The 51,904-nt window shown below is 27.1% G+C and overlaps 2 protein-coding genes across 2 annotated transcripts; one reads left to right on the forward strand and one right to left on the reverse strand.

The window, feature by feature from the left end:
- The first annotated feature begins 902 nt into the window (after window positions 1–902).
- LOC107454892 (uncharacterized) lies at window positions 903–8,223 on the forward strand. The gene is made up of 2 exons (XM_016072236.3): window positions 903–1,050; window positions 4,397–8,223. The coding sequence occupies exons 1-2, from the start codon at window positions 1,041–1,043 to the stop codon at window positions 6,592–6,594; spliced, it is 2,208 nt and encodes a 735-aa protein (XP_015927722.1). The 5' UTR covers window positions 903–1,040; the 3' UTR covers window positions 6,595–8,223.
- Window positions 8,224–9,670: 1,447 nt separating this feature from the next.
- Abcd1 (ATP binding cassette subfamily D) lies at window positions 9,671–45,108 on the reverse strand. Its single transcript, XM_016072246.4, has 10 exons — window positions 43,672–45,108; window positions 38,915–39,095; window positions 37,656–37,771; window positions 34,227–34,401; window positions 32,542–32,636; window positions 29,933–30,078; window positions 20,893–21,038; window positions 19,488–19,572; window positions 17,949–18,074; window positions 9,671–16,473 (listed from the first exon to the last, which is right to left on the reverse strand). The coding sequence occupies exons 1-10, from the start codon at window positions 44,665–44,667 to the stop codon at window positions 16,272–16,274; spliced, it is 2,268 nt and encodes a 755-aa protein (XP_015927732.1). The 5' UTR covers window positions 44,668–45,108; the 3' UTR covers window positions 9,671–16,271.
- Window positions 45,109–51,904: the final 6,796 nt, after the last annotated feature.

A 51,904-nucleotide genomic window follows, 5' to 3' on the forward strand; every position in this document is an offset into this window, starting at 1 on the left:
CTGAGAGATCTATGTATTTCAAAGTTTTTCCCAGACTCTTTATCAGGTTCTGATGGGCAATAAGTTTCCGACATGTTCTCCTTAGATGAATTAGGAACAGATTTTGAGGTGTTCTCCTTAGATGAATCAGGAACAGATTTTGAGATGTTCTCCTTAGATGAACTGGGAACAGAATTTGAGGTGTTCTCCTTAGATGGAACAGAAACAGACTTGCGCTTTCGACACGGTTCATGTTTAACATCGGAATAGGAGATTGGTGGCGACCTAGACCGTTGGGTCGAATGTCTTGCACCAGGACCACTTCTACGTCTCATGGGTTCTTCCTTTTCATTAGTGAGTAAATAATATAATGCAGTTCCAACAGCTACAAGGACCCCTACACCTACTACTATAACTTTATCCATGGTTTATAAACGTGAATTAATTTCAGGTACAAAACTAAGACCGGGGAGATCTTTTATATACCCAAGTCAATAAAACTTCGTATGACAAAATAATTTCAACGCAATTTCAATTGGTAAAAGAACTAATTATGTGATGAGTTTTACTTTCAAATCAAATTAAATCCAAAACTGAATAATTAAATATAAATGAAATTATAATAAAATACAAATAACGTTATACAACTCAATAGCTCGTACAAACAGAAACAAAGAATTGCAAACAAGTAAGTATGATCCTGTTTCAACTTTTCAAGTTTAATATTTCATTTGCTAATGAAGAATATTCGAACGACAACAGTAGAAACTATTGATCTTAATCTAAACGGGAAAGTCCCTTAAATAGGCAACAAGTACATACCAAAATCAAAATGTTTGCTTAGAGCTTGCACATTTTCTCGCTAAAGCCAAGGATAAAATTTGTAAGTTGCAAGCAAGTATAAAATGTCTACTAAAACGGATGATCTCACAATAACCACCAAAGTATTTCGTAATCAGGTTCAATGCTCGTAATTGACCTAAATATAAAATGTCTGTTCTGAATTAAATTTTCGTAGTTACAAAATTTTCTATAATTTTAATATTTGTTTCCAGCCAATTATGGAGGAAAGTAAGACCATTTTTTATAGTTGGTTTCTATTTTATTCTAGTTTGAATATAGGATATTACCGATATTTAGGATTCATTTGAACGAAATATAAAATGTCTGTTCGAAATTAAATTTTCGTTGTTACAAAGTTTTCTATAATTTTAATTTCTGTTTCCTAACCAATAAGAGAGGAAAGTAAGATCATTTTTTATAGTTGGTTTCTATTTAATTCTAATATGAGTTTAGGATATATTCGTATCTTGATTTGTCAACTACAATTGCTTCAGTGAAATTTTTTTGTTGCTACCCCCAAAGTGGCCGATTATTTTAGCTTAGATCGCAAAAGATCTTTCCCTCCTTGCAAAGCACTAAAGAGTTAAGAATGTAAATATATAAAAGATATTACAAAGATTAGTTTAGAAACAGCTCAGATTGCAACTAAGAAATGAGCTGTGAATGTTCAATCACCAATCTTCAGCATTGAACAAAAAATATTTGAGTTTTAATTTGGAGGATATTTCTGTATCCTTTCTGTCATGTCAAAGGTAATCTCCGAATGCATTTTAAACTTGCAGTTTTTATTTTAAGTATATTTGTAGATGTTTGCCCAGGGGTGGGCTATAAAAGGCAGGAAGGTAATATGTAAATTTAGGCAGGGGTGGATATTTCCTTATCATGATCTATGACAGAATAATCGCCAAGTCTTGGCAACTTCCAGACAGCACCATGCAAGAAACTCAAGGACGTAGGCAAGGGAGTGGCTTAGGAGGTTCAAAACCCCCATTGTAAATAAAAAATTTTAATATTTTCTCAAGCTAGTCATTTTTTTAAATTTTTGCTTGTAAAAAAAACTTATGCTTCCTTTAAAGTTTTTCTTAGATAAATAACACGTTAAAAATCATTTTACCACATGGTGAAACCAAGGTATCCCGCCCACTCCCTGTCATTACTTACACAGCCGATTCTTTTTTACTATGGGAAAAAATTCACTGCTTCAAATTGCCCTGCTTTTTCTATCATTTTCTTGATATCCATGAAGGATATCTATAGGTCAGAATAAAAACTTGTTTGTTGGAATTTGATAATAAATGCTTCACTCGAAAAATTTCCTTGAATTTCGGGGCTGCCTATTTGAGATCGAAATAAGATGTAACTACTATTATTGTGGATGTAGGGTGCTCCAAGAGTAGTCATAACTTAAAGTTTAAAAAGGAGGTAACTCTCAAATCGCATTTCTTCTCAACATTTACTTAGGAATTTTTATGTAAGATGTGCTCGAAAATTGTTCAATTTTTCTAGTTGTTTTCAGAACCTTTAGTATGTTATTTAAATATATTTTAATTTAGTGGAATATTTTTTCATACATTAATGTATTTCCTTTAACTTTTTATTCAATTTTTATTAATAATTTCCGTTCTACATTTGAGTCATGATGCTTTGTTATGAAAATGATTTATTTATTTTAAATGAGCTTTCTAATCAATTCAAAAAACACCCTCAATTTTTTTTTATTTTTATTTATTCGAAGGTAAATTTAAAATTATTTCAATTATGTAGTGTATGTATTAGGTTGAAACTTTATTAGATTTCAAGTGTAAATTTATTTTAAGTGTAAAGGTATTAAATTAGTTCCTTTAAATTTTTATTATCACTATATTTTTATATTTCTTGCAAAGTAACTGTTATTAAGTACAAAAAGATACTAAATTTTACATGAGCATTAACTTTAAACATATGATTAAGAAGAATGAAATAAATTTGTTTTCAATGAGAAAAGTAATAACTATGCAATATTATAATATACCTTATTATAATAACAGAATTTCAAGTTTACACCTGAAAATTTGCTCTGCTTTAAATACTTTTACGTCAGGTATATGAAATTAAAATATTTGAGTTATTTAGAAAAGTAAAAGTGAAACAAATAAATGAAATGAAACAAATTATTTTGAAGTCAGTGTTATTTTAATTGAAATAGAGTTGTAAAGAAATTTTAAATAAATAATTATTCTAAATAATAAAATGTTTTCTCTTATATAAATACCGTTTAGAATTTTAAGCTTTTAGATTTGAAGTTTAACATCGGAAAATGCTTGAGAGTTTTGATTTGAAAAAACATCTGTAGTAATTTAAAGAAAAAATTTAGCTAGGCCCAATTAATAATTATTTTTTTCTTTCTTATAAGGTAATCACATTAAGAGTAATAGACGGAAAGGAAAAAACAAGATTTTTAAAGTCCTTGAAAAACAGTGTTTGAAAATGAACACTTTATATATTTAGCTATTTTTTTATTATTTATTTTAATATAACCTATGTCTATTTAAATATCTATAAAGCATTAGTATCAGACCCTAATTTTAAATTTAACCTCACTTCAATTTTGAATTTTTTGAATACCCCTCATGAAAAAATTATACTTGAAGAAACTGAAAAAAAATCACAGAAAGGGACCAATTTGAAAGGTATAACTCGTAGCCACCTCTGAGCAAACATCTATGTGTTTTTGTTTTTTAAATTTGCAATTTAAAAATCTATTTGGCACTTTGCGATTGTAGTTGGCTCCACAGATCACGATACGGAAATGTCCCTCATTGGTCATCCTCTGTGATATTTTTTTATTAGTTTCTCACGGTTCGTGGCCCAGAAATTGCAAATACTCCATGATTATACTGCAGTAGATTACGATTTTGAAATCTTTCCTTTATTTCTGTAGTTTTATTAGAAAATATGGTACTTTTTCGGTTAGCCGTGCGGAAGCGATAAGTTTTGCAAACTTTTTTATTTATTTATTTTTTATGTCATAAAAGTCAAATCAAAGTAATAATTAGGTAAATCAAAAAAATATCTACAAAGTTACCCTTTTTTATTTAAATTTGGAAAGGCAATTTCATCATCTTTGTCACAAAGGTAATTTGCTGTTGTGATTAATTTCATTAGAAAATCTGCACAAAAAAAAATGACCCAAGTCCACATAATTTATTTAAATAGTTTCCTTGTCTTCTGGATTGTTTTCAAAGCTACAAGTCTACTAAATTTAACATCGGTAACTGTGAAACCTATATGATTAAGTTGTTGAATGTGTTCTATAAAATAAAATATATTCAGTTAAAATTTATTAATGTGAAACTTTTAAGAACTAAAATTTTTTTTTACTTAATTGAGCTCATTTGAGTAAAAATATACTGTTAGTAAACTATTCCCTCTTCTACTCCTTAGTTAACTCCCAAAGAAATAATAAATGAATAAACGATTATCATCACCAGTGAAAAACTGCTAATTATTTTGTTCTTTTTTTTACAGTATTATTTTTAAGTATTCAAGTGCAGAGATAACTATCTTTTCTTACACTGTTAATTCTATGTTTCAGGAATTCCACTCGATAGAGAAAGTTACTTTTATTTTTTATCTGAGCCACCTTCCTTGATGAACATAGCTTCAGTTTCCATAGCCATCAAACTATGGGAAGCAGCTGGTATGAATGAACTCATGGCGACGCAACATCAAATTCAACAATGTCATCGCCAAAATATACACGAAGCGGGTGTGCACTTTGAGTTAGCGTATTCCAGATTGGAAGAAAGAGCGCTTAAAAAACTAAATGAGTTAATTTTGCCCGAGTCATTAAAACTTAATGTAACTCAATGTATGATGCCTATAGGATTGCAGTTTCGATGGTCCACTGAACATAATAGAAAAGAGTATTGTAGGTTTTATGATCTTTATAAAAAGGGAGGCTTGCTCTATTGGACTATGGAAGGTGTCCTTGATCAAGTCAAATCACTCAAAGAGCTGATTATCAATGCTGTGACAAGAAAAGATTTGGATTATTTTTATAAATTAGCTTGCAAGTACTGCCTCGAAGAAGATATTTTAGATTTATGGGAGAAAGCACCATCTGCAAAAACTATGCAACTCAATACTTTGAGTATACTCTATAAAACTCACATACTAGCATATTGGGCTGCTGTTCAGAATAATGTGTTGCCTCATTTGTTAACAAAGATTTTGCTTTTTGATCCGTATAATATATATAATCCTGACCTTGGTATTTATGAAAATCTGATATTATTATCAATTTATATTGGAAATCCATTTGCTTTTAAATATTTCTGGTTTAAACTATCAGATCATGAAAAATATGTGAATATAGAAAACTGGGTGACTAAACTAACTGGGAAAATTAAACGCCATAAATATACTCAGCACCAAACCTACGATGTACACACTGATATGCTGTGGTTTTTACTGGCGCAGGAACCAGCTAGCGACCCTGAAAAAGGGAGACAAATTATTAATTGCCACTCGAAGATATTATTTTTAAGTTTGTGTTTCTACTGGCCGTTTCAGAGATTTTTGGTGCCTGCAATGTTTAAGTTAATGAGCTATATTCATATTGATACTTACGCATCTATTATGAAAGATCTTGTTTCGGAAACAAAAGGTGGAAGGTTAACAGAGGAACAGTTCAGGGCAATTTGGCATTATAGTCCTTTACAATTTCAGAATCATTTCCTCTCTATCATAAACAGTAAGCCTAAGGCCAGATTATTTATGCTATCGACATTGCTATTGGCCGGGGAAATTCCAACAATATGCATTATTTTGAACAACGATTCTCCAATAGAAAGAAATAGATTTGTGACTAATTTAATTCAGTCTAACCTTAAACGCCTTATACAGGAAAGTAAGTTAAGGTTTGCTAATGCTTTGTTATCAAAGGAAATGTCAGAGAGTGACATCAATACTTTCAAGCAACATGTTATGGTCACCTATGCAAATGACTACTGTTGTGATTGCATGTGCAAACTTAATTATAATGCAACTGAGCAGTTTTTGAATTGGGGATTTCAATCTCTAAGTGAAATTCAAAATTTTAAGAAAAGTCAATTAAATTTAAATGAAATATTTATTTCTTTAATTCAGTTAGGTGATTTTGGCCATGCTGATCGTTTTTTGAGCTGGTGTTTTGATTCCGAAACGGAAGTAAATCAATTCATAAATGGATTTGTCAGTGAAGATAATATATTATATTTCGAAAAGTTAGTGTTCAGATTAAGTTCTCTTGATAAATATGGGTGGGACATTTTTGAAAACTTTTTAAATCACATATCTCTTCCCTCCCCCAAGATTAAGATCTTGAAAAAGTTACTTTTAAAAGAAGTGGGGCATATAGTAGAAGCACATAATTTGATCTTTGCAACAAGGCTATTAAATTGGTGTCTCCCTGACATTGTGAAATCAAACCAATATAAGTATAAATTGTTGCTTTCCAGGAGAGGTATTAATTCAATTTTAGAGGCATTACTGATACTTCCAAAATGGGATAAAGTTAGAAGTTTGCTAGAATGGTTTTTTCCTCTGTCCAAAGAAATAGTCGATAAATTGAAGTATACATTAATTACCAAGAAATTTCGAAGTGGAATTTACCCCAAAAAAAATCAAAGAAGAGCTTTATTCCACGTACTAGATCTTTTTGTTGAAAGTTACAATAATCCTAACTTTAAAGGTTTAATTGACTTTGATTGGCGTTTGAAGGGTTATGAAATCATACTGTTTGATGTTTAAACAAATTTGTTTAAAACAAAAATGATAAATTGTTGTTTTATTTTTCCAAATTTGCACATAGAATTCAAACACTTTTAACCTTGCAGAATTGACTGATTAGCAGAATTTCTCCTGCATCTCCAAAATTAGCTTCAAAAATCCTTATTTTCCTCCAATCCCAACATACTGTGTATACTTTATTGTAAAAATTATGTTTAGTCAAACATAATTATCTATCAAAATTTGACAACGTAGATTTAAATTCCAAAAAGTTAATATAAATTTAATTTGAATATCATACAATAATAGCTAAAAGAGAAATAACTATTAATAGTGAAAGCTATTAAATAAGTAAATAGAATTTTTAAAAATAAGGAAAAGTTTCAAAAAATATCTATAAAGAAAGAAAAATTTGAATGAAAAAAAAGGAAAAATTTAATCAAAAGATTTCAAAAAAGATTCCAAGATTTTTTTTAAAATTAGAGCATTTTGAACAAAAACTGAATCTTATTAAAAATATTTCTTATTTTAGACAATTCTGATTAATTAAAGAAAAATAACTGATTTTTTATCAGTTCTATTGTAAGGTGTTTTGTTTGCATATTTAATGTTTCTTTATAAGAAATCCATGAACCCGCTCTTTCTCTTTTATTCATTTGTCTTAGAAACATTTTGAGTTAAAAGATAATTTGCAGATGCAGAAATGTGCATTGTTTCAGCTACAACACAAGAGCAACAGTGAATTTTATGTACAACATTTATGAACAACCATTTATGTATAGCAGGACACAAAAAGTAGAAAATACTATGTTGAAAGTAACATTCACATAAATATATAATCATAAAAAAATGTAAGGCATATTAATGTGCAATATGAAAATAACACGAATTACGTTCATTTGCATATTAGGTAATAAAAATATTTTATATTAATAATTTTATACAGGTTTAGTTAAAAGCTACCTTACAGCAAATTTATAGGAGGAAGAAACAGATAATCAAAAATTTTAATATACCTAGAAAGGTAACATAAATGAAACTGGAAAAAATAGCTAATACAGTACCAGATTAATATAAATTTTTTATACTTATTTTTAAATTTTGAATTTTTTTTTTTTAATTTATTGCAAATTTGGAAAAAGTTACAACATAAACATTGAATTAAAAGCAATAAATAAAGCATTCAGATGATGATCAGAGATCAATGAAGGGATTGTAATCCAATGACGCGAGGAAGACTGATCGGTAACTTATTGTTAGAGCAGAAATAAAGTTTTTTCTGTTTTTTTACTTTTATTCTTAGACAGTTAAAGCTTAAGTAAAGCTTTAAAAATTTCATCAGTCATTTTTTGACTGTGAGACAAAGAAGTGTATAATGATCATCAAAAGTTTTCATTTATAGTGAGAAAAACATCTTTAAGGGGCCTTCTTACAATTCCATGAAGCTTATCAATCTACTGTTAATGTGTTGTGCTTCAAGACTTTGTATGTGGTCTTGGATTCCTGCAGAACTGAAGTAGATTTGGTTAATAAAGCTTATATTTTATATAGAAATGAAAAATTCATTTCATTTGTCACATTTTTATCAAGTTATTTCTTCCAAGTTTAGAATAAATGTTGTACATTTGGAAATAAATACTTTAATAAGTTTTTGAGTCTTTTTTTTCTTACATATATTTTATCAATATTCTACTGCTGAGATACTTAAACAATTTATTCAACTATGTTTAAATATATAAGACACAATTTTTTTTTTAAATTTTTTAAAAAATGTCATAATATATAACTACTGCATAATATATAACTACTGTCATAATATATAACTACTGCATACTAGTATTTTCCCTACTTTAAAATTTTTTTTATCATTAATTAATAGTAATTGAACTAAATAAGCACGATTCATTTATAGTTTAAACAGAATAGTTCATTGTTAATTCTTTACAAAATTTATATTTATTTATTTTACAAAATTAGCTCCTTTAGAAATGCTTCCACCCTTGGTACAAAAGCCAATGATCATGTCCTTTTGGAATGCAAATAAATTCTGCATAATGCCAATTTATTGCAGGGTTTTCAAATTGCCTTTGACACCCTTATATATAAGCCACTGCAATGTGTAGCCACCTGTCTTCTATGGTAGGTAGTGGTTGCATGTGACTGGACTATGTATGTTAAATTATACTTAACTTTTTTTTTTTAAATCCTTAGAATACCTTCATTTTATCATTTATAAATTAGATCACTAAGTATATACTGTTTATGAAGTCCATCAAAACAAACGTTTTTTTATAATTATATTTCGTGATAAAAATTCTCAAACTATAAGTTGGATTAGATTAAACTTTGAAGGTTTACTAAAATTTAAAGCTTAGAAAATCTTATTATAGTTTGAAAAAAAAAAGTATTTTTGAACTTGTGCCAAGACTGAATTTCAAATCTAATCGATTGAAATTTGTATTGATGGCAATTTTGCTGCTAAGAATATTTTTTAAGAAAAAAGAATTAAATATAGCGTTGTTTTCCCTCTAAATAAAATCATATTGTCTCTTAAAAAAATTCTTTTTATTTACATTATTTTTCATTTCTTAAAGAAAAATTGAATTCTGGCAACTTTGCTTGAGCAAGTTTAAAGCAAAAAATTTGTCGAGTTGTTTCTAAGGAGAAATTGTGAATGGATTAAAAACATGCTTAATTGTTTTAATTCAGTATCTCTTTGAACATCAAAAAAAGATTTCTGAGAGGAAGGATAGAAATTATACACATGTAAATATTTTAACTTGAATGGTCCTTCTCTATACATTTTTGAAATATGACAAATTTTGTTTGTGTCTAATATAATTTATGTTGGAAGTCGAAAATTACAATTCAACAGTGAATTTCATTCATTTTATTATTAAACAATATTTACTGTAAAATAATTGCTAACTTTTGTTCACAAACAACTATTTGTTACCCAGGCAGAAAAGCTAAATTACGAGAATAATGCTACATACAAATAGAAGGACAGGATGTTAAATCACTTACTTTTGCTGACAAGGATAAAAAGGAGAAAGCACTTACATAAGATTTAAACGACTTAGAAAAACACAACAAGTAAAAGATTCCCAGACGCTTTATTTATTTGAAATGATAATAAATATTACATCGAATTATTTGCGAGAGGAAACATGCATGTCAATGGCACTACATTGTAAATTACAAAATACAATTCAAATAAGCTATCTATCCATACCAAATTTTTGCACCTGGGAATAAAATTGCACACCGGTAGAAAAAATAAAACAATTCCTTAAAATATACAATATACATACTTATAAATAAATAAAACTAAAATAATCTCGAATTTTCAATCAGCTTATTAAAATGGAAAATTTAAAATGACTTTCGAGCACTATATAATTACTTTGACTAATTACAACAGACTTGAAACTAAAACAAGCATTTTAAAGGCTTGATTTTCTTGCAACTTTAAAATCACTTATAACATCGTTTATCCTAAAAAATTACAAAATTAGATTCGAAACATTTCAGGTTATTCATGTCTTTCAGAAGAGTTTATTACAAGCAGTCATAATTTTACTGAAAAAAAAAAAAAAAACAGTAACTAAACGCACTACAATTTGCATTAAAAAATATAAACTCATTTAAGTTCTCTAGCACATTTATTTCTAAAAACAATGTTATGCATTTATACGTACAAAATTTTAAAGTAACTAATAAAAAAAAAAGAGTGAAACAATCTATTTTAAGGGGTCTTCTCAGCATAACGTTATCCCAAAGAACAAATTTTAGGTATAAAATTTCAATGCAATTATATAGAGATGTCCAACCAATCAGGCAGAAATATATCATTTTGACCTTCAGCAATTCAAATAATTACATCTTCTGGTTGCTAGAACAATGAATTTTTGTTGTTTGCTCTATTTACTATTAACAATTATTTAATGCATTATTGAAGGTAAAGAGAAATATATAATAGAGTTTCCACTCAAATATTAGAGTATGTAAAAATGCTAAAAAAAATTTTTAGGCGAGGTAAAATGGCAACATTTTCTGGCCAATTATGTTCAACTTCTTATAGGAGTAATAGGCTCAACTACTACTTGATAATTTGTTTATGTCATTTATTATTATAATTTTATGTATTTATATTACATTTGGTACGTTTGCTGAAGACCTCAAAATATTTTAAGCAATGCGTAACTTTCTGTTTTCACACAAATTTACAGATGATGAACACCAAACTATTAAAAATGTAGAAAATTTATTTTTTGCACTGAGAAGAAAAGAAGAAATTCAAACCAAAATTTCCAAATATTTTAAATAAATGTGCTTATTCCATTCATGCATTGTAAATATTTTTGCATTAAGTATGTAATTTTTTCAATTAAATTTCTTTATACTTATTTCAAATTTATTAAATTTTAAGTTAATAACTTACTCATTTCATTACTTTTTAAACATTTTCAAGTCATTGTCTGATATGTTGACCTGCAATGATAGTTTTCTTGTATCCATGAATAATAACCGATACAGGTTTTACAAAACATAAATTCAACTATTTTGTCTTGATTCAATAATTCTCAATGGAATGAAGCAAAATAGATTGCCATTTTGAACAGAAGTAATAACATGTTGATAAAACATGTTTTTTAGTACATTTGCAGAATTTACTCACTAAAAATACATACTTCAATCAAAAAAATAAAATGTCTAAAAATATTCATTATTATGGTGAACAAATGAATGAAAAAAGTTTCATGTCAATAAACTGTATAATTTTTCCCTGTTATAATGTGTAATAATGGAATGGGTGTGTTATAACGGAAGACTCCTTAAAAACAAATAATTCATAGCAGAATAAAAAAATAAGCAATGTATAGTCTGTCTATGTAAAGAACTCAGATTACCATTAATCTAGAACATTAATAGTTAAGTTAAGAGGTTTAATTTTAAGTAGGGGTGGGGTGTTAGGCCAATATTTATGACAGATTTTGGCTAGTCATTTTCGTCAATCCCCTTTTTTGAAATGCACTAATTCTTGTCAACAGCAGATGGCCTTAGACTTAGTGATGAGAGTTCTTAATATAGACTGACTATAAAAAAAAGCATAACACTAATTAAGAAAACATAGGAGATAATGTATGATTTATTTTTAAAAGGTTAAGGATTTGAATTGCAAATTCGTAGAAGTGTAAAAAGGATTTCTTTGAATAATGTAAAATATAAGTCATATTAAAAAAGAATTGACAAAATTTGACTCAAGTCAGATATTTGTATATTAGTGAAAATATATTCTAAATTAGATTAAGGAATTAATAACTAGTTATTTATACAAGTACACAATTAAAATAATAACAAGGTTTACATTTATATGCAATTATACATTTGTTTAAAACAAATTTTAATATGTATCAATAGATACCGTCGTTGAAATAATGCATTCAACAGAATCCATAAATAAACATAAAAGCTCATTTGTTAAGGCTAACCAAAAAAAAAAATAATATTTATATATATATTAAATAAAACAAAATATAATTTACTTATATAGATTGTTACATTCAAAGTATTTTTTACAGAAAATGTTTAATGTAATGTTACATATCACACCGCAGAATAAAAACTTTAATTTAGAAAAAAATATGCAAATTTGTAGAAGTTTACAAATTTGTGTTCAATGTAAAGTACCACAAATTTTAAATTTGAACTAAATAAAAACAGTATTCAATTCTATTTAATGAATTTTCTTTTTGTACATCATAATTTGTGTCTAAAAAATTACAAGACCAAACAAATTATTAACATCATGCTGCGGCATTAGCAGCAGTTTCTGAATTCATGAAGTTTTGTGCTGATAACTGCAAAATAAAAACAAAATTTTATGTGAAAACAATTTTTTTTTTTACATAGATTAGAATGATATTTTTTAAATTCAAGTATCCTAAGATTAAAATATTCTTTGTCTAAATTAACGCCAGAAACTGGATGGCTGTGACACGCAGTAGGAAGGACTGGTCTCGTCTTCTTGAAAAAGCCAGGGTCCATCCAGGACTGTCGAACTATTGATGAATGAATATTAACACAACAGGATATTTAAAATTTGCAATATATTGCTTATACAGCCCATCAAAACAAAACTTCAATTTATGCAAACTAAAATAAGAAATAATGCAATTTACTTTTAATTATTACTGAAGTATTGCAAAAAACATGCATCAGAATATAAAACAATATTACTTCTAAAGCAATTTAAAAAAATCTTATTTGTGAATCTATAATATAATTAATGGCATGCAATCTATTTTAAATTAAGTATACAACAGCTTTTTTCACACACAACATTGTTTTACATAAATAAAAATAATATAAAATACAAATAAACATTCCTCTACATACACAAAATGTATAGTGTATTTTGTTTTATGTAAAAAGCAAAGCAAATTGATAATTTACACAGCAGTAACATATATTAAACAATTAAATAAGCACATGTCCTTTATTTCTTCAAAATATCTCATTACTCAACCCTGTCACTTAATTTTTAAATAAAGCTCAGAAAAGTGTTAAAACTTAGTTTAAAAAATAAAAACTCTAAATTTCTAATTTTGCAATCACATTATTGTAAAGAAAAATTTAATATTAAAAAATTGTCTTTTACTAAGTATGTAAGGTTATTGGTTGATGATAAAAATTAAATCTGTCACTTTTTAATATTTTGTTTTACGTATAGTACTTTTTACAGGTAAAGGATTATCATAATAAATTTCTGACGCTTTTTTTCAAAGAAACTATGCATACTCCTCATAAAGAAACACATAAAAATAGTTTTTAAAGAAAACTTTACAAAATATAACGCAAAAATTACAAATATTAACAAGATCTAAAACTGCACTACATTTTAAGGGAAAAACACTCTTACAGTTATATTTCTAGTTGAATAAAAAACAATTTTCTGTTTGACATTGAGACAAGCTTCAAAAAAAAAAAAAAAAAAAAAAAAAAAAAAAAAAAAAAAAAAAACAGATTTTGGAGATAAATAGATTGATTAAGCACTTTGCTGTTTCATTGAATGACCATTTTCTTCAGCAGCTCATGACTTTGTTATTAGCCAATTAAAATAAGTTCAGAGATTAAAATTAATTTAAAAAATTTAATAAACTAATTTTTTTGTTTAACTGAAAATTATTTTTAACAAAAGTTCTTTTCCTCACTCAAAAATATAAAATTTTTAAGCAGTGATAAGTAAAAGAACTTATAAGTATTAGACGAACTTAGTAAAAATATCATGAAATGGTATTTTAGCTAAGATCATAATTTCAACCAAACAAAACTGATTTTAACCAATATACAGGATATAAGTAATTTTAACTATTCAAAAGTGGTCATACCTCTTAATAGTTCTCTCCCAATAAAATTCATACCTCTTCTAGTCCTACCTCTTAATTCTTTTTGTAATTAAAAGTAGAGTACCATTATACAATAAGTTTGTGAGGCTTATTGATAAAATATACTGATAAGAATGTTAAAAATTGAAAACTTAACAGTGCAATTTGTAAAATACAAATTAGTAGCTGTAAAAAATATAACATTTACATAATGTCAGAAGAAAGGTAGTGCCAGTTCTTCATTAATAGAATAAATTATTTTCTGAGATTGGAATAATACCAACAACAAAAAAAAAAAATAATAAATACATAAACTATGAAACCATTTTTAATCATAATGTATTTCATCCTTATGTAATCATATCTTTATATTCAACACAAATTACAAAAAAAGGGAGTAAAATTTTTTTTTAAATATTTATGTTGACATTCTGTTCAAATTTTTAAAAAATGTTGACTTAGTACTAACATCGGTTATTACAGCATATTTGACTGATATTTAAAAATAATAACAGTACGTTTCAGTTGTAAAACTGGTTTTAATTGATATACATCAGGAAGGTCAAAACTAGTTATAATCAATATAATCCTAGTAAAAATCAGCTTTAAAAAATACAGAGTCATGATTCAGTAAAAACTGTTATTAAAAATTTAATAAATTATCATCATAAATTAAAATTTTAAATTCTTTCCATCAAATTAAAATAAGTTCTCTTTATTTTTACTAAATAATAATAAATTTCTTTAAAATTATACCCTGCCAGAGAAAATAAAATAGGTTAAAATCAATACAATCCTAGCAAAAATCAGCTTTAAAAGATACAGAAAGCTACGATACGATTCAGTGAAAATTGTTATTTAAAATTTAATAAATTATGTCATAAATAACAATCTTAAATTCATTTCAAGCAATTAAAATAAGTTATATAATTTAATTTCGTTTAAATTTTACCCTGCAAGGGAAAATAAAATATCACATCAACATAAAAAAATTTTGGGGGATTGCAACAAATGTCATTAAACCATAATTAAAATCAATATTTAATAATTGAAGATTTTAGTAAAAGATTATATCAAATGACATTTTTCTGAATTTGTACAAATCAGCTTAAGAATGTATAGAAACCTAAAAAGCTGTTTAAAATTTTTTTCAATGGAAAACATTATTTTATTACTGGAGAATAAATTAATTTTCTAAATTAACAGCTAACAGTAATAGGTTTATAAACCTGAAAATTAAAATGCTTTCAAAAAATCATTTAACATAATTTTTCACTAAACTCTTTTACTATAAGCTCATAAATAAAGAATTCACATTTACATTATTTGTACAAAATATGAGTGTATAAGGAGATTAAACATACAATAACATGTCTTGAAAATTGTATAAATAAATGTTTATGTACACATAAATTATCATGTAGATCCACAGTTTGGTTTATTTTTTATAGCTTGCCACTGATTAAAACATTAACATGTTTCAACTTTTAAGTATCTTAAGGGGTATAGCACTTTTTTAAGACACTTTCCTTCTATTTTTTAACTATTAAACTTATCTAGATTCACATCTGAAAACCATAAAATTAATGATTTTGAAAAATACATGAGCCTTCTTTATTGATTTAGTAATTTTCAACATGCTAGATCATGTTTCAGAATTCGTTAAAAAATAAACAATTTTAAAATCCTAATAAAACAATTTTTCCTAAGGACCTTTTAAAAATTTTAAATCTTTAGTAAATTTTTTTTACAAATTTTGTAGTTCAATTTCATTAGTTAAAAACCATTATGTCATTATAGCTTTAATTTTTACAGCTTTGTCAAACACTTTTTTTTACACCACAAAAAAATTTTGGGATAGCCTGCAACAGGGGGAATTTAAAAATATTGAGAAAAACAGATTGCACAAGGAAATCATTAGGTCCTTTATCGAAACTGAATTTGAAATCAAGAATTAAAAAATTATGTAAAATATAAATTAAAAATAAAATCTTGAGTAATTTAATATTCCACTTTTGTTTAGTTTAAAAATAATCTACTAATGAAACGTCAAAGTTACTAAAAAGCTATTTCAGGCTTTGAAATGTCAAATGGAAAAAGCTGTAACAATAAGTTAAAGCTTTGTTCTTTAAATGTAAAAACAATTTCATTTTCATAAAGATATTGTGTCCTTTTACTGTTAACAATAGCATAATTTCACAAAAAATGGGAAAAAACTTTTCTTTTTGTTTTAAATGTGCTATACCTCTTAATTTAAAAATATTTTTTACCATGACTGAAGAGACACAAAAAATAAACTCATTAGTCTCAGAGATCTGAAATAACAACTGAATCTTCTCCTAGCAAAGTGCACAATTCTTTAAGTCTTCTTTTCATTTGGGGTAGACCAGTTAAAGATGATTCTAACTTTTCTTTTTCTTCACGCAAAGAAAGCCTTGTATTGGTATCAAGAGGTTCTAAACTCCAACCTCCTTCTCCATCAAACTTCAGCAAATGTGTGTGGAATTTCCTAAAAATGAAATACTACTATGTAAAGGATATTTGGCAAAGATTAGCCTTAATATGGCTTTTTAGAATACTTGTTAAAATAAAGTAAATCACCTATGCACATTAGGAGTCACAATTAAATATTTAACTGTGAAGAAAAAAAAACATACAAAATTTTGACAATAATTAAAGGTCAAAATAACAAAGAAATGATTAATTTATTTAGAAAGATTTAATTGCATTTAATTTTCATTAAAAACTGCCTTTGTAGGTCTCTTCCCTCGCCCTCTTGGATTTTATGTTAATTTTTTTATCATTAAAAGTTTTTAGGTCTTAACTAACTCTTGATGACAGACTGCATTGAAATTACCTTTCAAAAAAGGTAGAAAATAAAACGCCACATTATTAGATGACAAGAAAAAATAGTACTTAATTATTTTTAAAAATTCTATGGATCTCTTAACAAAAATGTGAAGCAATAAAATTACACCGTTAGTGGATGTAAGTAAATTAAGGATGCAAATTTTGTCTGTTTTCAGATTTTTAAAATATAATTTTACTGATTATTCAATTAATGAAACCCGATTAACCCTTTCCTTCTTGCTCCTGTGAAAATGACATGGTGAGGTTTTGCCCTCTATTTCTCGCTCCCGTTATATTTCCGGACTGGAGTAGCGTGCCAATAAGAATAAAACGAATTAATTTCTTTAGCCTGGAAAACATTTTATTTCTCATTTTACACACCAGGAGGCAGTACCAGGAAATTTTCAAGGTAATTGTAGATAGTTTATTTTAAACTAGATGTCAGCACTAATCAAATACGTGTATAAAAAAATAGGCACTTTTATAACCGTTTTCTTGAAAATTAACCAATCGTTAAGGGGTTAAGATGCTAAAAAATTCTTGTGATGTATATTATTTTAAAACAAGCAGGAAATAAATAAGCATTTTTCCATCTCCTCGCCTTTGACTATTGAGCTTGATTGGGGGGAACTCTTAAGCTCAGCTAGCATGAAATTGGTTTTAAATTACTTTAACCAATCTTTTTATGATTATATCCCATCAAAACAAAAGAAAAAAAACTTATTAGTAACACAGGGCAGGCACAAACACTAAAAAATATAATAATAGTAAAAATTACCAGTCTTTTCCTAACTGAGTTCATTGTATTTCTCTAAATTTCATACCTAATGACATAAATTTTATAATTTATATTTCAATTCTGCCTTAATTTCGTGGATAATATATCCATTACAAAACATTTTTACTTTTGATCAAAGCGTCAAAAATAAACAATTCTTCATAAAAAATTATTGCAAGACCAATTTTTTGTTGTTGAAAATATTAGACTTTAAAGTATTAAAAAGAATTCATTTTCCCTGGATATTATGGTATTTTAATTAAATTTCTAGATAGTTATTTCAATTCTCCGACTTTTTCCTGTTCTATGCCCACTCTGTTATAACATATTAAAATTCCCTATTTTGAACAACTTACCATAAGGAAGGTCTATGAGTAATTGTCAATAAAGAAATTTCTGTATCTTTTGCAGCTTGATATATTTGACTTTCAACATCAATTGAAACAGCACTAGTACACTCATCAAGTAAAGCAAATTGTGGCCTAAAATTGAACACAAAAACAATCAAATATACAGATTAATAAAGTTTAGGGTAAGGAGAAAAACTCATAGCATATAATGATTTTAAACAAAATTTTGTCAAGGAACTGAAATTTGCATTAAATTTTTTTTTAAATCAATTTGTAATTTCAAGGGACTTATAGCAAAATAGACATTTTTAATGCTTTTAAATACATAACAAAATGAAATAAAAAGTGTTCTTGACTTTCATTATAGTATAACGTATTTTAAATACTTATGTCAATCTAAGTTTAGCACAGATAATATTACATTTTATTTTGTGAATACCTGGTTGAAAATGTCACCAATCACAATAATACGTAAGCAAGTACAAGGTATCTGCTACAATTTAGATTTTCATAGTCATGACTTTCCATGACTAATTCCAAGATTTTTTCATGGCCTAACGAAGTTACTATTTTCCCCGATAACAACACAACAATAAATTTAAAAAAGCATTATAATAACATTCATTGAAATGATAGGTATAACTAAAACTGTTAAACTCTGCATTTTCACATTTATAGATTTTAAATTTAAAAAACAGAGTAAAGAAAGAGTTGAAGTAATAAAATAGCTGAAAAAAATACAAAAACAAATAATTTTTTTTCTCTGCAGAATTACATTCTAAAGATACTTTTCTTGTTCATAGGAAAGGAAAGAAATACTCCTGATTTTTCTGTTCTCATTTCGGAATAAAAAAATTCGCCAATGACTGGCTTGCTTTAGCTAAAGTTTTAAATTGGTAAAATAAAATAAAAAATAATAACAAAAATTCTGAAATCACAGAAGTTTAAAAGATAATTTGCAAATATGTTTTTTCTTTTATTTTTTGAAAGCACACCATAATTTTTAAAGAACACAATAAAAACATTTTATATTTTAATAAAATATGACTGTGAGTGGGGATTTTGTTACAAATTCAGATATTCGGAAATTGGGGGGAGAGGGGTAAATTCTATTTTTTAAATGAGATTTTTAGACAACCGAAATCCATGACTTTTCACGTTTTTTTTCTTCTTAAATAGCTAAAATCGTGACATTTTATGACAAATTTTGTTCAATACCGAAATCTATGACTTTCCAGGTGTGCGGATACCCTGCAAGTATTTTGAAGCTGACAAACTTTAAACTGTTATAGCTGTATTTAATTCAATTTTTTGTTTCGTCAATCTGAGATGATTCTGCACTAAATTGCAAGTTTGTTTTCATGCTCTATTATATGTGGAAAAATTTTGAAGAGAAAAAAAACAATAATAACTGGAAATATAAAAAAAAAATTAGAAAAAAAAATTTGGAGCATCTCCAGCTTTTGAGCAATTGGGAGTAATTATTATTTGTCTTTGTGCATATTTAGCATGAGAAATTTTTGAGTCACTAAAAACTATGCTTACTTATGGTAAAATAGTCGTGCCATTCCCATTCTTTGTTTTTCCCCACCTGAAAGTATGTCTTTCCAATCTCTTATTGCATTCCAACCTAAAATAAAGTAAATATAAAAATTAAAACCTAAAAATCAGCAAACGACATTAGCTAAATCGTTAAATTAATGAACTGAATCGTAAACAACAGGATTAAATGGAGATAGTACTAATACTGAAAATTAGAGAAATAGAATGAATTTTGATTTAATGAGATTAGAATCTGGATGAAGTATTGAAACTTTTAATAAATAATTTGACAATGAAAAACATACCATGTTGCAATACATAAATAAATAATTGATGTATATTGCATCAAGTGATATAAAACTTTAGTTGTTTCGACCAACTTTGACCTAGTAATTGTAGTTTTCATGAAACTCTTTTAACTTATTTTCTGCTATGCTGAGATGGCAGTAAATAAGACTTTTAAAAAGGGGGACTGTTAAGCAAGAAGTGTATTTAAAAAAAAAATCTTTTCTTTAGCTTAAATCTAAAAAATAAAGTTAAGCACTAAGACTAATAATGTGAGTTCTTTATTTTTTGAATTACATTGTACCTGTGTGCAAAAAAATTACAAACATTATAGACAAACAATGTGTGGTCCTCATTTATTGAAGAAAAAAAAGCACAAGAGTATTTAGGACTTACAAACTCAATCCTTATTTTTTTAATTGCATTATACAGCCTGGAGCAAAAAGCTCAAGTGAAATTATTGAGGACTAATAATGTGAAGTTCTTTTTTTAATTGCATTTATGCAGTCTGAAAAAGTAAAACATGAGAACAAGCACTGAAGGCGAGCAATGTGAGATCTTCATTTATTGAATTACTACATTTTATAATCTGGAGAGAAAAAAGCATAAGAATAAGCACTAACGACTATCAATAAGAGGTCCTCATATATTAAATTCCATTGTAGTCATTAACAAAACAAAAAGGAAACATTGAATAATTTTTATTTAATAGCGATAAGTTCAAAAACTAAGATGCATAAATCTAACTTTAAATATGCTAATTAAATAATGCAAATGATAATTTAAACTATCATTTGAATCTGAATCTGAAACAAAAAAATATTTTTTCTGAATAAACACACCTTTTTATAAATATATTCAGAGAATTTTAGACTCATACAGCTGAAATCAAGAACATGTATTCCCAAAAATTTAGTCTAGAAATAGGTATAGAGTTCAGAGCCCTTAAAGTTGTTTTAACACTTCACACAGAAAGTAATATGCCTCATGCGTGACTTAAATAATCTTCTGCTACGATTAATAAACATATTTTAATTTAGTCCAAGAAACCATTAAGATTGCATTCTATTAAGTGAAAAATAAAAGTATGCAGTTAAGAGCTGAACATTAAAAAAAAACTTACCTCCTTCCCTCACAACAATATGCTGTAGGTGAACAATTTCTAAGATTTTAAAGAGATCATCATCAGACTTGTTGTCATTTCTCATATCCTCAAGAGTGTGAGGATAAATAACTTGATCACGAAGGGTACCAATAGACATATAGGGTCTGAAATAAGACAACAGTCATAAAGATAAAAGTAAGTTATTAGGTGTGCAAAGCTGATAAAAATTTCCTCAATTATGCTGTTAGTCACAAAAATTGAAGACCAATCATACAAAGAAGAAAGCTAGCTTCCATAGACATAATGTAAACCAGTAACCCATCTCTGTGTAAAAAGGAAAAAGAAACATTTAGGGGGGTAACAGCAGATGATCTCCTTGAAATGGGCTTGCACTCATTTCTTTTAACTACTGCTGGGATTGTAGAGAAGAAAGAATGTTTTCTCTTTTAATGTATGGTTGGTTAGTTACCGCAATTTTTCATTATTCATTAACAGTGCTGCACTTCGTTTTTAAGGTATTTCTTTGAGAATTATCATTATGGTTCTCAAAAAAATGATTTTAGATGCAATAATTTATATCACTTATCTGCTAACAAATTTTGTGATAGAACAAAAGAATAAAATAAGAGGCAGCATAGCCAACCAACAAACGAATCAAATGATGTAGCCCCTGACTGTCACTTTAATTTTGTATGTGCATGCCCTAAATCTTAGTACATATGATGCTTTGTTAAATGTTGCACCTATTTTCTGTTGTTTTTCTGGTATAATGTCCCATAGTAAGCAGTTTCCGGTGTTACATATTTGGAGAGCTGGACCTCATTCACCTCCTAATAATCCTCCTCCTTATTGCACATATACTTTACTTTTAGTAAGTAATTAGTAAAGATCACTATAAGTTACCAATATAATATAGGGTTTGAAACAAAACAACAATTATAAAAATAATATTACTTTCAATGATAGGTAAAATTTACTAAAGGTGTTAATAAACATATAGAGTTGGCCATAAGCAACTATTCTAAAACTAATAACTATATAAATACTATTTTGACTCCCCGTGGCTGAGAGGAAGCGCTTCGCGCTCCTGTGCCACAAGCCCTAGGTTCGATCCTCGGGCCAGGAAAGGTTGACTTAGCCTTTCATCCCTTCAGTGGGTCGATAAATGAGTACCAAGCATGGTTGGGAACTAAACACTGGGGGTTCTGCGTTCAGCTGACCACCTGACTAGAACATCTGCTCCTGCATCCTAAAGTCCAAGGTCAAGAAAACAGATGGGCACAGTAGGCCTTGGCCTTCTATGCGCTGTAACATTACTGAATTTAGTTTAAATACTATTTTATTATACAACTTCATAATTTTGCCCCAAAACGTTTACTTATAATTAGTTTGAACATATCTTTTATATTCCATTTATTTACTTATTTTTGCTTGTAATTTATTTTGAATGGTACAAAATTTTGAATTTAGAAGCATACTTTCTTAAAAATTTATATTTTTAATGTGCTTTATTCACACTAGCCCTACAATATGGAGTCAGGGAGAACAAACAATAAAATTAATTGCTTAATCTACCGTTACTTGTAAAATGGAAAAATATACAATTTTGAGTAAATTATCTTCACAATGCCTATATTACTTAAAGTTAAGGCCTAATGAATTCAACGGGAGATTTTTTTGAATGTCTCAAATGGTACTAATTTTTTTTCTCTTGAACTAAATTTGATTTAGAAAGAATTTGACCACCATGACACATAAACAAATCAAATAAGTGTATAAGGCCTGATATTTGGACTAATAAAATATGCTTAATTTAATTGTTATCACACTACCACTGTAAATATTATAGAATATTATAGTTGCTCAGCAACTGCATATGAAAGGGAGAAAAAGTTTTGCCAATCTGCTGAAATTACAGAAAAATTGTGAGTTATAAAATAACAGAAATATTCCATTTGTCCACTTTAGACCCATTTTCCATACTTACTAATAATCCTTAAAAATACTATTTAACAAATAAGATTAGAAATAAAACAATTATGTAAATAATAGTAAAATTAATAAGTAAATTTTCTTATGTTATCATAATTAATTATTCTAATCAAAATGCTTTCTCACACTTTTAAAAGCCACATCCTGTTCTTAAATCTATTTTTGGCTCAACTATGCATTAATTAAAAGCAGGACATTTTCCCCTTTAATCTTCCTGGGAATCACTCGACCTATTTCTTAAACCAATAGTTATATCTAAGATTTCCCTCTTTTCTCTAAATAGAGACATTTACAGATTTAAATTTTCAAGATTCTCCCTAACATATAACCGTGAAGCGGAACTTATCGTGTACACACTTTCATGACTGCTCTGTCTTATAATTAATAAATAAATTTTGTACCCTCCTTCCCGGGCTAAGACCTGTTTTAATCCTTCCACTCGGCAACGACGTTATATATATATATATATATATATATATATATATATATATATACAAAAGGGTGGCAGTCATGGTTGAGTGTTGTTGGGCCACGCAGATAGCACTTGGAAGGCAAAAATATTTTATTTAGCTTCACATGGTATATTCAAAACATTTTCTATCAATGGTGGAGCTCAAAATCGCACTACAAAACTGTGTGCTTAAGGTTTTATCCTAGCGAAAGTAGCAAATGAATTTCCCTCTACTTTATTACATTTTAGAGAAAAAGGGAAACATTCAGAGTTGGCCAAAAATGTAATCGATTACATTTTTTGATTACAGTAATCAATTACTTGTAATCATGATTACAATTTTCAAAAATTTTGATTACAGCTGTAATCATGATTACAATATTGATTACAGTAATCAATTACTTGTAATCGTGATTACAAAGTTTGATTACAGCTGTAATCATGATTACATAGTCGATTACAGTAATCAATTACTTGTAATCATGATTACAATTTTCAAAAAATTTTGATTACAGCTGTAATCATGATTACAATTTTGATTACAGTAATCAATTACTTGTAATCATGATTCCAAGTAATTGCGATTACAAGTAATCACAACAAAAACGATTACAAGTAATTATAATTACAAGTAATCAAAATATATGATTACATGTAATTTGATTACATGTAATCATGATTACATGTAATCTAATTACACGATTACCAGACTATTGTATTCTTATAAATGATTATATTTTACTGTAGATAGTAGAATGTATTTTATAATGATACATTTTGCACGTATTAACATGTACTGCATTTTGTACGTATTTGTATACGTACAAATGAATGTAACTGAAATGTATGTACATATGATTTTATCTAGTGCATATGTTCAGACATTTTAGTATCACACACATGTACATACACTTATATTGTAGGTATAAAATATATGACGTATGTATATAGATAATAATTACGTATGTATGCGCAAACAATGTAGGCATGTACATTTATACACAATGAATATATGCATTTTATGCAAATATTTGTGTATGTAAAATGTATATCTATGTTCATGTACGCATATATATACAAGTACTTGTGTTTGTACGAACATACATACATTGTCTGTACAATGTATGTCCCATGCATGTATGTGCAATTTATTTATGAACAGTACAATATATGTATGCATGAACAATATAGGTATATCTGTAGGATGTACAATATATGTATGTATACATGTACATGATATGCATGTCCAGTGTATTTATGTACATGTACATAATATGTTCATGCTCAATGTAAGTATCCAAATATGCATAATACATTTGTGAACTATTGTACGTACATTGGGCGTATTTATATTTCATACATGCATTCGACATGCATAACGTACGTACACACATTTGAGATGCATATATTGTACAGATGTATATACATATAGCGTACAGATGTATATACATATAGCGTACAGATGTATATACATATAGCGTACAGATGTATATTCATATAATGTACATATGATGAAATGTTCATATAATGTACATATGTGTGTACATACACAGTACGTATGTGCATAAATATATTGGGCATAATTCTTTCGTACAAATTTTACATGTGTACATGCATGCTATCCCTATCTATGCATATGGTGCAATGTATATATGTACAATGAATGTATCCACACATGTACAATACACGTATGTTCCATGTATGCATATCCATATGTACTATATATGCACGTACAATACATGAATGTATGTACATACATTGTACATGCGTACATACATTACACGTATACATATGTACATTACATTTATGTCTAAATATGTGTACAATGCAATAAATAAAATGCATGTAAGTTAACTTTTAATGACTCAAGCAAGTTAAATGACAAAATCAAACGATATTTAAATTTAGTTTTCAGCTTTAATTGTTCTATATCATTTTGAAATTCTCTGAATAAAAAATTATTTTCAGGTATTTTCATGAAATGTTTGACAATACAGATTTGTTTTTTTTTATAACATAATGCATGATTCATAGAAATTTTTTAAATGGTAAGAAAAACGGTAAATTTTATGTGTGGAATTAATATTTAGAAATTCCAAATAAAATTATCGTTTGCTTTCTAAAAAATATGAGGTCGAGTTTCATATACCTTAGAATAATTTTAAAACAAATTTTAATAACTTTACTAATATAAATTTTTTTAATATATGCACAATGTATATGTATATTGTAATTACATATATTTAAATGTACGCACGTATTTGTACATTACTTGTAATTATGTACATGTATACGTTGTATGCACATGCATACATTGTGCATATAACTATTTTTTTGTACATCCATGCATTACATGCGCATAAGTATTAACAAAGTATGTAGTTATACAAGTACATACGTAAGTTGTACATAAGTACATACTTTGCGTGCACATATATCGATGTACATATAAATATGCATGTATACATGTACGCATTTTGCTTACGCAACTATGTGCATATATTGTACCTTTAAATAACATTTTTACATATTGTACGCAAATACGTACAATTTTATATACAAACGTACATTGTATATACGTGCTATTATCGTAAATTTATACAATATATACACTTAAGTACATAAAAGCATGCAAACGCATAAACATTATTTTCATATACGTTCATACATACATTGTCTATGTATACAAAGATACAAAACATTGCCATTTTGTACAAACTAACATACATGCGTACATGTATCATAAATGCATAATTATATGTACTAAGCATATGCGCATTGCATTAGGTATATTACCATATAATTATGAATATTGTACGTACAAACAACGTTTGTGCATACATTGTATGTATAGGAATCGCAAATTGTACGTTCATGCGTGCGTACATTCTATGTACATAAAAATATGTAAACACATGAATACTTACATAAAAAATTTGACTATAGTATACAATCGTAATAACTTGTAATCGTATAGTTTGATTACAAGTAATCACAATTACATGTAATCAAATTACATGTAATCATGATTACATGTAATCATATATTTTGATTACTTGTAATCATAATTACTTGTAATCGTTTTTGTTGTGATTACTTGTAATCGCAATTACTTGTAATCATGATTACAAGTAATTGATTACTGTAATCAAAATTGTAATCATGATTACAGCTGTAATCAAAATTTTTTGAAAGTTGTAATCACGATTACAAGTAATTGATTACTTGTAATCGTGATTACAAGTAATTGATTACTGTAATCAAAATTGTAATCATGATTACAGCTGTAATCAAAATTTTTTGAAAGTTGTAATCACGATTACAAGTAATTGATTACTTGTAATCGTGATTACAAGTAATTGATTACATAGCTGTAATTATCTGTAATCAATTACAGTTGTAATCGATTACTGTAATCAACGGCCAACTCTGGAAACATTAATAATTACAATTGGCTTATTAAATAGGTTGCACAATTCCCAGAAAAAGTAAAGGGAAAAATGTCTTACTTTTAATTAGTAACGCATACTTGAGCCAAAAATATATTTAAGGACAGGATGTGAATTTAAAAGCGTGAGAAAGTGTTTTGATTAGAATAATAAAATAAAAGAAAAGGATATTCAGAAAAGAAATAACATAAAAAGATTAATTGAAGATTTCTATGTTACATATATTGAAAAACTAAAATACGAATAAAAAATATCACTTATCTCCAAAATCAATTATATTAATCTTTTCAATTATGCAATATTTTTTTCCAAAGGTTATGCAGAATTCAAACAATAAACAATCTAATAAAAATAAAAGATTAATATATATATATATATATATATATATATATATAAAAGATTGATTAATGGGAAGCAGCAAGTCCATAACCTAGGCCAAGGTCATTTATGGTAAATATTTGTTAATAATTGCTATAGTTGATTATAATGTTTTATTACAACCATCTGTTATCATTATTAAGTGTCATCTTTTCCAATTCTTTGTGAAACAATCATTAAAAAAAAGGCCTAATAAGCATAGTGGTTTAAACAATGGCTTCACATTTGACAACTTGACCTTGATAAATTCAATGGAAGAGTGAAATGTTTGATTTTGAATGTAACTAATAAGGTCAAAAGAAACCTTCAAGATATTTGTCAGTTTTCTTTCTTTGTGTTGCAAGTTCAAATGCAGATAAATTAATTGTTATTGCAACACAATCAGTTCTGAACAAAGTTTCATTGTAAATATTATCCCCAGGTATTCCACTTTTTTGTCTTATCAAAAAGAGGTTTTTATTGTTTTTAATTTTTCACAATCATATGATTTAAACAAAAATGTCTAATTTTAGTTTCTAAGTCTTAAAATTATTAAAGATTAGACATGATGAATTAGGTATTGCACCCATATTATACAAAAGTAATTTAAATATCTTAGCCATTCTATTTCATTTGCTGCTTCAGAACTTTTATGCCAGCACTGCAAAATTATTGTGATGAAAAAGTAGACAAATTAAATTTCTCAACTAAAAAATTTCATGAGGTTTAATAGCATCAAGGAATAAGATTTGAATCTAAATAACAATTGAACAAATAATGTTTCAAGCAGCTAACTGAATGGTCATTCACTTACTAATTTTCATTTGAAATATTGTTTTATTTAGATTTTCTATTTTTCTTCAAAGCGCAACATTCAATTCAGTTATCAATTCTGTACACATTATTTTTACTTTGTTCATAAATACTAAATAGTTCTTTAAAAAACATTTCAACTATTGAAGCTACAACCACAGATGCACAACCAATAGTCAGAAAGCCAAAACTAGCCCCAAAAATGTATGACTTGGCCCCTGACTGGTTTTAAATATTGATAAAAAAAATTTATGAAGTCTCTTCAATAAAAAAAAATAGAGAAAGCCTTTTTTCAGTCGAGGGAAAAAATACTGCTGTCTTAGAAAGTAATTTCTTTTTTAAATTTCATTAATTTTTGGGGGTTTTGTCATTCTTTTCTTTTATTCATAACTATTTTAGTGCAATCCCGAACTTGATTGCAACCATTTCGTTTTTAAATTTTTAATTATGGCCATGAGTTCAGTACTTTCAGGGAAAAGTAATTTCTTGCTAATTTTACTTTACTCTACACAAACATTTAACTTTCAATTAGAATACTAATAGACCTAACAATATTACCTTACTCATATTAAACCCAATTTGGCATTTAGTTTTTGTATCCTGCTGTCAAAAAAAAATAATTTTGCCTATTTGATGTAACACATTAAACATATTCATAAAAAAAAAAGTTCAGTTGCAATTTTACAAGAGTTGCCTTTCTAATTATGAGAGATTGATCTTTTTTGATGGAAAATGTAGCAAATTTTTTTTAATTAATACCCTTAATGGACAGGATATGTTAATAAACATTTTTGCTAGAATTTTGAATACATTTCTTTGTATTACACTTTTATGCGTCTTTTTACTTGTTGTCTGCAAAACATTTTGTGTTTTCTTTTAAGGCAGCATTTAATGAATAATATTGGTTTAATAAGGAAAGACTATCAGACTCAGAAAAAGCAGAGAAAGTGAGATCCAAGGAAAGAAACAACCTATTTGTGAAGTGTTAAACTAATGCATGCTATTGAATCTTTTAAATCACCAGTGAAAAAGGCAGGGTGATAAAGTCTAAGACTTGTTTGATTGCTTGATAAAGCTTACAATCGCCTTCAACTTTTTTCCTTTTGATAATTTTTTGGTATAGAAGTTTCAGCCTAACTTCCTCCTGCAATGACTTTTTGGATTTTAACATTTCTTTACCAAAAAGTAATTATACATTAAAGAACATTCTAAATTCAAATTATTTTTATTTGATGATTATTTTAAGAAAAATAAAGGTTTAAACGTTAATTTTAATGCACAACTTCTATTTCTTTATCTCATGAAACATACTTTGAAATTTTTTACATATTACAGAATTTCATAATATTGAGATTGCAATGTAGTTACTCAAAATTAATTTAAAAAGATTTTTTATAATAGAAAAAAAACAGAATTTTTCTTTTATAACAGTAGATAATATCTTTCATAAGTAAATAAGATAATAAGTAAAAGCATTTAGGATTGCTTTTGCTTTGGGAAAGTTTTGTTTTTGTGAAAGTTTTTTAGTCCTTTAGTAAATTAAAAAACTTTCCTCTTTTACGGTTTTACTTAAATATAGTTTTCTTTGTAAAATAATGAATTATTTTACATAAAAAAAGAAAATATTTTTGTAAGTTACATTCTTTTTAAGCTGTAAATAATAATAAAATAATGGCAGTTCACCACCCTCCTCAAGTTTCCTTGAACAAGTGTGATTTTATATATATATGAGACAGATGTCTCTTTTCTCAAAATTGCCTGATTTTCTTATAATTAATAGTCATCATGATATAAATATATTCGAATATATCTGTCAAAGGACACATAAGCAGATCTCCTGCAATAAATATGTTGATTTCTCACATAAAATGGGAAAATTATTATATAACTTAAATAAAACTTAAAAACGAAATTTCTGTTTTGAAACGGTGTTAAGTCTTAAAAATATGAGGTTTAATGAAAAGATTAATTTAGACAATGACATTTGTTTTCTTACCTCTGAGGAATATAGAACATTTCCCTTTCTGGAGGTCTCTCAAGTTTCCCACAATAGACTGGCCATAAGCCATTAATAATACGGAATAAAGAACTTTTTCCACAACCATTAGGACCAGTAATCAAGACGTGCATGTCCGGTGTCATCTAAAAATATTACATGAAATTTTTATGATGACTGGATAAGAAATATATCTTTTCTTAAACAACTTTATTAGACACATACATTTATTTCCTTTGTACAGTTCAATAAGTTCCAAATTACAGTAAACATCTGAATAGAAGGAATCTCACCAATAACAGAATTTTTAAATATTTCTTAAAGAAATCTACCTACCATCCCCTAAAAAACTTGATTGACAAGTTACTAAATTGACTGAATTCATTTGATTTATTTAAAGTTTTTCATGTTCTACTTTATCTTCAGTAGAAAAAATTTCTCAAAAACAATAAAAAAAGCAATTAACTATTATTTTATATTGAATTATAGGACATATTATGAGAGAATAGAATACATTTAAAAATATTCCAAACAAAATTAATTAAAATATTAAGATTATACTTACTCAAACTTATCTATAGTGATAAAAAATATCTTTATCTTTAAACACATTGAAATTGGTATGAATAGCTTAATTGTAGTTAGTATTTGCATTTTTTTTTATATTGCTTTAATTATATTTCTGTAGATTTGTCAGTTTGAGATAATAAAATTTAAAACTATATAAGTTCAAAATTGAAAAACTTTTGTACGATTCAAATATTTGTTTTCATTTTCAATAAAATTGAGAATTACCTTAAATTGTTAAAGATAAAAAATAATCTGGCATTTAAATTTCATTTTAATACCCAACTTTTGCTTTTTTTCTTATCTTTCTATGTTATGAAATTTTCTACTTAAAACTTTATAGTTTTCAAAACTTAAATAAATAAAAAAAAATACATTAGGAGAAAAAAAAAGAGAGCTTACAGACAATAACAGTGAAATAAAATTATTTTATTCCAATAAAAAGGAAAGAAGTTATGTGTATTGTATCTTAATGGCCCTTTGTTTTGCACTTATTTAAAGTTTCTTTAAAGGAAACTCATTACCATTCAAATCATTGATACTTAAAAAGAAAAAGAAAAACAATAAGAGGAATAATGACTTTTAAGTAAATTGGATTGAATGCTGAGTTTAAAGTAAGCGCAAAAAATCACTTTACGAATATTTAGTGAAAAGGAAATATGCATATTAAAAAACAACAATTATATTATATATCCCTGTCAAAGATATTTCCTTAAAGAATTGAAACAGGCTGTAATTAAATAAGAGTTAAATATTAATAATGATTTTTCTATTTATCTCCCCTTTTGCAATTTTAGTTCCTTTTCTTTTATTTATATATATTTTATAATTTTTTAGCTATGTTCTGTCTTTCAACAATACAAGGCATCTTTATAATCATTTTTGTGGACTATCATTATGTAGTTTTGTTCTTCAGCTTTATAATTTTTCTAATTCAGTATGACTCTGATAATCTTTATTCTTCTGTTTTTCAATTGCAGCATTTAACAATGAGTATTTAAATTGCAGCACTTAATAATGAGTATTTAAATTGCAGCATTTAATAATGAGTATTTAAATTGCAGCATTTAATAATGAGTCTTCTGTATGCATATTCTACAATTGGAAAGGCGGATAAAGTTTGTGGAGAAAGAAGCAACTGCAGCAAATAAATTAATATAAGTAAATAGTACAGGAAGACTTAAACTTTGATTATAGCACTTTAAAAAGTCTGTAGAAGCTTTTATTCTAATTAAAAATAGTGAATAAAGATCTTAACACAATATTAACGAGATGATAAACAGCTGAAAAATTTAATTGATTATAGTCAAGATTGGTTGATTCAAATCAAGTGTTTTTTTTTTTTTTTTTTTTTTTTTTTAACGATTGATTTAAAAATTTACAAAACATTTTATATTATGAGATGGTATGAGAGTAATAAAAGCTCAACGAATTTTTTTATAGATACATACATCTTCAAAATCACATTCTATTTAATTAATGCTAATGCATTTCTAAAGTTCAAATCATATTTAAAGAAATTATCCAAATATATAGATATAAAATAATATGTATACAAGTTTGAAATGGCTTTCTTTAGTAATAAATGGGAAATATAAGTTACTGTATATAAAAAACGTTTTATCATTTTAAATGGAAAAAAAAAAGTTTTATTAAATTAAACTTGCAATTTATTTCAGCTTGTTTTCCAGTAATTAATAATGATATATTTAAATTCAGTTTTTAAAAATTTTTAGTCAAGCATTGTCATATGCATTACTATAAAATTATTTTTCCTCTAAAGCCATTTAATTAGCAATAGAGTATCAAACATATTCATATAATTTATTTTGAATAATATTTTAGTTATATCTGTAAAGTGTATCAATTATAAATTAAAACTCCTAAAACCATTCAAAACGTGAAACAAAAATTACAAACACAGTTGATGTTTAAAACTTAACATAAAATAAGTTTTCAAACTGAACAAAATATAAAACAAAACTAAACAAAATATAAAGCAAAACAAAACAAAATATAAAAACAAAATATTGAAATCTTACCAAAAATGATAAACTAGGAACAACGATGTCACAGTTAGGTGTCACAATAGGTACAGATTCTAACTTTATTATTCCATTTTTTTCCACAACTTGTCCTAAAACAATTGGTTTCAAATTTTATTTGTCAAATTTTAACTAAAAATCAAAATTATTATCATTATCAAAATTATACAATCAAAATTATTATTAAATCAAAATTATTAAAATAACAGAATTTAGTACGCAGAGATAAGAGATTTATTATTTCTCTTAAAATTTAATAAGTTAAATAAAACTGTAAACATTTTTAGAAGTTAAAGCAAAAACATAGTCATAAATTTGCTAACTCTACCAGAGATAGAGTTTGTTCATTCCTATTTCAGCCTTAAACCAGGGGCGGATCTTCCGTTAGGCAAACTTATACAACTGTTCAGAAGGGTCACAGAAAGAGAGCAGAAAATTCAAATTGATTAATTACCTACTTGTTGGAATCCTTTTCTCTCTTTCTATGAAATATATGTCTTTTTTCTTTTTTGGTTAAACTATGTGGTTTTCGCATTCACTTAGGCATACGTTATTTATTGAATGATGGCTACCCAGAAACAGAAAAATATTTAAACGAGTTTTTCAACTAATGCACTATTTTAAATGGTATTTTAACATAGATTAGCATTAAAAATAAGTTAGGTCATCAATTATTCAGTTAGCTTTTATATGTACGATTATTTTGTCCAAATTAGTTTAATATATTTTTTTAATTTTCTTTAAATATTTAAGGCATTGTGCGCTTAAGATATAACGACCTCAAGTTATATTGCCTGTTTTCCTACTTACAAGCATATGTATTGATAGCAGGATAAATGTATTGTTATGTAAGACAGAAATTATTTTCCACTCCACCTAGGCACCAAAGATAATTGAACCAGCCCTGTCTTAAACCTGCAGAAAAGAGCAATGTTGAGTAATAAGCTAAACTCTCATCCTTGTAAAAAAAAAAAACATGAATTACGAGTAATGCAAATTTTTCTAAGGGTCTTTTCTTTTAGACAACTACTTGCTGGACAATTTAACTACTTAAGGGCAGATAAAGCAAAACAAAAAGACTCTCATATTTATTGATGCAAGAAAACTGAGTATGATGTACCCCACAGGAAGGCAAATATAAGCCTGCCAATTCAGATTAAAAAATTAACAAAACGTCTTTTTAATTAAAGAACACCTTTTTCAGCCCTATTACATGGCAACAATTTACCCATTTTGTATCAATATAAGTACATTTCATAAAATATTCCATTAGTTTCATATGGTAAGAAATAAAAACATTTGTCACATAAAATATTACACGATTTATTATACTGATTTTTAAAAAAATGTTCCTTGAAAAACACCAGTTTAAAATTTATAATTAATTAATACCTTAATCACAGTAATTAATGTTTCTCCCTTTCCTTGCTATAAACTTTGCCTTAAAATTTAATTACATGTTCCACAAATCAAAACATATGTAAAAAAATTCTTCCTTACTTGGTAGAAAGCATTCTCACACTAAAAACAAGTAGAAAATCTTTTCAGAAAAATGGACAAAATTTAGAGCATTAAATTTTTGTTCCTTAAACTAAAATCTCAATGATAGCTCAACGAGCCTCAAATCTTAATCTACATAATTTAGAATAGCTTTTAGGATGAGAAAAAAAATAGTAACAAACCTAAAATTTCAGGCATTCCATTTTTGAATTTCAAGCCCTTTACTTCAGTAACCTTTTTACTCAGCTTGGAAGAGATTTCAGTATTAGTAGACAATTCATACTGTCCTTCACAAACTTCCTCAAATACGTTGATCATCCTAGAAACTCGAGCAGTATACCCAGCCAACTCAGTTATCTTGGCAAAGAAAAACATAGAAAAATTAATTCAAAATAAAAGTTAAATGAATTTATAGAAAAATATAGTTTTAAAAACTATTAAGAAAAAAGATAATTTTGATCATATTTAAAATTGTCAGCAACATCTTACAATTCCAAAAAGCAGAGGTTCCCAAAAGGTATTTTGCAAAACCTGTTTTTTTTTTTTTTTTTGAAGAAGGGTCACAGGGATTTGGAGTATTAGAAATTTATTCCTGATTTTCAAAACCAGTAATTAAATTTAAATCCACCCAATTATATTTTATTTACTTTATATTTTTGTTATTTTCATGAAATTATTCAGGGGGAAATGATAGTGGTGCAAAAGAAAATCAAAATTTAAGGTATATTTTAATAAATATATATCGAATGAATAAAGAAAAGAATATACATTCATGTAATCTTTTTTCATTTCATGCCATAATTTATCTTATTCATATTCAGCTAATGCATACGCCAAAATCAAAGTCAAAACTAAACTAGGTGCTGCTCCAGATCTTTGAATTGAACTGTCTGGCATGAAACCTTATTTTAAGACCAGTATTGATAAAACTTTATGATAAAATAATTTTATTCCACACATTAAACATTTACAAAATAATTTGTAGCCTTTAATTGGTTGCTAATGAACTTAATTCATAAAGTTTGAGTGTTCCATCAAAAGTAGAATGATCATTTATGGTTCCATAAATGAAAAAAAAAGGGAACTCCTATCCTAGAGGATACTCCTTTGGAGAGCCCCTTCTAGAGAAAGGAATTGAGTTTAGAACTCAAAGTTTAGTTTTCATTCATCTTCTAGTATAGTATACTCAGTGAAGAACAATAATTCAGTCATGTTTGTTTACTGTTTGGTTAAATTATTTTTTCCACCAATGGAGTTGTGAGTAACTAAATGCTAAAACTGATAAACTATAGGTAACACAAAACTTAATACAGCCCTGAGATATTAAATAGGCATTACACCCATTAAACAAAATTTTTTTTCTCTTGTCACTAGACTTTCAAAAGTAATGTTTTCCATTTCCAAATCAGACACTCACAACAAGAAAAGAAATGGTAACCAGCATTACTTTGATTTATAGTAATTAAAACAATTAATATTGTGAGACAATGATTAGTCAGAATTTTTTAGTAAATAAATTTTCATCTTGAGTAAGGATATAGTATAACAAGCTTATTATAAAATATTTCAGTCATTTGTTTACAATATATGATACCAAATTGGCAATAATAAATAAAACTGGTGTGATTTATTTTTTAAATCTTGAAAAGTTTGTAAAAGTTTCCATGCATATATTTTTGTTCTCGGTAACCTACAAATATTTTATAAACTTGGTATTTTTTCCAAAAAACAGGAAAAAAATATCCAAAATATGAACTATTATCATTGTGAGACACCTATAACCCACAAAAATTTTGTGAATGGACTTTCTTTATTTGAGTAACATGACAGTATAACAAGCCACTATGGAAATAAATCATTCTTTGTTTGGTGGCAATATTTTTTTAAGAGTAGTTTTGTTTTTATTAAAGTATAAATTGGGAATGCAGACAAGCAAGGATCTTCTCAAATATTTATAAACAAAGTCTGATACAGGAAGTGACCTCATTAAGTGTCTGACAACATGCAGAGTGTTGCATCATAAAAGGTATCATTTAGGAAGTGCCCGATTGATTTGGTAATAGTTGCCTGTCTTGCCTAATATAATATGTAGAGATGGTCTTCTGGTTTTGAACAAGAATGTATTTCAGTTTTTTAATTAGTTTTCCTCATAGTTTTCAGTGGAGTTGCTTAAAGATTATTTTAGCATTACTTCAATACATTTCTTTTTGTTGGTCTTTATTTAGACTACTGTAAAAAGAGCAAATCGTGAATGCTTTTCAATCTAAAAGTTTGATCAGCACAATACTTCATAAAAATGGCTGCAATGAATAAAAAAAATCACAAAATTAATTCTTCAATTTATGGTAATCTAAATCCTATAATAAGTTAAATCAAGTTGACATTTACATGTAAACATTTTAGATCTAAGGTGAAACTAGTCAACATATAATGTAATGTTACCAAATTATTTTAATTTTTAATGTTACGCTTTCACGTAAGTATTTTTTGTTATATACATTCTAGAAGTCACGAAAAAACACCAAGACATAAAACGTCAATAAACATATCAGATTAAGTTTTGCCCGGATATACAGGACCTAAAAATAAGGACGATGTGACGAGTCAACAAAAAAAGTTGCAGCTTAAATTACATAAATAATTGACTTCTTTTAAAAATCATTTAATGATAAAACTACATCAATGTAGAAAGAGACTCTGGAAAACAGAATTTTCATTAAAATGTCCAATGCCTCCATTTAGAGTTTTGATCCTACAGAATTCATCAATTTGTGATGGAAATATTCATGTAAAAGGAGAGTTCTTTAACAAATCACAAATTTCAAAATTGCAATGTATACATTAAATGAATTTTGTCTACCCAAATATATTTACATAAAGCTCTTCAGTATGTCAAACTAAATTTTATCACAGATTTCTCTTATTATTTTGTTTAATAAATTTTTAATATCTGCTGATCATTTTTAATTTTAATTTTTTTTAACTATAATTTAATCCTAGTAAAGAAAGTTTGCAAAAATTGATTAGAAAATAAAAAGGACCTATCAATATTGGTTCAACGACTCAATAGGATGAGGAAAAAAGTGGCTGCTAAGTTAAAGTCTACCGGCAACTGACTACTAACTGGAAATTTAAATTTTCAGATCTATGATGCACAATTTATTATCTCTTTCCCAAGGATCTTTTAATTAAAAAAAAACTTTATCAAGTAAAATATTAATATAATACTTGCTATTGCCAACAATTTCTCAAAATGGCAAAAAAAGATGAAAACCAAAAAATGTTTTTAAAAAATTGGTCATACCTTAAAAATTAAAAACAAAAAAAGTTGGTTTTGATTTTCATAAATAACAGAGGAAACTATGCTCAGTGCATCTCAGAAAAACTCATTTGGATTAACTCCATGTTTTTTGAAGAAAATAAAGCACCATATAACGATTAAAAAAAGAATAAGAAAATAACTTAATATATATACACCCATTAGCATTTTGGTTTACCCTTAGCATAGATGAAGATTTTCTCGCCACTTTGTCGAAAATCATGATGTGGACTTGCAAAAAAATAAATAAATAAAATAAATCATATTTGAAATTTGAATAGAATTTCATTACCTCCTTGAATGAAGAGAAAAGTCTTTGAGAAGCATCTGATGCAGAGATTAAAATATTTTTAGCTGTAGTCATGTATTCTGTTCTTGAACTTACGCCATCATCACTATAATTGTCATCTATTTCAGGAACAAAAAGAAAAAATTCTCAGCTAAAAATTCATCACCACAACACAAATTTAAAAATATTTATAGATAATAATGTAATAATGGACTGGACAATAAGCTTAAATAGAAAAACTAATTTAAATTAAAAAATTATTAAACAGTAGGATGATCTGCTGTGTCCTGTTAATATGTACTTTGTATTGTACTTAAAATAAATGAACATTAATAAATAATTTTGGAAACATGAAATATAAATAATTTAAAAAAATGAATTTTAATGACTCAAACTGAAAACATTGGTTGTCAGTTGAACATTCAGCAAACTTTATGGAAATCATTGACATGTGTGTCAGAGTCATTAAAAAATCTTGATAAATCGTTAAAGCTATAAAAAATACAAATAATAAAGCAGCCAATTAAAATTTTTAAGATGAAAATTAAGAAAAAGAAAAGTTTGTATAGCTAAACAATCACTTTCAGATTAATATATGTAATATAAATAGCTTCAATTAATCTTTTTATGTTATTTCTTTATCTAAATCTTTTTCTTAATTAATTATTCTAAACAAAACGTTCTTTCTCACAATTTACTGCCAACAACAAAAAAATAAATAAATAAATATAAGCTCATTCACGTAAAGTATATTCTTAACCATTAAGATAGCACGCTAGCAAGTTGCAATGCAATCACTAAATTAAACATTATTAAGGTGTAATGATTTTATTTTGTGCAAAGTAAATATTCTGAAATGTGAATTTTATCATTATTTTGATTCCTCTTTTGAACAAATTAAAAGTTTATTAAAAAGATTTGAAAATATCCCTACAAATGATTTCAAGTTTTATTTAAACATACTTTTAAAATATAAGAAATAAAAAAACAAGAGAAAAAAAAGACCTGGAAGAAAATGTAAAAATTTTTATTTTCACAAAAACGTCAAAAAAGCACATTGTGCATTACTTCTCATAAAAGAATTTTAAAAAATAATGATTTTTATCTTTTATGAAGAAAAAAAATTTTTTTTTTTCCTAGAAGAATTTTTTATGAATCAATGTTTCGCAGAAACAACTTTAGGAATAGGTAAAACCTTTTCTTGCTATTGTAAACATTAGTTTAGGCACAGTAAAAAAGTTAATTTAGAAAGAACAATTTACCTGCATCTGTTTGAGGAGAACCAATCATTATGGGTAATGAAATTATGATCATGCCAGCAGCACTCCAGCAATATTTCAATAAAAATTGTTCAAACATCACATACCAAAGTTTCTTGTTATATATTCGGTTCATATGGGAGGCCAGTTTTTTATAGCTCCTCTGAAGTAATGAAAGTTCTACCTATACGCCAGTAAAATATACCATTAACAGTTAATTATTATAAAATCAAACAAAATCAGTCTTTCTCAAATAAAAACACAAACTGAATATATAACAAAGCAAAGTTTTTTCATCTATATTTGGGTCGCATGCAATGCCAATTTTTTTAAGTTACTCTAAAATAATGAAAGTCTTATCGACTCACATCAAGGCAGAATAGCGGCGACATTGTTGCATGCAGAATGTTATTGAGTTCGAGAAGAAAGATTTTTCTTTTGGGAAGTAAACAATTTTGCTTTTCTTATCTGCAAAAATTTGAAAGATTTCTTTCTGACGAAGTATATTTAAAAGATGCCTCTCTCATGCATCAAAGGAGAAAGAAAAGCTTGTGATTTTTCTATCTCATTTGAGAAATAAAAATTTGATAATGACTAGCTTCAGCAAAATTTCAAATGAATAATATAAAAAAATATATATATTCCAAAATAACGAGAGTTTAAAAGATAGTTCATTTTAGAAATCATGGTCTTCCCTTTCGTTTTTTTTAAAGCACTCCATCTATTATATTTTAATAAAATATGACAGTGAGTAAGGATTTTTTAACAAATAAAATAATTAATCAAAAAACAAATCATAGCAAAAAAAATAATTAATCAAAAAACAATTTTTTTATAAATTTGGTTGAAAAGAATCTATCAAATAATTTTATTACGCATATGAAAATTTTAAATCATTCTGACAACTCTTACCAATTCCATCATAAATATATGTATACTTTGATCTTTTATTTTACGGCAATTACGTTGACAAATTTTTACTTTTTTTGTAATAAAATCTCGATGTTTTTAATTGCTCAGATAGTTATTTTGATATTTTCATGAATTTTTTTTTTTTTTTTTGAAAAATGCTGATATTATTACAGCACACAAAGTTCTAATCCTGGAATCAAGAAGTCACTCCTTAACACTCCCGATCGTTGATCCGTACAGTGCTTCAACCGTTTTTTTTTTATTGTTATTGCTACAAATAAATTTTTTTTAAAAAAACATCAATATTTTTTTAAAAATTTTATTACACACAAATAATTGGCAAATTTGATAATTGAACTTTCTTAATGCGACAATTTCACCATTTTTTTCGGCAGTTATTGCCAGTGCTACTGATTTCCAACTGGGATTTTAAAATTCTGGTTATTTCAATATTAATATTATTTCTGCATGTAAAATTTGAATTGCGCATTTAAATAATCACTTTCTGATGCAAATCACAATATACACCAATAATATTGTAAATCTGTAGTATTTTGTTTGTATTTTTGACTGTTATTGATATTGATTTTCATGTGGTTTTTAAAATTTGATATTTTTAATATGATGTATATTACAACAACCGAATCTCGACACAAAACACGCAGTTGAGTAACCTCTTTTAAAAGAGGCTGATTCGTGTGATTTCATGATCAATCTTTTTCTGGTAGTCACTGCAACAGATTTCACGATTTTTAATCAGTTTTTTTTTAATGTGATGATTTACAAAATGCGGAAAACAGAATAATAATTTTTGTGTTTTTTCCCTTCAAAGAATATTGCCTATAAAATAAGAATAAAAAAATATTACAAATTCCATAAAAAAAATATATACACTTTATAGATACACTTTACATTTTTATACAAATAGGATTTCTTTTCTTTTTAAACACAATGCTTTTGTTACTTCAAATTAGTAATATATATATATATATAATTGTTATTATCAAAAGTATCTTGCAGAAAGATATAAGTAAAGTGCTAGAGAGCGGTTTGTCACATCAGTTAAATATAAAATTAGCAATAATAGTAATAATAAATATATCATCAAAAAATATTGACTTTTGGATAATTCACTACAAATTTTCTAAAATGAAGTAAATGAAGAATATTTCAGTCATTTATTCAACATATAGTTAGAAGATATCTTTAACAGTCATCAAATATGAGTACTATAAAAAATAATTTTTTTTGTTTTTGTAATTTTTAAGCCAATGAAATCTTATTCCCTCACTTGCAGCTGTTACCACTGATAAGTACAAAAAACATCCTTTCATGCTGGAATACCAAAGTTTTTCTTGTTCTAGTGTTGTTTCAATACATACTTAAAGCCCCTTTTTTATTTCTAGGTCAAGAAGTGTTTTATTTGACTAAAAAACTTGAAACATAATTCCTATCATTCTTTCATTCATAGTAAAACAGTAAATGTAAGATAGATATTATTTGGGTAGAAAGATTACACATGTTCTAAGAACAAACATATTCTGAGAAAAACTGCAGAAGAACTAAGACCTTTTGGAGAAGTTCTTCAATCTAAAAATTGGGTAAGTATTTAAGATAAAATTCTCATTTCTTCAGGGTTTAGGCATATATAGAGAGGAGTGGCTCACCTTGGGACACAGTATACCTTGGGACATTTTTATTTTTGGTCTTAAATTTTAAATTATTTTTTAGTTCTTTTAGATTCAGATATATGTCAGCATCACCTAACCTTGGAATATATTTTAATTCTATTGATTAAGCAGATAATAATTTATTAAGATTTTTATTTTTGAAGCATGTTTACTTACTTTCATTTAAAAGTTTAATTAGTTGTAGAAAGAAATTTTAATGAAATTATTTTTAATAAAAGATAATATAATGAAGTACAAAGCTTTCCCTTTAGAAGTTATGAAATTTAATTGTTCAAATGCTAAGCCTAAAAGTATATTTTAAACTATCCTATTAAGTTATATAGTGCACCTTGGGACACTACATATGCATAATTTGTATTTGCAGAGCACATTCTAGGCAGGGTAAACAGGGCGCAGCACCCTGTTGCCCTTTTAGTCAAAAGAATCCACCCTGTTGCCCTTTTAGTCAAAAGAATCCACCCTGTTGCCCCTGATCTAATAGACTCTAAACCCTTTCTTTCCTCAATCCTTCTTTATTTTTTCTCCAATCTGTACAATGGATTTCTTAAATTTTAAACTATTTTTATTTAGTTTGCCATTGCTGTCAATACATAGATTTATATGGGGGAAAAAAATAGCCATCACACCCCCTTGCTTCCACTATCATTAAATCATAGTTATTATTAATCAATTTAATTATTAAATCATAACTAGACACTTAAAAACATACATTTATTATTTTATTAATATATGCAAGCATTTTAAATAAATTACTAAGTTAATTAGCTCAATAACTCGATATATATGTTAATTTATTAATAAAAATGAGTAAATATGATTGCTTTGCTACTGTTAGTAAAATAAAAAAAAATTCTTTCACTAATTGACAATGTTTTTTCATAGAACATGAAAAGCCCATAGAAAGAAATTATTGCCCTTTTAGAATAATAATGCCCTTTTTTTAAACGTTTGCACCCTGCCCTTTTTTCTGCCTAGAATGAGCTCTGGTATTTGCATACAAAAAGTTGAAACTAACAAAGTAAAACTTTATTAACAAAATTAAATTATGTTATACTATTTTTAGGAAATTTCTACTTAACTTTTCATATTTTTTAACTGTCCCAAGGTGCCCCACTAGGAGGTACAACTTGGGACAAATAACAAGATAACTAAACATTTTTTAAAATTATTTCTATGACAGATATAAAATCAAAACCTAGTTTAAAATGTTTTCAACCAAATGTTACAAGAATATCAGGTAAAATTTTGACAATAATTGATCAAAATAAAAAAAATGAAAATAAAAAGTGTCCCAAGGTGAACCACTCTCCCCTATTATTTTAATTTCATTTGTGGATATAAAGTTCCAAAGGAAATAATATTTTTCCCTTTTTCTCACTTTGAGAAAATTACACTATTTAAATCTATGATGTTAATTCATTTTCTGAAATTGTACAAATATCAGAGTAGGTTTCCTCTGGAAGAAATGAAAAAAACTGAATGGAATGGAAGGAGCTAAAATTAATCAATTGAGACTAGCAGCTTAGACCATTACTGTTCAGTATTATAGTATTGATTAAATTAACTACATAAATTGTATGTAATTCTCTAAAATGCCTTTGCATTATTTTTATTTATTGTTTTGTATTAATTTATCGTGATGAAAATATAATACTACAACTGTTCATTTTTAGCTTTCCTAAAATGGGTATCAATACCACTTATGATATCAATTCTTAGCTACGGTAAACATTAATATCATATAGTAAGCAATAATTGTCCAATGCCCAGCTATATTAAAATTATCTTACTTGATTGGCATTTAGTATCAGTAAATAACTATTATATACCCCGTTAAAACTTTGGTGTAGAACCGTTATTTAGTTCTCTCTCTTACCTTTTTGTGCTGTATTAATTGTGAAAAATAAAAGCTAATTAAATAAATTTGCAACACAACATTTATAAATTAAAATAAGCTAGAAAAAAAACTGATTTATTTTCCATATTCAAACTATCACTAAGATTCTTAATTGAGACCATTTGGCAAAATTTTCAGTTTCCCTAATAGTTTGCTGTTAACTATTAGGGACATAACAGTTAACTATTAGGGCTGTTAACACATTATTTATGAATTTGATAGGGTTTAATACATACACTAGATTTTAAAAAAATACCCACCTTGTGCCCTCCATAGAAAGCAATTTCTTCAGCATTAGTAATTAGCCGAGAATGAACATAGCGCAAATATCCTTTGTGCTTAGCTTCCTCAGAAACAAGCTTCCCAAACTTTGGTGTAATTTTACGCAAAATATGACCAGTAAGTGAAACAACGGCAGCAGCAAATACTTGACCAGACATTCCAAACGAGCCCATATGTCTAGTCATTTGAAACAATGTTAAATTAATAATAATCAAATCCAACAGAGGCTTCGTGATGTGAGAATACAGATGAGCTATGGATTGAGAAAATGAAATAATATCTTCAGTTAAACAGTGATCGGCATTTTCCAAACGACCATCTAAATTGCTTACCCTGTAATAAGTTTGATTTTTAAAATATAAAGAATACGCATATCGGACGAGCTTCGTACGAAAGGCCAGAGCAAGCTGACTTTCTAAAAAACGTATTAGACTGTTCAGAAAGGTGGCTGGAAGAGCTATTAAAAGCCATTTGGTAAGTTGTAAAGTAAAAGTGTTAATATCTTTTCTAACAATAAATTTTATTATACGGCCTTCCAACTTCGCGACATAAATGGACAAAAATGTGCGCATAATTAAAGAGCAAGTATGCAATACTAGCAATGCAGCTTCAATGCTCCATATACTGGGAATCATTATTTTAATTAGTTTCCCTAATTGTAGAAGAAATTCTTTATTGAAAGCTGGGAAATTTTTCAAATCATATACACTAGCATCTTCAGTGCTTTCAGTACTAATTTCGATAATTTCATCATCAACATGAGTCCCTTTTTGAGGACTTGTAGATGATATTTTCTGTTGAGCCTCTGTAGCTCTATTTTTGATACTTCTTATAGATTTCAACAACAATGGAAATCCAACTCGAGAAGCGTGTAAGAAACAAACAGCACTAACCATGCACAAGCTTATTTTTTCAGGTGGAAATGAAGTTTTATCAGATATTTTCTGAACTATTTTTGACAACGTATTAGGCATCTTGAAATTTTGATTTTCTTAGAAATTTGTCAAAATATTTCAGATATAAATAAATTAAAATGCACTGACTTATAGCAATTTACTTCATTATCAACACAATTGATAATTTCACTTATAACGCACAAGATCTATTCTGTTGAGTAAAACTCACGAGACAGAGCTTACAGACCCAAAAACACATTAACCAATACTACCATCCCGATTTCGATAGAGATTATCACTGGATCGTCACTCTCACAACAATTGTTTCAACCACATTTATTGCGCAAATTTCCCCATGGCGAAACTTGAGGGCTAATTGTGACAAACTGATAAATATCAAGTTTGGCAAGTTTTGCCTTTACTTGGCCTAGCTTTTCACTGTCAGATAATAATATGCAATTCAGATGTCAGATGATACACACGTCAGAAAATTTTTGCTTTATTTATTTTTATGTTTGATACGTATCCGACTGCTTATTTCTTTTGATCTTAATACTCTCTTTTTAAATGATCAAATTAATTTCAATATAACGACGAAACTAACACTTGACCTTTGTTCAACTAATAATATTAATTGAAAGCTATAAGCAAATTTCGCATATTTTATTAACATCTGCATTACATTTTTCTTTTTTAAAATTAAAGAAAAGAGATCTATTAATGATTAAGTCTGGGTCTTAATCTAAGATCTGGGGAGAGACCGGTTTCATGCCTTTAGCCCTTCTCCCTTCCCTCTCCTCCTCTTTTCAGTTGTATAGGAATGTACTACGATAATTTCCTTTTCTTAATATTTTTCCTTTTTATTTAATAAAAATATTTTTTAAAATTTCTATGATACTTTTCTTTAGAACTATGTTTAAAGTAGTTTTCAGTTCCATATAGTTTTTCAAGTTAAAAGATTTTAATCTACGTGAAAATCAAGAGAGAAACTAACGTACCTCCCTCCTCGGTGACTTTCCACACGCTAATGGGGAAAGCATGTGAAGTGTTGCCATAGGAAAAGAGTTCTGCTCTATACGCCACCTGCAGCCCATTTCGAACGCCGATAAAAAAAAAAAAAAAAAAAAAAAATTTTAATGCAGTTTCTTACGATATTTACAAATACGAAATCAATTGTTTTTAATTTATCAAATAAAAAAAAAAGTTTTATTAAATATTTTTTATAAATTTTTTAAATAAAAACAACTTTTTTAATAAAGACGAAAAAATTAAATATTAATTAAAAATGTATAGATTGTTATAAAATTAACGCATACATGAGAAATAATGTGTTAAATAAATACTATATAATTATTAGATAAATATAAAATAATATTTCATAAGATGGAATCGAATTTGCCACTTTTGTGTCAATTTCTGCTTCAATTTAGTATCCCTTTATTTTCAGCTAAGTTGAATTTAAAAGAAAAAAAAACCGGTTTAATGAAGAAGGTGTTAAATGAAATTTTAAGGCCTTTATTAAAGTTAATTAAATAATTCCAAAGTATTTCGTAGCATTTAACTATTAATGTTTTCAATAGACAATTTAAAAAAATCCACTTTTTTTGTCAAATATGCTACCATAACAAAAAAAAAAAAAGGGATTAACTGTAAATAGTCTAAATATCCTTTTTATATTACTTCACAGCTCCACCTAACATACAAATAAGCACTCAACATTTAAACTATATTTTAGTAATATATGTTGAAAAGTGATTATACCTACCTTTTCGTGCCTGTTTTATAAAAATGCTACATATCAGTATTATTTAATTAATATTATTATTTAACTGAATACAGTTTATATTATTAGTACTTAATTAAGTTATATGAAATATACATTTATTTTCTTAATCTATAGAATCAATAGAAATGTTAATATATTTAAAGCAATATATGATACAAATTCTATATTAATAATAAATACTTGATAAAAAAAAAATACTTAAAAATAATAGAATGATGTAAAATTACAAAAATGAAATGGGTTGCGTACAAAATAATTAAAGTAGGTTTTAGTATTTATTGTTTAATAATAAATAAAGCTTAAACTACTTTTCTTCATCCATTTTAAAATAAAAGTGTCTTAAATTTAATATTATCGGAGTTAGTAGTAACCTTAAAATTACTGATTTTTCCTGATAAAAAAATATTTTGCCATTATTTGTCCTTTATTTGCTTTTTGTCCTGATTCTTTTCTATTTGCGTACGTTCAGAACATCACATCCCATTTTCTGCGAATACTAATGCAGTTCTTAAAATAATCGGTTTGAATAAACGAAGATTTAGATTTTTGATCTAATATCTTCTTTTTTTAATTAATAGCTTAGACAGAATATTGCTTTTGAATCAAATGCTAAAACACTGTGTTTACGTTTTGAAATTATTGAAAACCCACTTTAAAATATTTTATAAAAGAACCTATGAACTCGATTGCAAATTTTAAGTGAATATTGGTTTCAAAGAATCTTAACTAATTGAGACTGATTATTTTTTAATGCAACAGTACCATTAAAACTTCCTAATTATTGATCTCAAACTGTTATGAGTTACTCAATGTTCCATTAGTGGAATTTTGCTGGAAAAATACTTGAAACTTTTTATTTTTTTAAGAATAAAGTAATTCTAGAGTTAAAAATAGTATAGTTTAATATTTTTGGCGATAAAGCTTGCCCCCATATTGTGCTTAAATAGTGAAAATTATTCCTTTTTTTTTTAAATTTGTTGTTGCAAGTAAAACTGTTTAAAAGTAAACTGGCACATGAGCCGTAATGGCTCAGGGGATAGAGCGTTTGCCTTCCAATGAGGTGCACTGGGTTCGAATCCCAGCGATGTCTGGTCGATTCCACATCCGGCGTGCACCATCCACAGTGCTGACTTAAAATATCCATAGTGGTATAAATATCCCATCACTTAAAATATCCATGGGTTAGAGTCCTTTTGCCGTCAAGCTAATCGTGAGAGGTTTTCGGGGTTTTCCTCTACATGCAACGCAAATGTGGGTTATTTCCCTCAGAAAGTTCTTCACGAAGGCAAATTTCACCCTATATTTGATCCATGAGTACCCTTGCCTTCTGGATTGGGTTTAAAATTACAAGGCTACAGAATTGAACATTAGTAGTCGTAAACCCCAAAAAAATGGGTCGGCTGTTCAATGACGGTTATAAAGTAAAATAAAAACTAGTACATATGCACTGTGCCGAAAGATGGCATGCTTTTTTTCTTTAACCGATTACGAGGCCGGTATTTGCTTATTAACATAATGCAGCTTTGAATAAAATGAAATGCAATATAAATATCGCAAATAAATTCTTTATATTTTTTGTTAGATTTGTTTTTAATACAAAGTAACTTATTTCGAAAATATTACAGAAATGAATAAAATCGTAGCGTAATACAGTTTTTTCTACACTAATAACAGAAGAAGAAAAAAAATCGTAAAAAGAACCAAAAAAGATAAGCGTAAAGCTTAGACATTTCCATTTATGCTCTTGATTGTAACAAGAATAAAGTGTTTTTAATAAAATAAAAAAGCAAATTCTGACTCTTTACTTCAACTTGTTCATTAGTTACACTATTTAACTATTCTTAAAAGTAATCAGAAAATGAATTTGTTGATGATTTTTTTTTTTCTTTTTTTTTAAAATTAAGTATTTTTAGAACATTTTGCTCACATCAATTTATTTTTAGAGGAAAACTAAGATATCTAAACATTAAAAAAGTATTGGGAGTACAAATTAGTTCTGTCGGTTTTTTTTTCCTTTTTTGTGGTCAAAAATGCATTTATTTCCGAATAAAATGAATGAACAGATTAAAGTATTGTCCATCGTTGGCTACTACTTTTTCCCACCTCTCAGGCAAGTTTCGAACTACATCTCGAAAAAAATGTCTCGTCTTTTGAGGTGATCCAAATTAGGAGCCAATTTTCGATTTCTGCGAAAGAAGTGAACCGGGGACCTGTCAAATCACGCTGCATCCGTCGGAACAACCAGTAATCAGAAGGAGCAATGTCTGGCGAATACGGCGTCTGCGGTAAAATATCCAACCTGAAATTTTCCAAATAATTTTTTGCGACATGAGGCTGACCGTTATTCATACAGAAGATTAACTTTGTCATGTCTTTGCTCATATTCCGGACGTTTTCCTCGTAATGCACGGCTCAAACGAATCAATTGTGGCCTATACCGATCGCCCGCAATGGAATCGTCAGGTTGTAGCAGCTCATAGTATACAACACCATTCACCTTTCTTGAAACGTCAAAACCATTCCCTACATGTTTATCAGTTGGAGCATTGTCACTATAAACTTCTACAAGCATTCGATGCTCTTCAGCTGCACTTTTCTTCCAATTAAAGTAAAAACATAAAACCTCCCGCAAATGCTGCTTAGTTACCACAAAATTTGACATATTCAACAAAGTAAAAAACAAGGTTTTTGTATGAAACTCAAAACGATGTAAGCTGAATATTATTGACAGATGTCTAACCCTCTCTTAAACCACCGAAACCAGCTGTCACTATGAAATATTCATAACAGCCAGAGACATCTTTTAAAAACGGACCGAACTTATTTGTACTCCCAATATGTATTTATGTTTATTGAAAAAATTACAGATTCACACATTATACTTATAAGTGGAAAATTTTTATGATAAAATTTATTGTTTTCGATTTGGTTTCATTCAAACTGAACCTATTCATATAAATAATAAAAAATAAACATTTACAAAGATTTTTTTTTTTAAAAAAAAAGAAAGAAAAAGGATTTAAAAAAAAAGCAAAAAAAAAAAAAAAAACATTTGGTTTAAATTAAATTAAATTGGCTTGAACCAGAATTTCGACAAAAAATGAACTCAAAGATTATTTACTTATTTTAAACAAAATAAAACAAAAACGCTAAATGCAAAAAAAAGAAGAAAAAAAAAAACGGGCACAGAGAAATCTCTTTATGTCACAAATATGAAAATATTGCTGAAATCTCAACTTTACCATTTTCCATTAACGTGATTTATGTGATGGAATAAATGACGTGTTAAGTCGTAAAAAATTGAAAAATATAAAAGAAATTAAAATTGAATTTGTAAGAAATAGCAACTTTAAAAATCAGCTCCCGTTTGTTCCATTTTTAGCATCAGGCGTAGTTTATAGTGCCATTTGATTTTTCGTCTTGAGTATGTCACATCGTTAACGTTCAATGCACACACAGTACAGCAAATACCGATGTATTTCCCATAACACTCAATATTCAATTTAATCAATAGATCAATAATTGGTTTTATGTGTTTTTAGATAACCATGAAAAAGAAAATATTAAACCTAACAAAAAACGATATTCTGCAAGATAAAAAATGATATTTAGGAAAACGAAAAACGTTATTTAAAATACTAAAATAAAAAAATATTGGAAAAAAATAATTACGATTCTGCGTTAATAATTATTCTGTGTTGTAATATTCTATAAGAATGTGCTAATTTAATTTTTTACTACGAACTACAATTTTACAAAAGGGCGAAAAGTCCTGGTAATATTCGTTTTTTTACAGAGAAGAAACACTTTTACAGGGAGAAAAGGAAGAAGAAAAAAAAAGGAGTATGGTATAGTGTGGATATTTTCCATGTATTTTACGAAGCTAAATCGAATATATAACTAATGTGTATAAATAATAACTCTCATTTGTAACTAATGTGGACTGAACTGTATCGTGTGTAATTAGTTAATTTTTTTGATTCAAAACTCTTATTGAATACAAAAGAAGAATTGTTTTTTTCGGCAGTTGTACAATCTTAAATACGAGAAAGTTGTCAATTACATTCTTGCATCAATTACATCATTACATATTGCAATTACATCAATTGTCAAATTGCATTATTTTTAATGACATGCGTCATTAAAAATAATGCAATATTTTGGAACTCTAAATTGATGTCTTTGTCCACCACAATAGACCAGTAGTTGAGGTAACCAGTCTAAAAATTCTTAAAATTCGAAAAAAAAAAAATATTAGATCAGCTTGGGGTAGCACTTAAAAATTGTCGTTTTTTTTTTTATCTTCTTTTTTTTTTCTTTTTTTAAACGAGATTAGACTCTATTCTCTGCTCTCCAAAAAAGTACTTTTAAATTCATCCGTTTTTCCTTTTCTTTTTTCTTAAAAGATATTTTCACAAAAACGAAGAACATTTTGTCAGCGAAATATAAAATTATTTCAGTTCTATGTAAGGACATTTTGTTAATTACAACGAAATGGACAAATTAATTCGAGAAATAACCACCTGTACTTGCAAAAAAATTAAATATTAGAAATACAATTCGTGTGGTCAGTCAGTAAAATCTGAAAAGAAAAAATAAATGAGAATTTTACTTGTTAAAGTGACATAATAATTAAAATAACAAGGAATATTTTTCTATCTTGTATTGAGATTTTTATTTTCAAAAATCTATTTATAAATTCTATGATTTATTAGGTTACTCGGAAAGTAATTTCGTCCCCTCAGAAAGTAATTATATTTCTTTCAGCCAACGCAGGAGTTTTTTTTGGTTGATGTCCTGTAAAATATTGAATAAAGATCGGATATGAAAAATAAAGAGCTAAAGATAACTATATATATATAATATGAAAATCGTCATTCAATTTTAAAAATTAATTTAATAAATTAAATTTAATAGTAATTTAACTCTTTATCTGCATTAAGATATTTGCCTTTCATCTCCACACCTCGTTCGGGCCTCTTGTTTTAATAGTTTTTCCCAAAATCTTTTCGATTTTTTTTTACATCCTATCTTGATGTATCACGACTTCATTTTAAATAACTCCAGCCAAAACTTTGAAATACAGTGCGCCAAAAAAGGATGAATAACCGCGAATAACTTTAGATCTAATTTTTAGGTATCGGATTTTTATGTACTAGAAATAAATCTTACTGGTTTGAGGGGGTGACCTCGAATTCGAATATGCTGATTAATTAATGTAAACGATATTTTAAGTTATGAAAACAGACACGAAAACGTATTTTCTCTGAATAAACATACCTTTTTTTCGACGAATTTGGATTTCTGACTAACTAAACATAGGGCAATGTGGGAAATATCGTCCCAGTAGTTTGGTCAGGAGAACGATCCCTAATTTGGACCCCTTTAATGCTAATTTTACTTTTCCCGTAATTCGCTATACATGGAGAACTTAAGCAAAGTTTGCACTCAATTATAAAATTTGTTCACCCAACGATAATTCCAGGCAAAAAATAAATTTCAGTAAATATTTATTATTATTTTATTTAA

Source organism: Parasteatoda tepidariorum, chromosome 8 (assembly GCF_982258835.1).
Source record: "Parasteatoda tepidariorum strain Cologne lab strain chromosome 8, Ptep-v5.0, whole genome shotgun sequence".
Classification (NCBI taxonomy): domain Eukaryota; kingdom Metazoa; phylum Arthropoda; class Arachnida; order Araneae; family Theridiidae; genus Parasteatoda; species Parasteatoda tepidariorum.

Bases quoted from the DNA above. Each gene is read 5' to 3' on its own strand.
- Abcd1 (XM_016072246.4), bottom strand. From the start codon at position 44,667: ATGCCTAATACGTTGTCAAAAATAGTTCAGAAAATATCTGATAAAACT. The intron at 21,039-29,932 runs GTAAGAAAACAA...GTCTTATTTCAG, and splicing joins ATGTTCTATATTCCTCAGAG to ACCCTATATGTCTATTGGTA. The intron at 19,573-20,892 runs GTAAGTTTTTTT...ACTTTATTTTAG, and splicing joins TATTGTTGTGAGGGAAGGAG to GTTGGAATGCAATAAGAGAT.